This window comes from Pholis gunnellus (genome assembly GCF_910591455.1).
Source record: "Pholis gunnellus genome assembly, chromosome: 7".
Classification (NCBI taxonomy): Eukaryota; Metazoa; Chordata; class Actinopteri; order Perciformes; family Pholidae; genus Pholis; species Pholis gunnellus.
The window spans coordinates 19,288,436-19,359,116 of NC_136533.1; the positions used below are offsets into that span (position 1 = coordinate 19,288,436).

The window sequence follows — 70,681 nt, forward strand, 5'->3', positions numbered from 1 at the left end:
TTCTGATGGATTTGTTCAACTTAGCAAGAGTAACCGGAAAAGCACCAATGAAAGCAAAGGGAAATCTGTGAGTGTGTGTTTGTGATGGTGTGTGTGTGTGTGTGTGAGGCAGTCCTCACCAGAAGAGGAGATGAGAGAGCATCTGCAGTGCCCGAACTGTTTCCTCACGGCAGACGGCGTCTGCGTCCTGTGAAACCATGCATCAACATGGAGATGACACAACGGACACTACGTTCAACACCACCGGGCCTCTCCCAGCCACCTGCCTCCTTCTTACCCGGTGGCACCTGGCAGATGCTGCAGTGGCCAAAATGCTGCAGAGCAAATATATAGTAATGAGCAGATGTAACGAAGAGAAAGTTATTTATGGGCTCAACCGGAAGGCTTTTTGGGCAATTAAAGTTCCTCATCTAGGGAGACGCATATTATTGCTGAGAGCTAGCTTTGCTCTGTCCAGAGATCCATAAAGAGACAAGCACTTTAAAGCACGCAAATGTAATTACGTATCATATAAATATATGATATAATTAAGGCAAATATGCATATTTTACTAAAAGATCAAACATTTCTATTTCATTCTAAAAGCACAATGTATTTTATCTGCTAGGCACGTGTGAGACTGCAGGCTTATTGTGTTTTTTAAGCTGTAAACTAAAAAATATGACTGAACTTTGCTGAATCAAATCAATGCTAGGGTTAATATTGACATTTTACCAAATGTATTTATATTTGATATTTCATGCTTGATAATGACTCAAAATGCCATCCACTGTTTTAAATCAGCCCTGATCTTGCAAGAACAATTCTGACCCCCCTCCTCGCCTCTCCCCACAGCATCTATTGTTTTCCATAGCACTGTGTTAGATTACAATCACTGCACAGCACAAGCCTGTACAGTGGACTCTACTTTCTGTTGACTTGAAATCTGGTGAATCGGTGTTGAAGACTAATTATCTAGCGATAGCAATGCGCTTTCCTACGCTGGGACAAGAGTAGATGAAGCATTAATTGTTTTTTCTCATGTAGCAGCTGGCTAGTTAGCTAGCAAAGGTTAGCTTGCTAATTCCACCATGTTTTCATGCTAACGTTACACTGGTGACAGCAAATGAGCAGAGCTGGTTCCCCGCTCCCCACCGCTAGGAGACTACAGCCGGAAGGAGAGCATACGGCCTCTTCCAGAAGCCAATGCGCTAGGGTCTGAATTTGAGTTGCTATGTACAGCCGCGTTGGCCAGACTCCGAAATCCATCAAAATTCAGTGCCCCATATCACGATCATTCAAGCTACTGCAGCTGTCAGATTTGTTGATGCCGTACTGAATAGTACGTGGTTTAATCTCTCAGCCTCTTGCCCACTTTTTTTGCATTTTACAAAATGATGCAGTGGGTGGACTAAGTCTCAGACATGGAGGTGAAATTACACTTTTAAGTGTGTATTGCAGCATATGAGATGAGATGAAGACAAAGAATGATTCCAGTGACAAACCGCTGAGACATGTTCTCTGCTGTCTCCAGTTTTAAAAATAAACTCTCTTGAGTCTCACTAATGGATTCCATACATCTTGAGGAGTGGATAGTATTAGCTTTACAGAGCGATGAGCTCAAACAATGTTACCAATTTGTGAAGTATTCAATAAACCATTTTCCACTCCACACCCGGTGTGAGTTAGGATCTATTTCCTCCAACCGCGGAGTGAATTTGGATGCAGCTTCAAAGCTTCTCCCTGAGCTTTAATCACGTTACAAACCAAGTGCAGGTAGCTGGGGGAAGTGGAAGCACTCAGTCTGAGCGCTTTGACTGAGAAATCAGAAGCTCACCCTGCATCGCCTCTTTTTCCCCTCACAGTCAGAGTTAAACCTGATTAGAGAAGATTGGTGAGATTGGTTAGCAGCCACCGCTGGAGAAAGAGCCCTCGGAGCGCTTCTCTTTCCCGTCAGCACCAATTCAAATTAACTCGCAAGAATCTGTGTGTGTGTGTGTGTGTGTTGAAAACCAGCAAGGTAGGCTTTGAGGCTAATTCGAGCCTGATTATTTAGTCTAGACTTTCCTGACCTATCCGCTATCCTTAACGGGAGGGTACATTCACAAAGTGGGGTTTAATATGTTTGCATGCTCATGTCCAATCCAAGCAAGACCCATGATTGTGTGTGTATCCAAATGTGTATGTTTTGGTTCTATCTCGTCTCTCTGACAATAATCCAGAGAACCACAGGCTTCTTCCTGACACACATTTAAAAGAGAAAGAATCACACATCAGTCTGCCCCTGGGTGTACTGAGGAACTAATGGGAGGAACAGGTCGATCAGTCCCTTTCATGGTTCAACCCTCTCATCACCAACTCAAATAAACAGGCAAGAATGTGATTTGATATCTGCACTGCTGTCACATAAAAACTTTCTCAGAGGAGAACTTTACCGCGCCTGTTAAATAAATGATAGCTCTTTAAACAAAATAGATACAGTGACGCACACAACACATGAATCATGCATTTATCAGAATGAGCCATTTCATGGTTTTGCTTTATAGTGTAATAGAGGCATAATTGCGGTATAAATAGGAGAGTGTGCTTTTGGTGGCAGGTTGCATTTTAAGAACAATGAATGTCTGAGGTTGAAGAGGTTTTAGGGACGTCAAAAGATAAAAAAGTGGATTCTTAATTTCAGGGTTGACAAAAGTAGCAATTCTGTCTCTGCCTAACTGGTTTTCAAAAACAACACAGAGAGTGTGAATCCTCAAAAAATGTGTTCGGCGGAGAACAGGACTTTGTGAGTGAATCGGATTGCCATCACAGCAATCACCTGTGTTCAAAGAACAACTCATATTAAATTAAATACAGCACCATGCCATTTGATATATATTTCCCCCGTTTTGAAATAAATAATCAGCAGCCATCTATAACAATTTTTATAAATCCATTCCTTACACTTTTGCTCTTGTGTTTTTGGAGAGGAAACAAAAACAGGCAGTTTATCAGGGCGGTCTCCGACTAAATACATTCTTTCTAAATTAGTTGACTTAATGAAGAGATCTGTAAAACTCAGTTTCTCCACAAAGAATCACACAAAAGCACCACTTTAAATCACATGGAAACCAGAGATATACTCATTGGTTTGTCAAAAATGAGATTACTCATTTGAATATGAATTTGCAAACATAGACAGCTTAACAATGTTAAAAGGAGAATTTGTTGAGTTACTTGCAACAGCTTAAACTTTTGTTCTGACTTGTGACTCTGCAAAGCAATAGACAAATTTTATTTGTAATATACAGTGTTATTTCATTACTGCTAACGGGTCATAATGTGTGGAGTTTTGTGAAAACTGTGCCATGGAAAACATAGTGAACGCTGGACTAGCAAATAGTGAATTCATAAAAGAAGACATTATCTGCCCTTGAGAATAGAATAGAATGCTGGATGGAACGCGCACTGTTCTCTGACTCGAATAAATTAGAATGTTGACGTGTCATCTTATGTATGAAGCCAGGTGCTTGTGCAAATTAAACTCAGTATCTTCCAAAACTTTACAGAGGACAGCCGGACAGCTCTGAGGTAGGCCGTGGGAAAACAACTGCTCATAATTTATAGTACAGTTTTACTTTATTTAACTGTGGTCAGGCTTCCTGGGGGGGCTCCCTGTTGACGTGAAGGTCTATCATCTGGCTAGTTGGCTGAGGCTTTTCAACCTATTACAGTCGGGTGTTGCCCTTTCATGTAAGCAGATTCATGCTCACTGTGTTGAGCTGTTTGGAGAGTGTCCTGCAGTATATGTTAAGAACTACATTCTGGTTAGTAGCCCATGGCTTCTCGGAACCAAAGGTGACGGTGAGCGTTCGAACTGTGGGGAAGACTCGGTAGCGCTCTGCCAACTGCAGTTGTAGAAATGTTGTATAGTATGGAAAAAAAAACAACTCCACAGAGGACAGCTGGACAGCTCTGAGGTAGGCCGCAGCATATTTTCAGAACTGCCCCCAGGTAGTAGCTGGCTTCTCGGAGCCAATGCTGACGGTGAGTGTTTGAACTGTGGGGAAGACTCAGTCGCGCTCTTGAGTCCTGCCAGTGATAGGTCACTGTGTGGCTTAGTTCGCTGTGTGGGGCAAGCCGCAGGCTGCCGTCAGCAGAGTGTAAAGATGGTCGGCCAGTTTTCAGTGCTACCTGGGGGCAGGAAGTCTTTGCGCCAGTCTGCCTCAGAGCTCACTTCAAGCTTCCCGTGGGTCTGATGTAGGATGTGTCACGGGAGGTCAAGATGAGGACCCAATAGCAAGACCACAGGAGACAGAGTCTGGCAAAACAGATTTTATTTCACCAGGATTTAAAGGCGAGGATGTGTGGAGCCCGTGGTCCGACACAGGTAGCCAAATCGACGATGTGAGTCCCGTGGCTCGACACCGGAGGGCAGGCAGATCGACGGTGTGAGATCCCGTGGTTCGACACCGGAGGCCAGGCAGAACAGCGAATAATCTACAACCGTAGTGGAGAGGAAGGAAGTTAGTCCAGGAAAACATCAACTGATAATTCACGGAACAGAGGTAAGACTACCCAGGCCTGCAGGGCCAGGGTTGATAAGCAGCCAGGCGGTGATCAGTGGAATCAGGATCAGCTGGTAACGATCCAGATTGTCCACAGCTGAGTGCCAATCAGAGGTGTGGCCATGGAAATCGTCTGGAGGCAGGTCCAAGAAAACAAACACCGAGCACATGACATACAATAACAAACAGGGGAATGACAGACACATGAGGAGAGGAGATTGGGGGAAAACAGAGGTTAACACACAATGGTTCAGACAGGGATCCTGACAGGATGCTGTGGTAAGATACTTGCACCAAACTCCTGTCGTGTAAACCAGTAGCATATCTGACCTGTAACTTTGGATTCAGAATAGACTTTGACTGCTACCACTTTTTGTTATTTGGCTCAGGATGTTTGGTGCCACCATACTGATTTTAGGATTACCAAATCCCTCCTTGAATATCAAATTGTTCACATTGATTATTTACTTAGTAGAATAAAAAAGAGCTTAGCTTACAGGAGAGAAAGGGAAATGTAGACATCTTTATTTAAAAAATATAATGAAATTAAATGTATTATAGTCGTCATTATTATTATTATTATATATATATATATATATATATATATATATATATATATATTTTGAATTGCCTGTGAGGGTGACAAAAATAAGATATTATTTACTGCTTTTTTTCGTGTTGGAATAAATGTTAAATATTTAACTGCAAAGTAGTAATGCGTGTTTGATACCTTAATTTGTTTGCATTAAATCATACTGGGATGTTTGCTGAAATTGATTGGATGGCCCTACCTAGAACATTTTCCACCAGCCACCACTGATTGGTTCTTTAAAGAAAGCTGATCTTATACTCGAGGGACCTCATGGAGTCATCCATGTGCAAAGATTTCACAATTAGCATCATTTATGTTACACATTCACTGACTGTAAATGGACAGACATACAGGACTGCATCTGTGCTGCCACTAAAAACACAGTATCATGGGAAGCACTTATTTGGTCGGATAAATCATATTCTACCCCAGGAGGAGAAGTTACTCTTTCTTATTAGAGTGCTTGAAGTTCAGTGCTTTGATGAGCATTTCTATGATTCTAGATTTTTAAATAAAAACAGAGTCTCTGTTGCTATCAGGTGCATGACAACGGACGCGCATACGTCAGTAAATGTCGTGGAAACGACGCCACCACGGCGCTATAAAGGGTCAGCAGCGGACCTCAGATTGTCACTTTGCATCTGAACTTGCAGACTCGGCGGAGCGGAGCCTTGACGGCGGAGCGGAGCCTTGACGGCGGAGCGGAGCCTTGAGCCATGACGGCGGAGCCTTGACGGCGGGGCGGAGCCTTGACGGCGGAGCCGAGCCTTGAGCCATGACGGCGGAGGGAGCGGAGCCTTGATGGCGGCCTTGAGCCTTGACGGCGGAGCGGAGCCTTGACGGCGGAACGGATCGCCTTGAGCCTTGACGGCGGAGCGGAGCCTTGATGGCATAGCCTTGTGCCTTGACGCTGGAGCCTGAGTGTAGACGGCGAAGCCTGAGCCTAGACGGCGGAGCCTTGAGCCTTGACGGCGGAGCCTTGCCTTCATGGCTCCACCGAGCCTGTCGCTCGGCGGAGCAGCACCACCGATCCGACAGTATCCGCCGAGCGTCCGACAGGCTCCGCCGAGCGACAGGCTCGGCGGAGCAGCGCCGCCGATCCGACAGTTTCCTGAGACTGTCGGATCGGTGGAGCTTGTCGGCATTGGCAGAGCCTGTCGGCATCGGAGGAGCCTGTCGGCATCGGCGGAGTTTGTCGGATTCGGCGGAGTTTGTTGGCATTGGCGGAGCCTGTCGGTTCGGTGGAGCCTGTTGGCATTGGTGGAGCCTGTCGGCATCGGCGGAGTTTGTCGGCATCGGCGGAGTTTGTCGGCATCGGCGGAGTTTGTCGGATTCGGCAGAGTTTGTTGGCGTTGGCGGAGCCTGTCGGTTCGGTGGAGCTTGTGGCCGGCGGAGCTTGTGGCTCGGCGGAGCTTGTCGGCATTCGCGTGCTTGTCGGCCCTAGACGGCGGAGCGGAGCCCGTCGAGCCTGTCTGCACTTGACGGCGGAGCGGGGCGGGGCGGAGCGGGACGGGGCGGAGCCTGTCGGCAGTTGACGGCGGAGCCTTGACTTGACGGCGAATGGTTTACACATTTGCTGTGTTGAAATTAACACATGAGTGCCTCAGTGGAGCTGTGCCCGCGTTATTATGATGTGAAATGCTGAATGTACTTGTTCATTTTCTAACATATTGTTACATGTTATGTTGAACTGTATTACATTGGGAATAAAATTCCTTTCAACTTTAAGTTGTTATTGTTGATTTTATTATGGTCCATCCACCTGTATTTTCAGTCATTCTTTTTACATCAGTTAGAATTAGAACAAAGGTTTAAAAATAACTTCATTACAACCTGCTAACATAACTAACTACACTATTACATTTCAGAGCTATTCACATAACTGTTTTAAACCAACCGACTCCAGATTTGATACATTATAAAGGAAAATGTTGTTTACTGGTGGTGCATTGTAAATGTTATTTAATCTTAATCATTGAACCAAACTAAATCCTGAAGAAAACACAAACTCACCCCTTCACCCATATATTACATACATATACATACGTACATATACATATACGTACATATACATACGTACATATACTTCATTTATTAGAAGATTATAATAAATTAACATATCTATACATATCCACCCCAATAACAATTGACCAATGTGTTCAGGCTAAAACAATTACAACCCTAAATTAATCTCTGAATATCACTTTAAAATTTTAAAGGTGCACTTGACAGCAACTCATATTTGTGGGATGATAATTTTCAAACATTTTTAAATATAGGAATCAAACATGCATTATAATATTTCCATGGATTCAGTGATTCAACTCTGATCTGACCTGGAAAGCATATTTTGGATGCTCTAAAATACATGTGATGTGCTTTGTATTCATATTTGCGGTGATGTAAACTAATATCTGGGGAAATTAATATTTTTATCTTTAGAAGAATGTGACCCATACAGGATGTAGTCACATTGTTGTTCACGTATTTATTTCATTTTGACATGAAATTAACTTTGTTATTAATCTTAAGAGGATCAGTGTGGGATCCTGTCCTGGGCCCCGTTCCTCGTACGTGGCTAACTGAGTTAGCAGGATCATTTTTAGGATGAGATTACATAAATCAGGCTTTTCGGCAAGTTTGGCAAAATCACCATAGCAACACATCCATATGCTTGAACCTGCTCCAGCGCAGGCTTGAGCTGGATAAGCTGCCACTCCCCCGGAAAAAAGTGTCAGCTCCCTTCCTCAGAGATCCCATCGAAGAGGAAGCCCCTTACAAATTATCGGCAGTTTGTGAGGGAGTCAAGGAGACTGAATCTAGTTTTTATCATTTTAACCTCCCAATTCCTTGTAAAACCTATCTCACCGTGACGTACTCAACTGTCTCCAGAGGAAGAAATATCAACTTATTGTTAGCCGGGTTGAGGTCAGGTGTCCTTAGAGCTACCGCCATTGATTCACAGAGTGCACTCGTCTTTTACGAGATCGCTTATCTTGATTGTGGCCTTTATCATTGAGGCTCACAGCGCCAAGATCACATTTAAGAGGCAACGAGTGGCATCTTGACGCATCAAGATGGATGATCAGCTCTCATGCAAACCATTTTTACGTCTGAGAGTCTGCTGTGCACCAGGATGAACAAAAAGAAACACACGGATGTAGTTCAACACGCTGCTGTAGAAAATCCGCTGACTTTATATCTGGGCTGTTATTACTGCAATCTGAATCAATGGAACCTCAACAAAAATGACAGAAGCAAAGCCCCGAGACTTGTCATACAGACAGTCAGGCCCGCAGACAGCCTTCGTCTATGCCCTCTGAGGCCCGGCGTCTGTACCTCTGAATGTCGAATCCATAATAAGGTTTGCTGTCCATCATCCCCTGTCATCTGTAGTCATCAATGTCAGGAAGATCGCAGCTAGGTAGCTCTTATCTTGCTGAGCCACAGCTGGGCCCAGATAGACTGCTACCATCTGCATTTCCTCCACATGCAAACAGAGAGCCAACAAAACACACATCAGTGGGGCTGTCGCTAACCGGGATAAGATTTATAATCTTTACTGTCAAAACATGGATTCAAAGTTTTGGAGTGTTTCAGCCAGATTGTGGAATGTTGCATTAACTTATGTCAAGATTTGTTTGATTTGTGTAATCGTTTTTCCTCAGGAAATGAAGTAGAAATGGTGATAGAGCTCTCATTCTTCATTGTTCAGATGTACAGTCTGAAAATAAATCAACTTCTTCTTTGGACAGTGGTGGACTGAAACTAATTACACAGTCTCAAGAATTATAATTTCACTACTTGTACTAAAAGCTGTGAGACTTAATATTTCCATGGTACATTTACTAAGTAAGTGCTGTATTTAAAGGATACTTTGCCAATTTTTAACCACTTCTGTGTCATCGAAGTGGCTCTGGGCGCTGGCGGCCAAAGGGGGCTTAAGTAACATTTTCAATGTATTGCTACAGTGTGGTTGTAGTACTTTTGCTTAAGTAAAGGGTGTGAATACTTCCTTTTGGTGTTAAATCTCAGAAGAGCATGCAGGCCTCCCATAAAAGAAGTTCAATATTTAAGTTTTATACTTACCGCTGCATAAGCTATAATTTATACTTATATATTTATATTTTAGTGGAGAATATTTTACCTTTCGCTTCACTACATTTATTTGACAGCTACTCATTTTGCAAATTATGAATAAAATAACACAATGAATTATTATTCACTTAGTGGCTACTTTATAGGTACACCTGTACAATCTATTACAATCAGTACAACAGCCCTGCCATAAATTACACTTACGAAGATTATAATGTTCTGTTTTTGGTGACATTGTCAGAAAGGTGTCAATTAAATTTCATATTAAACTGAGGTCATAGTTAAAGGGAGTGGTGAACTGGACTTCATTATATGGAGAAGTGTTTCTATTTTTCTTCCCATGTACGTCTGAAAAACATAAAACTACAGCAGAACAGATGTATTACATTGCATTAGACTGCACAGGTGTACCTAATAAAGTGGCCACTGAGTGTGGGTGCCTATATCAAGTAATTCAAATTAGTCACAGCTACAACATTAAAGTGCTACACTTCAGCAATAATAGTCTGATAATTTAATATCATACATATACATAGAGCTATGCTGCATAATGAGTACTTTTACTTAAATACATAAAACGTATTTACTTGTATGTAAATAACATTTTTAATGCAATGCTTTTACTTAAAATGGAGTGCTTCTAAATTGCTGTATTGCTAACTTCACTTAAGCAGTGGATCTAAATATTTCCTCCATCACTGCTTGTGGAAAATTACTGTAACGTTAACTAAGATAAGATAAGATAGAAATGTATAAATCCAGATGAAATCATTATAATAAAAAAGAATAAGAAAAATACAGTAAAAATGTAACATATGAACAACAGATATTAATTACGTATTAGCTGTATAAAAAGTAATACTGACACCAGTGCAAAATAGAATAGCAACATGAGTAAGATTTAATAAAGTTAAAAAAAATCTTTAAATTGGAAAAAGTTAATTACAACAACATAAGTAAAAATAGAAGTGTATAAGAAGTAGTCCTAACACCAGTGTCTGATAGATAACTAAAATAGAAAATGAATATTGTGCATGATACTAGAAGTAAAATTGGCAATGATTTTGACAAATAATAAAAGTTATATTGAACTAGTTGATGTCTATCATCCTTTCTTTTTCCTTTTCTAGTCTTCGACATACTACAGTTACCTTCTAGGAGTGACCTATTGTCCCCGATGTTCAACTTCTTCCTTCTAATCCCGTCTCCACCCAGACCCTCTCCAGTTGGCTCCGTGCTCCAGAGACACCAGCGATAATTAATCAAGTCACAGAGGAATGTGGTTATTGCTGAGGGAAAGTTGGCTAACGGAGAAACGGTTTGTCTCTGCATTTTCGGGCCGTCCCAATCAATCTGTCATGTTCCGCAGATGTGAGACAGTAATGAATATGAATTGGTGCTCCAGAATGAATGAGTTCTCAGCCTTTATATTGGCAGAATGCCCTCAGGATGATGTCACCTGCAATGAGCCGTTTTATAGCCCTCCTCGCTCCTGCATACCAAGCTGGGCCAATTGGCTGTTAAAGCCTGATGGATGTTCGTATACATTGTTTGAGGTTTTACGCCATACTGATAATGGTGATAATCACATCCTAAATTAAAGGTGATTTACTCGGCTCTTTTATACCAGCTGAGGCAACCAATGTTAAAACAAAAATGCAGACATGCGTAAAGTTACCTACAATGTAACGCAATGCAGCCCCAGTGTGTGATTTCAGATAGCACACTGGCATCAAGGGAGCCAAAGCGGCGTGACGTTTAACACACCACCGTTAGCATCTACGTTGGATTGGATAGCTATCTGAAATTGAAGTGCATATAAAAAGCATTCAACACGGATTGAAATCCGACTGCCATCATCTCCAAAGGCGGTTTAAGATGGGCTCTCCATCTCTCTAAGATGTATAGGTAATCTTCACTCCTCCCACAATGTAACTACGTCAGTAAGCAGTCCCGCAGAAAATAGCCAATTACTGATTTTCATAATACATCCATAATCTGTCTCCTCAGTCAATAAAGATAAACTTTTGTCTTGCTCGTAGTTCATAAATGTGATTAATTTATGTGTTAGTTTATGGACAGTTGTTATTTAATGCTAGCTAGACCGGTAATGTATCTAAATCAGTTACAGAAAAGCTGCAGGTGTGTTAGCACCTCCTTCTGGACTGGAGGAGGGCGGATCCCGATTTGCATAAACAAAGACAGTTTGCAATCAGATGTGTGATCCAGCCAACAGAGTCCATAATACTACTTCCCATATATGTAAATGTGAATGTATTAAATACAGACACTAGCTAAGTGTACATGAGGCCACTGACTGATGGTTGTAATAACTTCTGTTACTTTCTAAATGTTTAGGTTTCTGCATTAAATCTTAAAAGGGAACATGTCAGGCCTGAGGACACACCATGACTCCTTAAGGAGTCATAACAAACATGGTGAGGGCCTGCAGGACCATCAAGCTCTGATGAACATATGAAATGGCTTCCATGACCCGGCTTTGGGTTTTGCAGTGATTTATGCACAGTTGCACACGCACACACACACACACACACACACACGCACACACACTAGATGGTACCAAATCCAACCTAAAAACCCAACATATCAATGTTTCCAAAATGTTTCTTTCGAGGCACTCTGTACTGGTGGCAAACACTGATCAAGTTACTCCATTCTTCATTGAGCTCGCTGCCCAAGTACTCATGTGTATACACACTGTATGCATGGTAAGACTTTGACAGATTTGATGTGAGAGATGTGGCCGAGCTCGTTGTCAAACATTATTTTCCCATTATGGTTTACTGTATTACAGCATAATTCAAAGCGCTTTATTCATCATCCCAACTGGCATAAGGTAAGCTATGTATATAGTTCTGATCAGAGTGGATCAGATAGCTAATCCTTCCGTTTTTTTAACTGTAATGCAGGCTGTCACACTAACACCTCTTCGGTGTCTAGATGTTTTCAGGGTTGTATTTTGATGATTCATACTGTACTCCACAAACGTGCTGCCGGGCAGTGCTTTTGCTCGAGTGGATGAGCTTACGAGGCACAATCTGGGCTCCAGTCTCTTCGTAATGAGATGGAGATCAGTGATGATAGATCTAACAAAACAAACAGCTGTGACCGAGTCGCACGTACACACGCGGTCAGCTCTTGTTGAAAACGAGTGAGCGGTAAGAGCTTCATTGTCAAGGCTCAAAATGAATAACAGGTCAGTGTGAAGAGGCAGTTATTCTACCTGATAAATCGGTTTTGAAGCTTTCTATTTCTAAAGTGTTTCAGACACAAAGATTGACATAATAAATATTTAATGTTCATGATTTCAATCAGTATAGCTGAAATGGCATGAGACACCTGTATCTCCTTCCCACTGCCAGTCTCAGGATGCCACATGAAGATCCTTCCTCCCTCAAAATGTGCCTCCCCCGACCTGTTGGATTCTAGGCCAAACGATGTAGGCCATGCCCCTAATGCCCTGAATGCCTTCCTAGGGCTGTAACATCACTCACCTCATGGCTCAGCATGACCTCAATTTCTCACAGTGTGGTTTTGTGAAAGACAGAAACAAAGACTGCTGCAGTTTTGCCTGGAGTGCCTCTGGAGCATCTATTTCTGGGAGAATCTGTCTTTTATCCTGCAGTTGGTTGTATTTATAAAAGTATAGTTCTTGAACATCTTCTGTGGTGTGAGTGCACAGGCCAAATCTCATATATTGCAATGTCTGATATATCTATTTCAAATACAGACACAGTTATCACAAACACAACAGTTGCAATTATTGTGACTGTAGCACAAGTCAAATTGTGTTATATAAAATTATAACTGAAGGAGAAAGTTCTTGTAATTTACAGTCTGATTGTAGCCTCTCTCAAGAGATCAGTCTTGTAGACAAGAGGCTTTTATTTCCCTGTTTTTGGATGCTTTGTTTAAATATCATTTCACACACAGTATATGTCCATTAGCTCCACGAGCGCCTGCAGAGAAGCAGGCTGTGATACAACATGAAATACAACATGAAAACCTTTTAACATTAGGTTTGACTAAAACTAATACACATTCTAATATGTGTAGGGATATTAGTGCATTTTTGTGTTGCTGTAACTGAAAAAGTATTTTCAGTACATTTGGTTGGAGCGATATATTTACACTCTCCCCTTGTTGATGTCTTGTTTCAACGTGAGCTGTTAGAATAAATAGTTCAAGAGGTGGGGAGATAAACCATGCATTATCAAAAAGGAAAAGCTCAATAATTTGCATACTGCAAAATAAACCGATTCAACGGTTTCATACCGCATACTACTGATGAACCCCGTATGCACAATGTAGTATTTTGAATACAGCCCTAGTCTTACCAGGATTTGGATTGAGGGTTCACAGAAGTTTGATGTCTCTGCGTTACCGATGCTAACGTTCAGCTAGCTTGATGGTGAAGAAATACCTTCCAAAGCATAATGGAGGCTTTGGAGTGGTTTAGAGGCATCCTTGACGGAGCTGTTGTGAGTAATGACAGTCACCTCACATGTAATTTGATGGATTACTTTTGAGTAATTAGTAAAGTAATGCAATTTGTCTCTATTTGCAATAAAGACAAATTGCAGTCAGATGGGTGAGCTGCTGCAGCAGCACCAACATTTCAGAAAATTGGTTTTAGATTAAAATAATACCGTATGATTGTGTGTGCATGTTTCCATCCATCTAATGTAACTGCTGCCATTATCTTTACTCTAAGATCAACAACAAAGATAAGATACTATCATTATATTATAACATCAGTCAGGTGGATTTGACAGCAGCAGGTTTTTGGGTTATATCTTTCAGAGCAACATGAAACAGAGAACCTGTCGATTTGCCACGTATCCGTCCTGTCAAACAGCCAACAACAAAGCATATCAGGACGATACTGGAATGACAAAAGCTGTTTGTGTGTACGCGTGTGGAGAATGAGGAATATTTGTGTGAGCTTGTGCAGTGGCTCGAAAGCATGGACTCTCCGTGCCCGAGTTTCCCGTTGCTCCCATGAGAGTCGACTCAAACTACCACCTTGCCTCATCAAAGTCAAAACACACGCGACTGTCAATTAATTCAGCCGGCTCCATTTGATCCTTTTCCAATGCAGGGACAGAACACACAGAGCGCCGCGTGGAGCCGCTGATAATGAGTTGGAAACACAGGGCTTTGTCTTTGAAACAACACTTCCAACGTGAGAAAAAGTACGTGAAAGTATGATGCGTGTAATTTGCAATGTTTTCTGTAGCGGATATTCAAAAATAAACCAGTATGGAGCTAGTACTTACAATGCTTCATGCAGTGATCAATGAATTCTTTATGGAATGATTGATGGGGTTATCTCTCTCTTATGGTTCTTGGCATGTGTAATGATAATATTATAAGGAAGAACTATATACAGCTTCATTAATTCCTGTTTCCAGTAGTCTGACTCGCTGCAGCAGCATGGACCATTCTTATAGGACAAGGCATTGCACATCAGCCACTGCGAAGCTCACACATCACCATGACTCATTTAAATGCCAGCGTAAACACAGTTTATCATCAGAAGCCAATCACTGTCACCAATCCGTGACTGCAGGGTATCTGACGAACCAGCCAAAAACAACCTCACACAATCAGACAACGCTCAACCACAACAGACAGAAAGAGCTCAACAAGGTTCCCGGTCGGCCTTTGATCTGTCACTCATCTCGTCATGTGCACTGTGTTGCAGTAAGCGTGAATGACGGCCACATCCACAGCTTCATTTCACAGCATTGAGGTCTAATCAACACGGAACAAACAAGAGCCAAACAACGCCGCCAACAAAACAGCAACAGCATTCGACTGTAGTGTGCGAGAGCATGTTGCATCTTGTCGGCTTAACGCTGACGTGGAATTATTCCGTTTTTTGTTCTAACTAACTGCCAAAAGTAAACAGCGAACAGACGATCGCTGCTCCCGGTCTTAGAGGGAAGCAAATGCTAATAGGGATCTATCAGGTTTATTGTTGCTTCGTGTCTTATCAGTGTGTTTGAGGGGAGGCGAGGGGGAATAAATGAGGCTGCTCTTGCAAATTGTGAGGAAGAGATTGATGAATTGTGTAAAGAAAGCTATCAGCAACAGAGTCTATTAGTTTTTGGACCTTAAAGTGGAAAAACAACCCAGATGTGTAGCAGTAATGAGGCCCCGGACTTACCCTGCCTCACTAAGGCCATTGATGCACCTGGGTACCTGACACACTGTGAGCCCACTGACTTTGATTGGATACAAAGAGGCACAGTATGACTGTTATGCGTGTGTCTCTGTGTGTGAGTTTTTGCTCAAAACCACCACAAGGTACCTAATAAGCAGTTTTGTCCTTCTGCCAGTATCCCTGCATTTAGTTTAATCCGTACAAAAACTGAATTGTGAAAACAACACGTTGCGTATCTACGTGGAGGTAATGTGCTGGACTGTTTCATGGCCAGGAGCAATAACTTCATGAAGTCTTCACTGGTTACCTGGCAACTTTACAGGGACGCCAAGACTGTCACGTGTCTGAAGAAAATGAAATGTGTTAATTATTGAGATTTTGAGGTGGTAGATTATGTTACCATTGTCCAGAATCCAGCTAACTGTTTCCCCCTGTTTCCAGTCTTTATGCTAAGCTAAGCCTCTCTCAACTGTTGCTTCATATTTACCACACAGATGTGAGAGTGGCGCCGAATTTCTAGCTTTTTTTTTTTCAGCTTATGAAGGCTTCACATGGGAAACAAGGATACCTTCCTATGGCGGATGTTATACAGTAGTATGGTAAAGGTACAGTAGTTGCATCTAAATCCCAAAACACAATAAAAATGAGCTGCATAAGGTTGGATGAAAGCCAGAAGATGGTCAACATAATTGGATGACATATGAGGCCCTGCCATTCAGTATGATAATGACTGAGCAGCTGAAAATGGTTGGAAAATACAGAGAGATTGTTTCCACGAAGCTCGCATGTCTGAAGATGACACGGGGATATACTTAGACTAAATACTTCTGCAACTTCAAAAGAGAGATGTTTTTCTGGGGGCGGGTAAGGTGTCTGCACGTCACAGTGAAAATATGCTGCAGATATCTTGAGGTGAATGATGAATGAACTGCTGTAGGCGGAGATGTTAAGACCCACTCAATGCAACTGCTGAGGAATTATTGTGACAGCCTTGTAGACACACAAATAACACTGTAGGCTACGGAGAGTCATAAATAAGCAGCAGTCACAGTCAACTCCACGAGTGACTAATAAAAGGTGCAGCTTCTCCTGCTCTGTTGCTCCATCATTTGATGTTTGTAGAACACATGTAGCTGCATCTGAAGGTTGGCAGATCAACTGGCAGCAATATAACATCAAAGTCAAACTTCTCCAATCAACAAGTTTCTAATCTCAAACCTTCTCACATTTGTCATTCAGTCGTATTTCCAGGAAAAAAGTTAATCTTTCAAAAGAGGCAACGGTTTCAGTTTGATGGCCAGGATTTACCTCATCATAGAGAATGAACGAGCTGACCCATATTCTATTAATACGTGGAAAGCATAGGGGACACTGTCTCTTCCTCATTCTATGGGAGATAGAGACATTTGTTAGGCTCTTTAATTAAAATAATATGCTGAATAAGACCATCCAGTACGCAGCATTTACACTTTATAGAGCGGCAGAGGTAGGAAAGATTCCTGCCCTTGTCATGAAACAGCTCAAGACATTTGTATGATTACAGAGTTAGTCCTGTGAGGGGTTAAATACTGTGTATTGACAAATGACATTATACTCGTTCAATTTGTATTTTAATACCGTACACCTCGCTCTAGATTCAGAAAGGAGCTATGTTTTGATTGTACTAACCAAAAACATGTTAACACAAGTTAGTTCAGTTAACTGCAACTTTAGTATGCATATGAATAGCAAAAGAAATCCAACATTTGCATAGATATGAAGGGGGGAAAAAAAAGGAAATTGTCCTTAAGAGGAGCTTTGTTTGGTGATCACCTTCAGTCATAATGTGTATTTGTCCATACGCGGGGTTTCTCCACAGTTTCAAGTAACTTCCAAGTAGAGAAAATTGGTCAAAGTCAACTGTTTGAGCTCGGATCAGATTGAGGTCTGATAATGCTCCACTTCAAAAACTGTTTTGACTTAATTAACGTGAGTGCCTACGGTTTCTCAACTTTTGTGAAGCCAAATGTTGGTACATGCTGCAACTACTCATAGTTCAACATGGGGACTTGCAGGGATTCTCTCACAACATTTTGTCGACATTGAGGACAGTGCTGGCAAACTGCACTGCAGCACTTTTAGCTGAGCTGTAAAACTTGTATATAACATGACTCATTTCTATTTAACCCATCAGCTGGGTTACAATACCTTAAAGGCTTGACTTTGGCTGTAGTGAGGCTTCTTTGCTTGCTTGTAGTTTTTAAGGATTTGTAGAATGACTTGGACGTTGACATTAACACCATTCCACAAGTGGAAACTGGTAAATGCAATAACTCTGATACACGACGAGTTTATACATTTTTCCTAAACATAACACCATGTTCCTTCGCTATTTAATTACTTACTAAGGCACATTGTAATGGCATCATTAAGGGACAATATGTTACAGAAATGATTTTCAAGCTTTGATAGGGGACTTACAAATTATTATCAGAAATCGACATGACCACAAAGCTGGACAAACAGTACGACGAAGGAAAGCCCTCAGTGTCTCTGGTCAACCTCCTACAACAAGCTACATTTTGCTTGCTAGTCATTTCTGTTGTGCTCATGCATTGTAAGTACATAAATCAAATCATAGCTTTTACAGAACATCAGCTTCTTGTTTTAATCGTCTATGATAAGTCATATTTGTAATGACTTTTGTGAACTGAAGACAAACTTGTATGAAACAGTTCATGCTCTTCCTTCACTCAGCTGCTGAAGACAAACCCAAAGTGAACTCTGGGTAAACAGACGCGGAAAGAACTAATGCTGAGCCAAAATCCAACAAGGGCACAGGAGAGAGGGTGGGTGGGCAAATGAAATACAGTTTGAATATTTATTAAATTTGAACTGAATGAATAAGTGAAGCGGCAAGTACAACAGCGCTAATCTTTGTTCAGCTGCCCAAGCTGAATAATAAACTGCGAGTACATAATTAAACAACATCTGACAGTTGTTCCTGTAGCTCTTGCTGTACATTGAAGTTAAGTCCAAGCCATTTGCTGCTTCTGGGTGTTTGTAAGTGTGCAACTGCAATTCAGAGAGTTCATGTTGCAATGAAAGAGGCAGTATTAAGTATTAAGAGGCCTAATTAAGCTGCGGTATCTTCTCATGATAATGTCTAGCTATTTATGCACACACTCACACGGAGTCAAAACACATCCCCTAACTACATCAGAGAGGAGGAAGACATTATTGTTACTCTGGACAATGGACTATTACCATTATCAGAAAAAACGTTAGGTATTTTTCGGCGGCAATCAGCCGTGTGATGATAAAAGAACAGAAGATACACATCAGAGGGAGGGAAAATTAGGTAATTATTGCGATTTCAGTGCATCTGATCCTCTCACTGCTGGACTGAAGAGGAACTACGACCTAGTGAGAAATCCAAGTCATCCACTGCCATTGTCAGAAATGATATACCGCACATATCAGAGCAATTAGACTGAGATCAAAGAACAGCTTATCTGTAATCTGCTTGACTGCATGATCAATTGTCTGTGTAGTGAAATATTGATCCTCGTGCTCTAGCAAGACCCTGACTTTGTGGGCTTGTCAGGTGTTTTTAGCATGGCTCTAAGGATGGCTATGTCCTCTGTCCATCCCTTTGTTCCAGACTATACCTCAACAACTATGGGATGGACTACCATGACATTTTGTGCATACATTCATGGTTCCCTAAAGACGAATCCTGCTGACTTTGGTCACCCCCTCACTTTTCATCTAACGCCACCAGGAGGTTAACATTTGTGGTTAGGGTGAAATATCTTCACAACTATTGGATGGATTGTCATGGAGCTTTCATCCAGGTACTGCAAGATGACATTTTCTGTGGGGCAACTCCGGAATCTAGCAGCGCACTGCTCCACTTGACAACAACCCAATGGGATTCCACTGGATTTTGGATTATTGCTGAAAATAAGCTCAGTGGAAAACACAAGTTTATGATACTAACAAGTTTTGTTCAGCAAAATGAACAACACTTTTATGATTCTTTTTTAAGCTTGAATGCAATCACTAGAAGCAAATAGCTAATGCTGGGATATAAAGAATCTACACCACGGTTGCATGAGTGTGAGTATACACAACGAGGCTGTGGAGGTGGAATAGTCGGCATGATGACGTTTTGTGTTCGAATTGAACTGCCTTTTAGCAGTTGCCATTTTTAAGAAGCTTAAACGCTTCAGAGTCACAAGTGGGGTATTTACTGACGTATTTTAGATCGTAAAACAGAGCGTTAACATTTATTAAGCTTACCACAGACCTTATTTCAGGCATCTAACTAAAAAACCCATTCAGTGGCAACTGCAAGTTTAAAAATGCTGACTCATTTCCAGGTTTCATGTTGCCCAGAAGATGCACTGACATAACTTGGATCCCCTGACTTTTCAGGTAAATATGTTAATTTGGCCATTATTCAGGTTAATGACCAAAACCTGCATAACTAATGGCATTCCCATCCGTCTCAGCTTCAGCTTTTAGTGCTAATTAGCAAATGTTAGCATGCTACCATGCTAAACTATAATGGTGAGTATGGTGACAAACCTGTGCCACAAACTGGCTCAGGGAATGTGATAAGGAGGGAGTCCACGCAAGAGATTCACCTAAAGTAAAGAATGTATTAAACTAAGGTTAACATAAAGCAGGCAATGGAGTGGGTAGATCAGCCACATCAGGAATGAAAGAATGCATGGATGTGAGCCGTATGTGCTGTGGAGGTTGTGAAAGTGCTAAACCAAAAGCAATATTGTAATGCAGGGCGAAGAGTAATCAGCTGACGACCCTCCATTGTCCGCCACTTGACAGCGGAGGTCGGCCAGGACATCCTCCAAGACAGATGGACGGGCGCCTGCTAATTACCGACATGTGAACATTATCTTTGTGAGCATGTTAGCAAGCTAAGGTTTGCTCAAACGTCTAAGAACCATTACAGAGCCGCTAATGTGGATGGACACTTAGTCTTGTTTGCTTCGATGCAAAGTACATGACTACCTGCGCAGCTATCATGTTTATTCGCCCAGATTATCTTTACATAATGTACTTATCCAGGTGTTCTTGCATTTTGCGGGTAACAGGTATTTGTGCGTATGATGGCTCTAGGTGTGGGCACCAAAAATAGGATCTTGGCAGGTTCCTGATGCCTACTGGTGCCGGGAGACTGTCTGCCTATACCCTCTCTACTGAATAATGTAACAAGTGGTGAGTGGTGTGGGTGGCAGCGAGGGATGGCCTCTCCTCAAAATAGATGCCGGTGCAAAAGCAGAAAGCTTCAGAGACAAGATACGCTAGCTCACGCTTAGTTATGAAACAGCTCTGACTGCAATGCCATCCTGCAGTCATTAAGAAAACCACTGCAGTTTGGCCAGAATCATGTTTTTTTATTTTGACAAAATATCTCAAGAGAACATCCTGGTTACGTGTCAAGTGAAAACCTGCAATTCTTTGTATTAGAGAGGCACAGGTGTCTAACAGCTGAGAGAGGAGAGAGGCATCAGGGAAAATGATGTATACACGTGAATGTGTGTTTGAATGTGTGTTTGTTGGGGACGTTCTGCTGCATCCCCGGACAGAGCAGAGCAGGTGAAGCATATAACAGGCGTGCAAACAGCAGCCAGCCCTGTCACTGCCCCTCCAGCCAATGAGACAGGAGTGGTCACTTCCTCACACTATCTGTCTGTGTGTGTGTGTGTGTGTGTGTGTGTGTGTGTGTGTGTGTGTGTGTGTGTGTGTGTGTGTGTGTGTGTGTGTGTGTGTAACCTGAGTACAGAGCGTCCTTGCTCTTCAACAGGGAGTGAACCAAACTCCAACTTTCTCTGGGCAGGCAGCGTTCAGCACTTTGCGAGGATGGAGAGCAAAAGCTTCCAGAGTTCCATGTAAAATAAAGAGTAAGGGGGGGGGGGGGGCATTATTTATGTGGCAATAAGAAATCCGTGGGCACGTTTTGAGAGTAATCAGATTTCCGCGCATTTAGGCTCTCCGTGGCACTCTTGCGAGGCAGCAGCGGACGACGCGCTATTTTTAGAAACGCGGTAGGGGAATCAATCAAACTGCGACTAAACCGGTGTTTTCATGACAATCTGTTGCTTTCAGTGCCGCATTCTTCTGGGACTAATGTCTGCGCTCGCAGGGTCAAGGGGACGGGACGGTGCATTTCCATCAGTCTGATCTCTGATGCCAAATGATGCCTTGTTCTCTCGTGCTCTCCAAGAATGCACACCGGTGGACCTCGAACTTTTGCACCATGGAACCCGCTACACATGACGGCAACAGCGGCGGAACTGCTTTTGGGACCTCGTGTAGTTTCGTGTCTTTTCCCAGTCTTAGAATTTCTAAAGAACACTGCAGTTTGGGATGTGAATGACAATTGTTATTGAACGATACAGAACTAAGGAGAACATCGTTGAGGCGCATACTATTTCCTCATCCTCTTTACTTCTATCAAGTGTTGAGCGCATTCTTTTTTGCTGGCTCCTATGGGAATCAAACACTCATCCCGCTGCATGCTCCTCAGGAGAAAAATGGCGGAGTCTGAGAGCATTGAGGTAAGTGTGAGAGAGACACCTTATTATAAAAAGGTATATGAGAGGGCTCTGTCAGAGCCTGTTTACCTTTAGTAGAAGTTGCTTCCCGGACAAAATGCGGATTCCGTCCGGATAGTGAGACAGCAGCCTGAGTGATCAAATATAGGCTGCATCTCTGCAAGGATGTTACAATAAAACATTTTGTGCAGAGCAGGCTTGAGGCAAATGAGTATTTCCAACATCGAGTAGCCTACACTTGAAAAAAAGAAATCATGCATATTTTTACTGGTCTAGTCATTTAACCGTGTAGCTCCCAAGGTTAGAGTGTTCTGCGGTGTGATTTCACTTATATTTGAGAAGATGGGACAGTGGCAGGACGTTAGATCTGTGTCCCCCCCCCCCCCCCCCCCATGCCCACTCGTTTTGTCGGACAGGGGTCCCCCCAGACCGCGTCGAAAGAAATCTAAATATATTAGAATGCATTTGCATGAAGACAGCTCGTTTAAATACAGGAAGACGCTGTGAGGATGATGATGAGGCTGAACGGGGCAGAGTGTGCTGCTGAGATCAGAATGATTTGCGCTGTCCAAGGTGCTGCAGCACCCCGCAGACCAGACGACACGGAGAACGCTGCGACTTGTATGGAGCAGCTTTTGGGGGAAAAAAAGTAGGGTTAGCTGAGGACGTGATGAGTCTACATTATTGGCTTCCTGGTCGCCTTATAGGGATCCCCAGGAAATAGTTTGTCTACTATTTTTAGCCCCCCCCCCCAAATGCACATTATATGATCCACATTATTTAACGTTTCATTGAAGAATTCATCCCAATGTAGCTTTTTTTTTGTCATGAATGCAGAGCAACACCACATGAGCCCAATATTTTATTAAGTGCTGTGCCACATCTGTATTCGCAATGTGACTGCTGAGGGATAAGTGATGCTGAAAAGATACAAACACCCATGTGAAGTTGGAGACGGCCTCATGTTTCATCCAAAGAAAAATAAAGTTACCTCAAAGCAAGTTAATTCATGGGCGAAGCATCCCTCAAAACTCTCAACATTAAGTCAATGCGCTCACGTGGGAGGGCAGCAGGCAGCTGATATAACGATACGAAGACACTGGATGGATGGATGGATCTCTGCCCTCCTCTGCTCGCTGCGGCTTTGGAATGTGTGTTCTCAGAGGCACCTAAGTGCCATAATGGCAGAGGACCAGACAGATTCTCTTTCCTGACATTGCTCTTCCTGCTGTCGGACATTATTGCCTTTAATTAAGTCAGCTATCTGGTACTTTTCTTCGGATATGCATGAAAACACCAATTTCCTACAGAGCATTCCCCACGTATCCACCTAGTGACGTTATCACTGACTTCAGGACTAACAAGCAGGCGCCATCTTTAACAGCCAAACAATTACAAACACATAAGTGCCAATTGAATGCCCTTCTCAAATAACGATTCTCAGTCCTCAGTGTGTGGACGAGGATCCAGTCTGAAATACAACCCCATGTGTTTATCTGTCTGCGGGGTCAGAGGCAAGGACGTGTCTCAGTTACACTCAGTGCAGCTGCTCTCCTCTGACCGTTCCCAAATCTACTTTAATCTCTCCGTTAATGATGGCCAGGGGCGATTTCGTTTTACCGTAACTTTTAGAAAGTTCTCATTGATTGAGTATTAAACTTAATCACTGCTTCTGTGGCCCTGTCTTTTTTAGTTTAATTATTGACTCGTTAAGGGACAGCTGTTTATCAAATCCTGCGCTTTGTCTTTCACTGTTACAATTTATTTCTAGAGCATGCCAAGATTTCATCTGCAGTCTTTAGGAGTGTGTGCATAGCATGACTGAACCTGGAAACATTTCTTTGTCATTTTAGATTATACAAATGAAGTAATACATCAATAAAACGCATCTTTAAGTCTCCTTGCTGACACGTGAGAATATCTGTAAGTAGTAGGTTGATATGCTGCACTGTCCTCATTTCCCCCTCATTTGATCAACATCATGGCTTAAAGGATTAAGAGTTCAACAGTTGGTCATTCCTTTTTAATAAGCCCCTCGGAATGTGTGAGATCTTTTATACAACAAAAAAATCAAACACTCTGTTAAATCGACCGAGCAGAGATGTCTCTCCATGATCTCATGCTCCCTGCTGTTGTTTAATGAAATACTGGTACGTCAAGTTTGTTAGTTGGGTTGAATGCTAAAAAGCTAAATGCTCAGAATTTGTTGCTCAGAAGACAGTTTTTATATACAGATGCTTTATCACTGACATTATTTGTACCAATCAACTTCAAAGCCATTAAAAGAAGGAAGCACTCAAATTATTATGACTTAGCCTAACAATTGCTATTCTAGCTCATTCTCTAGTATTTTAGGATTCCCATGCAAATGTAGCTTTAGATTTTGAATGATTTGATTATTGATTGAATGATTTATTCAGTAAATCATGTGTGGATGTTGCAGGTGATACTAAGGAGATAGCACTCGACATGTGTAGTAGCAGAAGGCTAACTGGGGAGCTATGAAATGAGCGGTCATTCACAGTACATGAGAGTCTGCAGCCAGCTGCTCCATAAATGGATGAAATGCTAACGTTAGCATGCTAACATGCTCACAATGACAATGATGGAATAATATTCACATGTTCACAGTGAGTCAGCATGTTTACATTTGCTAATTAGCATCACAACACACCACTGAGGCTAATTAGTTTTGGTCATAAACCAAAGCCAAATTAAAATTTCACAGAGAGCAATGCTCTCTTTTCCAGGAACGCACCGATCTGTCACAGTCTGATCTAGCCATCAGCCCCACTGGAGCAGTTGGGGCCTTGCTCAAGGGTACCTCGTTGGTGGTAATGAGGGAAGGTCATGAATGTCTGTACAAAATGTCACTATCCATCCAATAATTGTGGAGAAATTTCAGTCCGGACTAAAGTGGTGGACTGCCCGAGATTACCGTCTAGAGCAGACCGTGGCATTGTACGGCCCCCGGGACGTCAATGGGAAGTTAGAAATAAAACGTTAAAAAGTGTACATCACGCACGGAACACAGCTGCATTGCTTTTATTTACGTACATTAGTACGTTCGTGAATGTGTGCGAGCAGCAGAGTCACTGCAATGTGTTGGCGATGCAGAGCGGGCTCGGACATCTGAGGCGCTGCTAGCTAAGCTGCAAAAGCAACGTGCTCAGAAGATGTTGGTTCTCTTTGGATCGACCTACATATGAGAACAAACATTCTCCGTGATGAAGTTTAACAAATCCAGATCCATATCCTCTCTCACTGACGATCGCCTGTCAGCTGTCCTTCACACCTCAGACATTCAACCTGACTTCAGTGCACTCGTTCAAGCCCAACACAGACTACATTTCTCGCACTGAACTGAAAAACAGACAATTAGGTAATTGGACTGCAAACAATGGTAATAGAAGTACTAATTTTGCAGAAACATGATCCCTGTCAGTGTCTTACTACTATATATGGATATTACATTATGTATATATTTCATTATTCCTGCTGCAGATGTTAAGTTGGAGCTCATTTGAACTCCTTTACTGTTGTTTAGTTAGGGTAGTTAGGAAGGGTTTGAGAAATTATGTTTAAAGTAACTAGTAACTAAAGCTGCCAGACAAACTTAGTGGAGATAAAAGAACAATATGTCCCTCTGAGATGTAGTGGAGTGGAAGTACAACATTGAACAAGTAGAGTACCTTGAATTTGTACATAAGTACAACATAAGCAAATATACTTAGCTATATTCCACCACTGATCAAATATTTACTCTTACCACTCGCTGCTTATCAAAACCATACAATTTATTGCTTTTTATAAAGCGGTGGAACAATGTTGAGCAGGATTGAGTTCAGTCTATTGATCTGGCCCTCCACAACGGTCCCTTTTTCTCATGTGGCCCCTTGGAAAAAACAATTGCTCACCCCTGGTCCAGAGCCATGAAGCAAGCATGGTTAACATCTGATATGTGAGCTTTAAGGCAACAGTGTGACCAGTCACTATGTCCCAGTTCATGGCGTTTAGGCCCAGCAGGGAGAGAGAGGACAAATAAATATGATGGCCATCCTAGAGGGAAAGATACAGGTGGGAGGAGGATGATTGATTCTCTCAAACCGTCACCGACGGATATCCTACCTTAAGTCCACTAGATCCATGTTCCACACAGCGCTGTCGCTGCAAGTCACAACAGTATGGCTTCATCTATTAGTAAGGCTCTCCACCGTATTGACTCTGTTACATGCCAGCTTTATTACATGACATTAAAGAATACATGACAAACTTCAAAGTGAAGTTTATATTGGAACAATTATCTGTAGTGCCTTGAAATCACAGTTGTAGGTATGGATGTACGTCTGCGGGTTAAATTCTGCCGCCCATCGCCTCAACAAATGAAGACGGAAAAACAATCTTTTTTGAAAAGCTGGACGGCCTTGGTTGGAGGAGAAGCTCCAAAAGACAGAGTAGCAAAATCAAAAGATGTAAGAAAAGGTTCCAGCAGCGGTATGTGTCAGGCTGTGCTGCAGGATCAGACTGTATAAATGCAAACTGAAGAAGAAATAACAGCAGTAGTGTTCAAATTACAGAATAGAAAATGCATTAGAGAAAAGATGTCTTTCAGGTAAAAACTCTTGCTATACCTTCATTAGCATTCCTGAGACACAAGCCTCTCAATTTCTTCTTTTGTTTCTTCTCCGAGATTAAAAATAAGATATACTGAGCATCACCTTGACAACTATTTGTCATTTATTTTTAGAAGGCTGAAAGTTGGAATAAGTACAAACGGCTTACTGGCTCAAAACTGAGATCCCGGGAGTCCGTTTCTTCATCTCTCTCTCTGTCTCGCTCGCAAACCAATACACACTCACACACACACCATGGCTAGATCTTCCCAGCTGGCCTTACAGGTGATAATCAGGGCATTATGGGCGTACCGTCTGTGCAGAACTGCGAGCTTTCTTGCCATCTGTTCTGTTGACATACAGGCTGACTTCATGTCAGTAATCAGAGTATTCTCCCGACTCAATAGACTCTCTGGACTCTGTGAAATCACCAGACGGCTTCAATGGAACGGTAGCCTGAGAGTTGAGCTGAGAGGGACGAGAGCAGATGAAATTATTAAGGGGGAATGGATGACGATGTCCATGTTTTGTTTCTTCCTCGGAAAGTGATTTGAATAACAAACACCCAGAGCCCCTCAGCCTCAATGAAGTGTTTTTACCTCTTTTTCTCTCGCTCTCTCTTTCTAGCAACCACAGCCACAGCCACGGCCGATCCGCATCATTTCATCACAGACGGCACAGCCCACGTCGTTGCCCAAGCCGGTGCCTTCCATCCGGCATGCCTCACGGTCTCCTCTGCCGCCTCACACGCCCCACGCTTCCAGCCTTCCTAGCTGTCCCGGGCGGGGGAAGATGTCCAAGTTCCTTAGCCCAGAGGACATGACCTCACGAGACTACTACTTTGACTCTTATGCCCACTTTGGTATACATGAGGTATGTTGTTGTTTTTAATTCTGTTTTCTTGTTTCTGTGTCTGTTCTTGTCGGCGATAATTAGACAGATGTGAGACTGTGAGACAGTTTTTGACCAAATAGACTCTGGAACTAAAGTTGAGAACTAAAGATTACTAAAAAGTTAGCGTATTCCTGTTTGCATTTTCATCTCAGGCGCGAGGACAAGCATAGGCTCTCTCTTGCACTGCAGTTAATACTTGACCGCGTGAAATATGCATCTTCCTTTAACACACATCTTTCATGAGATAATGGTAATCCATTTTTGCAACTGTGTAAAGTCAAAAATGAAACTCGTATTCATAATGCTAAGAATTTATTGTTAGAGCCAGACTAAAAAAAAAAACAGAGATACAGGGTTTACTAACCTATAGAATTATTTACTAACCAATTATTTTTTTATAAATCCAACAAAGACACGCGACTGGCTGCTGCTCTGGTTTATATTCATAGGCCCAGGTGCGTCCCATGTCCCCCGATTAACCTCCAGGTCTGCAGCTCTGGAGAGAGAAAATGCAGCAGAAAAACCACCAACTGCCCAAGATGTTGCTGTGAGGCATCGAATGCCATCATCAGTGAACACCAGTCATCTGCCCTTTTGCAAACCTGGATGTAAACACAATTACGTTCGGAGATGCAATAGATCAAAATTGAAACAGGAAATGTCTTGTTGACGTTTAAATGGACAGTTGCCGTTTCACTTCCCCATAAGTGCTCAGAAAATATAGTCAAACTGCAGACTTCCTGTTTGATGGTGGGGTTTATCCAAAGGAGTAATAGTGCTTGTAAATGAAAGAAGAACAAAAAAAAACATCTTATAATGACTCATAGGGTCATAGGGTTTTTGCAAGCCCATGTCTATAATGCATAATAATAAACATACTTATATTGTGTTTTATTATTATACTGTATATGATTATAATGCGCTCATTATATTTCTGTTAAATCGTTTTCAAGCGGATTTTGGCCAAACCTTCCGTTATTCATTTGGTCTGAAAATTGAAAAGAAAAATCGAGCAAAGGAAACTCACCTCAGTGAGTCGTGGACTAACGACTAAAAGCCAGAGTAAATGAGTACAATTGAACAACTTTGTGCTTCATCCACACACTTGTGTCACAGTGTAGGAAAACACATTGCTATTGCCAGATCAGTGTCAACAGTGGCCGGGCAAGAAATCATGAATTGGCTTTCATAGTTACTTTTGTTCTGCTCAAATTGGTCTCCATGGCGTTTTTTCTTTTGCTTCTTTTTTTTTCTCTTCTTGGACCTTATCATTCCAGACTCCTCTATTGTGTGTCGGTAAGGCTCTTTAATGATGATCACGTGTGACATTTGAAAAAACTAAACTGAGTCTCTCTCAGCCTCCTCCTGCTCCGGACTACAACCTACAACAACTAAATGCTTTATGTCAGAACAACTAAATGCTTTATGTCAGAACAACTAAATGCTTTATGTCAGAACAACTAAATGCTTTATGTCAGAACAACTAAATACTTTATGACGGTCAGAACCATGGCTGGGGTTACGCTCAGCCAAATCCATCACAGGACATGAGATCTGAACCCTGCCTGGGAGAGATCTCTGCCTTAACTCTAGCTTAGCTCTGCTCAAAGGCTGGACTTGATGGCGATTGGTAGAGGATTGGTGCAACTTTACTTTAGCAGCTATTTTTAAGACAAATCTCTCTTTATGTGTCTCATATCATTTCAAGAATTGAATATTGTGTTGGTTCAGCTGCATCGCATGCGGAGCAAACATAATATAAAAAAAGCGTGACCTGTGAGATGAAACTTTAATGTTTTTTGGAAACTATTCTTCACACTCACACACTCACGCACTCGGTAAGAAATGCAGACGGACTGAGCCTGGAGGCTCATGGTGATTATTCAGTGACACCAACTATAGATTTGAATATAGAGCCAATACGGCAGAGACGAAATAGAGCAAGATTAAGTGGCGGCTGTGTGCTATTTGTCACCGCTTCACAACAAAACAAATGTCCAGCTGTGTCAACATCTTCTTCACATTATCTGTCATATGCTAAACCAGGAGATGCTGAAGGACGAAGTGAGGACGCTCACCTACCGGAACTCCATGTACCACAACAAGCACGTCTTCAAGGACAAAATCGTGCTGGACGTGGGAAGCGGGACAGGGATTCTGTCCATGTTCGCGGCCAAGGCGGGGGCAAAGCACGTGTACGGGGTAAGACGTGCTTTCATTTCAGTGGAGCGTTATCACGCTGAACCATCAGGGTCTTATCACTGCGGAGCCGCTCGCACTGGCCCCCTGTATAGAAATACTTACCACTTGTACGTCAGGTGCCCTGTAATCTTTCGAGGAATATCTCGTCTGTCAGGCAAGCGATAAAAGTGTGTGGCCACTCAGGCAGGTTGACAGGCTGAGCCGCAGCGATTTAAGAGCTCTCTTTTCATTGTGTGCCGCGGCAGAAGTAATAGGTAGTCAGGGCACATCTGAGAAATACATGCCGGATACACACCAACAGTTTGGAATAACCACGTGGAACTTATTTTTGCTCCAGACAAATGGAAGGACGGGGAGGGTGGGGGGGGGGGGGGGGGGGGGGGGCGGTGATTAACTTGGGATTGCCAAGAGACTTGTGCTAAGCTACTGGTTGACATTATGTGTTTATGTGTGACTTTGCCTCGCATCCCATATCTGTTTTCCTTCCCTCTTCTGCAGTCCCGCTCAGTTCCTCTATCTCTCTTTTTGTACTTTAAAGTTCACTTCACGCTTTACCACACACGAGCGTTACTGCTGCCCATCTGGAAAGGCTTTATCAACGTAAATGGGGCTAATATTTCGGGGATTTGGTTCACCTTTGACTTGGATGCTCTCAGTTTCAGTTCTGCACCAACGCCCGATACCTTTATCAAAACTAAAGCTCGTAAAGCTCCATGTGAAAGATGGGCTTGGGAGGTGGAAGGGCTGGGCTCTGGGCCAACGATAGCTTCACTCTGTCATATGGACCTCGTTACATAAAAAAGAAAAGCGATAACCTCTATTCTGGCTCCACAGAGTAACCATAAAAGACTCTCTGCTGAATTCTATACCTATCAGAGTAATAGAATCATGATAAACTGAGCTCACACTTAACAGACGTTCATTTTGAATTTAATATTTTTCTCCCTGATAACGTTTTTCGGGAGACAATTTTCGAAGGATGTACAATTTCACAGACCTGCAGCAATAGAGGAACGGTTACCGGCAGGAGAGCAGTTTGTGGGATTTTATTTAAACCCCAACAAGTACAGTAAATAAAGAGTGTGTAATGTGGTCAGTGCATATACTTGAATCATTCCAGCTCTCAACAACCTCCTGGTATTAAAACTATGGGTGGCAACTTCAGTCCACCATTTTATGTATTTATGCATATTTATGTTTTTATGTGCAGATTATAAACTACCCGCCATGAAATCACAGAGGGCCGATGTAAACTAGATCTTCAAGCAGATATATCAGGGTCCAAACACCCAAACGCGACTCTGAAAGAAAATCATCGTGGAATAGGGCTGTAACAGGTGGTTTGATATGTGCGGGGTTAGCAGCACAGTGACAGGATCTGATCCAGGCTTGGGTCACATGGATTCAATAAATGTTGCATCTCATGCACGAGTGACAAAGAGTCTTAAAGTTTATATAACTGCTCACTGCATTGCGGTTAAAACCTAAAAGACAAAAGAGGATTTAAATGCAAATTGATGAAAAAATAAATAAATAATAATAATAAGGATATCTAATGATAAAGTCAGTTAGAGTCAGATAAGTTTAGATGTAAGAACACCCCAAAACCATTTTTTTTGTACAGTATGTAAAAAATACACAGGGATGCAAATTAGCATGTGATGTGACATTTCTCCCTGATGTAGCGTTAAGCAAGCACTTGCTAAATGTTATCTCGTTTAGTTAATAGTACACCAAAGCTTGTTCCTGTGATTATTGTAGAATTTATAATCAAAAATGCTTGAGACAGCTTTACATTCTTCTAAAACTAAAGAAATCAAACTGAAAACAAAATCAAATCCTGCACATGAATAAACCAAAATGAACTGAAAATGAGCGGCTCAACTCATTTCTGACTCACTGAATGAGCCTCAAGGGCTCCGACAGAGGGGAGCAGTGCATGACACCTGAGCGAAGTCAGAAACCTACACTTGCTGCGACTCCAGAGAAAAGGACTTGTGGCAGCACTACGGCGACAGGGACTCTTCCCGACACTAGTGAGAGTGTGTCGCCTGTAAACACGCCTCGAGGCGCTCCCACTGAAGCGTGACGCTGATGGACACATGGCTAATGGCTGTCTCCTGTCGCAGCGATTCAGAAAAGAGTTGAGGAATCGTTGCCAATTAGAGGGCTGACGTTGGCAGCCCTATTATCACAGCAATGCACGGGGATGCGTACACCTAGTGCAACATTTGGCGCTCCCGTTTGTTTTTGTTTAGTTGACACAGTCTGGTTTTTAATGGGCGAAAAAGTGAAAAGCTGTTGTGTGTGAGCAGTTGACGGACAGAAGGCCGTGGACGCCACCAGCAGCCTCTTGACCAGCCCTCCACTAACAGGCAGCAGAGAACAGGGCTGCTCCAGGGAGGTTGTTCTAATGTCAAGCTCCAGCATGCTGCACGCACGCTCAGTGGGGAAACTGAAGACCCTCAGCTAGAAAGCAGAAGCCAGAATTGAATTTTTAGTTGTGTGTTATACTGCAACGACAAGAAAAAAAGACGATATCTCCTAATTTGTCCATCTTTGGTGTGTGGCTCTACTGTATAACCCTTTTTTTCTGCCTCTAAAACAAAAGACTTAATTCTTCCTGAGAGTCTGAGGCAACAGCTGAGTGCTTCTATTTGTCAGCCTGCTCCCCCCCCCCACAAGGGTCCCAGCATGGGTTTGCCTTTTTTTTAATAACAATTCACAGCAACCAAGAGTTCATTCAGGAGTCCCCTGCTTGATTGCGAACAGATGGATCTCCCGCCGCATGAATAAGTCTGCTCACCTCTGACAAACAGAGTCCCAGGGGAGGTGGAAAAGAGAGCACACACTCTGTACTCTCAGACTCCCCGGTGCTGAAAGAGATCGGTATTGACAAACGCCTCCTCCTGAATTATGTTCTCATTTTGTTTGGGAGCTGCTTACTAAGAAGTGTCCGGGGTTTATTCTGATGAATGAAGGAGGCTTTATTATGTTATAACTCTGCTATTGGTGGCACCTCAATAAATCAGACATGAGTCCTGCATTGGTAGGCGGAGGAAGTACAAAATATGTCAAGCAAGGAGCTGTTGACCCAGAAAGAAAAAAAGTATAACAGAGAGGGCGTAGAGGAAAATGTGACAGAAATGTGGGTATTTCAGAAGGAGAGCTATGGGACAAAAAAGGCAGCAGGGCAGAGGATAATTTAAAATAATTTAAAATGTCAAAAGACTAATTAAACTAGAGTTTGAAGCTCCCACTGGAGCTAAATTACTGGTTTCAGCTGAGTAGTGACTAATCTTCACCCTAATTACTTAAAGTAAGATGCCCTGGCAGCGTTCCAGGGTCTGGTCACCTTGCAAATTCTATCCCGTCTTGTTCCTTCTGTGTCTTCCACAGTTACAGCTTGACCCCTGGACGTCTCTTGCAAAGCAAAGTTAACCTAAGTGCACAATGTCAGATGATAATCCCTCCCTTGTTAGCTACCGTCTGCTGTCAGGCTCACTGTCACAAACACTGTAAGTCATTTGAAAAGAAGCTACTTTTTGCTATCAAACTCTGCAGACAGGAAAGAAAACCCCTTGAGAGAATGCCTTCACATACACTAAGCTGGTTAGCTATTGTATCTCACTCCCCCCCTTTCCTCTTAGAAACTGGCAGAGATCCAGCTGCCCAGTTTTCAATTTTCAAATCTGTTTGCAAGTGGTTTTGTATTCGGGACTGCAATGGAAGCCACCCACACAGAGATACTAAACAAAGATGACCTTGTTTGCCACCCCAGGGAGCAACTTATGCTGGCCGCACTGTTGGACAAGCATTCATGCAGGGAGCAATACATCAAGGAAAATGGTTCAATTCTGGACTTGTCTTTACTCCAAATAACACGAGGAATTGGAGTTCACTGTGCTGAATCCCTGGATAGGTAGAGCAGCCAGATGAACACACAGTCAATGATCGTCACACTTCCAGTAACTTCCTGAGAAAAAAATAAATTGCATCCTGGTATTATAATAAAACAGCATGATCAGTCTTTAGCAGTGTGGGGGGGGGGTTAAAAGTGTTAAAAGTGGTTTCCAACCTTTTAGGCTTGTGACGTCTCATAAACCGAATCCATTATTTCCCAAAACGAAACAAAAGTTCTGTCCAACAAAAATGAATCTAATTTTGTAAAGCAGAACGTTTGTTTTTCTTCTTCCCTCTCTGCCAATAATCATCTTGTGACCCCTTTGGACGGGACGTGACTCCTTGGGTGTGAACCACTGGACTAAAGTACACTTTACATTCAGTACATCGTGCTGCTAATACTTCTGGATGTTTAATTAGGGCTTCTCATGCAGGACTTTTACTTGTAATGGAGTATTTTCTACATTGTATTGGTACCTTTTACTTAAGTGAAGGATCTGAATACGTCTTCCACCAGTGGTCTTCAGTGAGAACCTGTTACAACCACAGCTAGCCATTCCAAATATCTAATGTAACAAAACATCTGGATGACCTTCGAATTTGAGGATTCAAACAATGTAAAGCAGTGTAATAGAAGTGATGGGACTTGCTTGGGATCTCCTTGCATCCCCTTTCAAACTGAGCCTAATGTATGTGGTCAATTCATGCTGACTGAGCGTTTGAGGCAAAACGTCAGTAAAGCTGACATTTAAAGTCTTGTGAATCTGCGTTATAGGCAAACTGAGGACATGTATGTGTTGTAGACATTCCATTAAAGATATTCTCCCCAAAGCATCACAGTCTTTTATCTTTCTATGGTCATTTAATTATTCTTTTCTATAATTGTTTCTTGCCAGATTGAATGTTCCAGTATATCAGAGTACTCAGAGAGGATCATCAAGTCCAATCACCTCGACAGTGGTAAGAGCCCCCCCCCTCTCCCCTCTCCTTTCTGAAGACACTGCACTTCTTCTGCAGTGAAGGGAGCTACAGACTAGCTTACAGCCGTGACAGACATAGTGAATGAGGAGCTGAGAGGGAAGTCTGGCAGATACGCATGAGGATAAGTAGAAGAAGAAGATGTTGTGTTCATCATTCTGTACTGCACCGGGCCAGCTCATTTGTATTCATTTGCACAAACATGCTGCCAACTTATGGAACTTCAAAGCATATGTTTTCAATCATAACACCTCTGTAGCTCCTGAAAAGCTACTGACTGTGCATCTACCAAATGATAGCTTCATAAACCAACCTGTCAGACAATGTTCTGTCTATAAGCCTATGAATATCAAGTATGCACAAGCAATTGAAAGGACAGTGAACACTACGTTTCAAGCAGGAACACATCCCCAGTTGGAGCAACAGGGGTGGCATTTGTATCGCCAGGTAGACTCCTCAATGAGACTTATTGGCAAAGCAGATAAAAAGCAGAAAAAAAAAGCTGAAGTCAGCTAATATCTGGGAGGGCAATGATCCACTCCTCCACTGTAAACCCCAGCAGGCTTGATTGCCATAAGAACACCCTGGCTGCCATGGTAGCACATACTCTATATACCTGTCTATTTCTGTCTCACACAGCAGTTTATTTCCTGCATGCAGTGATACAATATTGTCACATACTGTATATGCATAATTGATGTGTTGACTTGAGACTTAAATCTGCTTTCGGCTTGTCCTACATATTCATTCATGCACTTTTAGAGGCATTATCAGTCCTAGGTTTCAGCGTTGTGTAGGAATGTGTCGTGTCGTGTGTTGCAGTGATCACCATCTTCAAGGGAAAGGTGGAGGAGGTGGAGCTTCCTGTTGAGAAGGTCGACATCATAATATCCGAGTGGATGGGCTACTGCCTCTTCTATGAATCCATGCTCAACACCGTCATCTTTGCCAGGGACAAGTGGCTGGTAGGATGCGTGGAGTGTGTGTTGATGTGTGTATAGACATGATATGCAAGTGTATCCCGCATTAACATCAGTAACAAATATCCCAGGGACAAAATTAACCATCGCTGCAGCAACCATGAAATACATCACAATAATAGTTAGCAAATACATAGCATCCTATTGCTAGAGTGCAGTATCTAGAGCTTAAGGCTAAAATGTATTGTTTAAAAAAAAAATTAACTGATCATCTAACAACAGTCCAAATGAAATTCACAGCTATCGGTATTAGATTAGTAGCTATCTAGTCTTTAAGTACTACTTGCAACCCTTCTTCATAAAACATAAAACGATCCAATAATTGAAAGAACACCGTGTAGACCAAAGTTCCTCAACTTTATTAATGCATTTTTTTAAGGTGCAATATACAGGATTCACAGCATTAATATAGCAGCAAGCAACTATTTGCCATGTAAAGATATAGTGGAGTGATGTCTACCTGAGCAGAGAATGAAGTCGCTCATAGCCGGACCGGCCGCGCGGGCTTTTAGTGCATGTTAGTGCACGTGAGCGTGCACCACTGGTTAGCCTACGGCCGCTGCTCTGCACTGCTCTCATACGGCGGTTACAGCTGATAACGCCATCGCCGACCAATGTTGTCGTTGCGGAATCGTTGCACACACCCTCCGGTTCCGCCTCAGGTAAACACTCTCAGCTCTGTGTCAGCACCGTCGCCGTAGTTTGCACCGTCAGCGCTGTTGGCACCGTTAGCTGCCGTTACAGAGCCGTTGAGAGTCAATAGAAATGCTTCCAATCTCGTATTTAGCACCTTTAATATACTCCACTCAAAAATGCAATGATCATTACATTTACAGAAAGAAAACAAGCAAGGATAGAAAAGACTTATTATATTAATAAGAAGCCTATAATGTTTGCAGGAATGTTGCATAAACCACTTATATTATTGTTTGTTATCTTCTGCGATTGGAAAATAATAGTTATGGTCTTATACATCATAAACAGCTCTTCTAATCCAGTCTGCGCACAGAGGGAACACTAACATCTCAATAATTTAAGGTTAAGGCTCAGGAATGAAATGCCCCCGATGCTGTGACGCTGACCTTTTAGAACGTGTTCAGGATTAATTGCAGAGTTATTTCTTTGCCTCGTTTGTCAAACAGAAACCCGGCGGATTCATGTTTCCTGATCGCGCGTCTCTGTACGTGGTGGCCATAGAGGACAGGCAGTACAAAGACTTCAAAATACATTGTGAGTTCAGTGCGAGTGTGAGTGTGTGTAAGTGGGGCTGGACGTGTGTATTACCTGAACCTGGACTGTGAAATGACACACACCTGTGCTGTCCCCTGGTGTCCTCTGCGTGGCTCTTGGGTGGTTGTAACCAGGATCATGTCTTTGCATCGTAAGTGTACCGCAGGTGTAGAACACCGCCCACACCTCCGCGTTGCACTCACACGAATGTGTGCATACTCGCACACGACCTTTCCAGCTCTGCAAATGATTTTGAACTTTTCCTCAGACGTAACACTGGGGCTGATAATTGAGTTGGTTTTTCTGCTGGAGTCATTGTGAAGCCAGTGCACAACCTAAAATCACAACAGTCGTGCAAACGGAACAATAGCCAATAGGCCTCCTACTCGCACTCCCCCATGCATCTGGGAAATTATGAAAACCACACTGCACCATGAGAAAGTCAGATCACATTGGCTCACTGCTATGCAAACACTTTCCAATGATGTCTGGATACCATTATTCTGTATTTGAAGTTGAACACGTTGCCAGACTGAGTGGTGAGACAAGTGCATATATTGACCAAACACTTTTTCTCTGCTGGCCAAGATGACCTTTAGACTGAGTTAGAAGTGGCCTTCGGAAGCACTCCAGTATTCTAAGAGCATCCTGTGGACATTAGTGCGACTCTGGGCTGAAAACTGCCTTAGTTAAGTGGGCAGCATGATATTCAAATAGAGCTCATAACAATTCCGTTGGGGTTTGTGACCTGTTCGTTATCACCAAGCTTTCCTGCGCTCTAAAGTAGTTCTCTCCTTTTGGGTCATGATAGAGATGTTTGCTCACACACTACCTTAAGGAGCTTAATGAATAATGTATGGGATGATTTAGCCAAAGCTGCAAGGATATTCAAGGCAAGAGTGTGGGCTGCGTTCAAGGAGGCTCATGTTTACAAATCATCCCCGAGTACAATGTGACTTTCATCTGTCAAAATGAAAATGGGGGTCTCACTCTGCGGGTCGTATATCAGATTATTCTGGGAAGCTCATACGAGTAAAACTGCAACTATTGTTGTTTTACAGCTGCAGCCCATCTGTTTGCATCTCCTGTGGCTTTTTCCCACCCTAGAACACTGAACAAACTCAATCAAAACTTGGAAAGAAGAAAACTTTTTGTCATTTGTTTTCATTTTACAGAGAATAACTGACAACATGCCGGCAAAGTAACTCAATCATGCTGTATTTACCAGGGTGGGAGAACGTGTATGGCTTTGACATGACCTGTATCCGTAATGTGGCCTTGAAGGAGCCACTGGTGGACGTAGTGGACCCCAAACAGGTGGTGACAAACGCCTGCCTCATCAAGGTTGGTAAAATATTTTAGCTAATGGCAGAAAATGGATTCATCACAGAGTCTGACCAACTGTCAGCTGTAGAACCAATGCAGTGCAAATGAGAGTTGACGTTGGTGTATACAGTTGGATTACAATGTCAGTTATTCTCAGATGTCAGAAATATCTAAAACAACTATTGGATGGATTGACGTGTCATTGGGCACAGATATTCATGGTGCCCAGAAGATGAATCCTGATTGATTACCATAAATTTTTGTGCACACATTCATTTTCCCCTCAAGATGAATTTTTCCATAACTTTGGTGATTCCTTAACATTTCATCTAGCAGCCTCTTCTGATCAAGATGAGTCCAATACTTTGGATTATGACTAAATACATGCAAAACAAATGAAATCCCCATCAGCCTCAACTGGACTTTGTGTTTGGTGTTAATAAGAAAATGTTAGCATGCTAAGACACGAAACTAAGATGGTTACCATGGTAATGATTACACCTGCTTAGCATCAGCACGTTAGCATTGCTGACGTTAGCTTTTAGCGTCAAGCGCCACCGTGCCTCACGGGCAATCATCAATGTTCAGATTAACATTTTTCCAGAGCCCTTTTAGAACTTTTGTCCACGTCAGTTGCGTCGGTGACAGCCGTTGAGAAAACTACATGGTCCATTTAATAGCTTTTCTAGGGCTTTCAGTCATAGCCCCACAGCGTACATCAAAAACCTTACAGTGCTCAGAAAAAATGTTATCTGAACATGTACAGGGCGAACTCCATCTACTGATGAAGATCATATAAAAAGCCCAAGAATGGCTACTAAATGGACCTTTGCGGTGAGATTGTTTTCTCACCTTTACATCACTGATTAACAAGGTATTCTGATTAAATGATATTCTACAATATCAATACGTTAGAAGTTGTCCCATAGAAGATGGCTTAAACTATAATGCAGAGTTGCCAGCATGATTGTGGTAAAACCCACCCACATTAACTACAAGTGAAATCATTGGTAAACACACCGTATGGAATGCTTTGGCTGGTTTGAGCACAACTTTGATGTGTGGCTGTTGCCCTGTCTGTGCCTCTCACTGCGAGGATTAGACTGATAAGGCTGCTGTGCCATGCATGTCAATGGCAGCCCGTCTAGTCCTTCTAATTTTGGTCCTTGTCATACTGACCTTCTTATCGCTGGTACTGATTGGACGGCTCTGCCCCGTCTCACCTCTGTCTCGGTGAAAATTGCTTTGTGATCACACCTTGACTTCAGTGTTGCTGATTGTCAAGCACACACTTTTTTTTCCCGCCCTCTGATATCAGACAGCCTTTCATTTTAAATGCAGCGAGATATCACACAAATCAAGCAACAAGATCAGTCATGACATTTTAATGAAAATATCTATGGAGCTGATGAGAATGCTGCTTGTCTTGGGATCTTGTGAAGAAGGAAAAAAAGAAGCCTTACCACAATGATACCCTGCTGACAAGCTTGATTGTCTTTAAATGGATTACTGACCGACCTCATTAAAGTTGTATAGCTGAGGAGTAGCACACATAGGACCTCATGTTATTAAACCGTTGCTCGAAACTTTGTTAGCAATACTCACTGAGGATCAAGACCGAGTATTATCCTGCAGAAATAACCACCTGCATGACAGGGCTCTTAAATCTGTTACTTTGCATTCAGAGTAATTACAAATATTACTACATTATATTGCAGTCTTAAACTTTGAAATGTGACTTTGAGAAGTTTATACCGCATGACTAGTGTAAATATCTGGTAAATGTGTTTGTGGGAGTGATTATTGTCTAAAGACAGCAGGGGGAATCTGACGTTAATATTGCATTGTTTTTAATGCCAGCAAACATAAGGCTCCTTCCTCCACAGCCAATGTGGCATCTGGCACCAAAGCTAGCAGTGAATGTCTAATATAGCCGATGGCAGAAGAAACATAGTAATCACACCTCTGCCTACATGTTTACCCCTGCAGGGGCACTGTGTGTTTTCAGGTGGGCTGCACTCCCCTGTGTTCCTCAGTGTTCAAAGCTACATGATATGTTGGCGCAGTGCCATTCACCCGACGGGAAAGCAGGATCTGGAACAACATGTTCTTCTCTGAACCTGGGCCTAGTGGGACGATGGGTTATCAGATACCCTGTTAAACTGACTGGAATCAGGGGACATGTACAGGTTTTGGGTCGCTAGCACCAGGCATGAATAACAACTGGAGCCTCACAATAGTTAGAGCTTCCCAGGACGACCCCAGTCCCCCTATCCTTGTATTCTTGATTGTCATTAAGATCTTGGCACAGTCCCACTGGAGTATAACGGTGACTCTATATCTATTTGCAGGTAGAAGCTGTACTGTATTTCTTGGTGGTGTTTTTTGGTCTCCTTAATGTCATGCATTTGGCAGTACATATAACATTTTCTTGATTTTTTAGTTTTTTTCTCCCGCATTTTTAGATTGTTGTAAGGTTGCAAGATCATTAGTTGGAGGTTTGAATGGGGAAAGGGTGTGGTTGAAGTTATTGAAATGTGACATCTTGGTTGTCTAATCCAAAACATGTTGTTTCAACACTTTAGTTTTTGTGCAGTTTTTAAGCCAGCGAGCTGTTACTCCATTCCCATTCATATTTAACAGGCAGACATTAGAGCGGTATCTTCTCAACTAACTCTGGGCTAGCTAACAAATATGCATAGTGTACTTCCCAAAATACCCTTTAAAAAAAGAGAACAATAGGGAGAGTTTAATGTGATCAATGGTTTGTGGTGTCAGTTTTGTTCATGTGCTCCAGATATTTAAGAGTTCATCTCTTTACTCCCGCAGGAGGTGGACATCTACACAGTGAAGCTCGAGGACCTCTCATTTACCTCAGCATTCTGCCTGCAGATCCAGAGGAACGACTACATCCACGCACTGGTCACCTACTTCAACATCGAGTTCACCAAGTGTCACAAGAAGACTGGTTTCTCCACCGGTAGGATGCCTCACACACACCGTCTGTTACTTTACATACAGGGATCTCTGTGTGTGTGTGTGTGTGTGTGTGTGTGTGTGTGTGTGTGTGTGTGTGTGTGTGTGTGTGTGTGTGTGTGTGTAGCTAGCATTAGAGCTTTTTCTATTACCAGCCCTCACAGCAATAACACAGCACCACCCAGAGGTCAGGTTGAGTATTACTCTATTCTGACAGCACAGCAGATTGGATACTTCACTTATAGTTGGCAAGTGTACTTGCCAATGGGTAACTAGAGCCTCTGGCATTATGTTGTAGGTGAATTGTGGGGTATGGCTCATGCTGGTAGTAAGCACTTCATACACTACTGCAGGAGGAGGCAACATGTGAGAACAAGGGAGGATGTTACTGGACAAAACACATCCAGAAGCAAAGTTGATGTAGAACTGAATGCTCCAAGAAGCATGAAATCAAGACCATCAGTTAGACAGGGTCACTACTAGACCGTTGCAGAATTAATGTAGCCAAAGTCAAAGTGGAGTACAAAGCTCTAATGTGGTCTGTGTTGAGACGTTGAAGGCATCTATCACAATAATAAGTGTCATTGTCACTTTACACTACGTCAATTCAGATCAGGCTGGTTGACATGATCCAAACAGAGCTGGACTGGAGTGAGCAAGGGGGACGTTGTGTCAAAACCTGTGTGTGACTGACCTCTAGTGGTAGTGTTGAATACCGTGCATTGAAATGATATGTACAGCAGAATGTATCACTCTAAAGTTGGTTTGAACAGTATATCTGTCTGGCCTCTGGTACTGATAATCTTTTATTCATCAAACTATGGTATCATCAGAACCTTGCATCTTTTCCATAAATAACTGTATTTATATACAATAATTCCTAAGCTTTCTCTGCCCTATACCCACTTTGCCTCTATTGATTTTCTGTAACTTTGTCTATCAAGCAGGTTTTCCAATGTCAGACCTGAGGACTCCTGGTCTACCCAAACTTTAAGACACAGATCTAAAGTTACACACAGAGACCCAAACGTGCAATTGATTCCCCATTTGACATTCACATCAGACACACACAGACTCTAAGCAAAAGAGAAAAAGGCAAGTGGGGGGGTCAAAGATTGCAACACATGCTGGTCAGTAGAAATGCCATGTCATCTACTGAATTAGCATAAGAAACGCAGCTTGTCAGTGTCTCTTTTGAACTCTGCCCAAAAAAAACGGAGAGCCCGGCCTGTGCAGCAGCCATGGTGATTGGCGAGCCCTTCCATCTACGGACTCAGAGGGAGCTCGTCTTTGAAGGCAACGCCACCAAGCTGGCAGAAATTCAATTTGAAAGGTTACCGAACTTTTGAGTCTCTGTAAAGCCATCGGTAGTGTTCAGGGCACTGGGGGATGCTCACACTTATTTTGGGGGCTGGGGTGTCAAATTTTAACTGTCTCTGTGTTTCCATACACACACACACACACACACACATACACACACACTCACACAAACAAACATACACATAGATGAGTGCACATAAGGTGGCACAATAGACACAAAGTGATGAAAGAAGATTGACAGAAGGAGAGAGGTCAAGAATGCAGTCACGCATTTCCTGCCTTTTACTTCCACTCTTAGTCTTGAAGTCAAGTGGATCTATTTTCTCTTTTTGCACCATTGCTTCACAGCTAGAAGGACGCAGACTCGGTTCAATGCCTCGGCTCTTCCTCTGTTGGTGCTTAATCTCATCCTGACATTCACGCCCGGTAGATAGAAGCCCATATTGCTGTAAATCTCTGGTAGTCCCATGACGGACTGACGTCTCTGTGCCTTCTGCCCGGCATTTGCTGGCATAGACATCAGATCCTTGGGGATACTGAAGAGGGTTGACTGGGTAGAGAAATAAAAGACAAGAGGATGACATATCTACTGTTCTCAGTCGTTTAGTTGGTGTGTTGCCAAAGTTTAAACCTTTGTTGGTTCAACGTTATTATCAGGAACACACACGTTTAAGTTGGCTGGACTGCTGCTGGCAGTCAATTCAATTGTATTGTAGAATTCAACAGACAGCTTTCTTAATGGCTAAACAATAATTTACTAATGCTTTGTATATCAGTTTTAAGCAATTAACAAGAGCGACCTTTGGATAGCCAGATAGTGGAAAAACCCTATTATGTCTCTCAAATTCTAATGAATCAGCAGTTAGAAATGTCAAGTCACTGATAAAGAATGTATCGTTTCTCTGCCTTTGTAAACATAAATAAGCTGTAAAAACTAAGTTTTGATTCTCTGCAGCCCTTTACCAAAAGGTAAGTTGTCTCTCAGTCATTGTGGGCTAAAGACCAGCCAAAGGGTTATTTCACAACCTGGCAACCAGTAAACACTATTTATAAATGGCTTATGACTGATCTATAATGCATCAATACATGATTTATAAACCATGACTAACATCATAAGTTACAACTTCTAAATCATTTATAAAGAATGCTTTATTAGACTGTGGTACCATTTTGTTAGAATAATGCGTGTGTGTGTGTGTGTGTCCTAGCACCAGATGCTCAATACACCCACTGGAAGCAGACGGTGTTTTACCTGGAGGACTATTTGACGGTGCGGAGAGGAGAGGAGATAGTCGGCAGCATTGACATGAAGCCCAATGAGAAAAACATTGTGAGTGTTGTTCAGTCTAATGTCCCTGATGCGTAGTGTGATATGTGGAACCACAACACCAATGGTAATGACATCTGCCTTTAAGTGATTTATCGTGTGTATGTATAAGAAAATATAGAATGTGAGAAAATAAATAGTACAAATATAATATAAAAAGGGCTTCACAGCTCTTATCTTTATACCCTGTATCCTAGCTAAGCGATGACTCATTTCCTCCCCTGCCTGCCCACGACAGAGTGTTTACTATAGCAGTCAAACAGGCAGCAGCACTGCAGACAAACAACAACAAATTCTAAGCGGGGTTCGCTTCCTCCTGTTGTCTCACACAAACAGTCCGTGCTTGCTTAACACCACGTTCTGCTGTCAGGTCAAAATGATAAAAATCTGAGTCTCCGGTCTTATTATTATTTTTTCACAGTTTCTGCCACGTATTTGCTTACTCATTTGCCTCCCGTCCGTCTGACAGCCATCTTTCTTTTCTCCCCCTCTTTGACCTGCAGCGCGACTTGGAATTTACCTTCGAGCTGGATTTCAAAGGGCAGCTGTGTGAAGCGGCCATATCCCATGACTACAAGATGCGCTAAGTTCGGCTGGGGGACGAGGGTGCCCCGCTGAGTACAACCCCTGAGCACCAGAGGGAGACAAGAGACACTCCCACGTCCAGAGACAGACACAATGTGTGATGTAAGAGGGGGGGGGGGCAGAGAATAAGAGAAAAGACCAGGCCAAAGACCAAGCGGAGTTGGCCCCGTTGAAAGCAGGAAGTTACTCGTGCTCACTGTTGAAACAAATCTGAATGTAACACCAACAAACAGAGGTCAGGAATATCTCCTCGTCATGATGAATGTTATTGATTATTGATGTGCGTACATGTGAGATGGAGTGACGTACTTGTGTGTTTTTCGTTGTTTTCCACAATAACCTGGAACTTATGGAGGGAGAGTTGCCATTTTTGAATTACAGTAGAGCTCATGTAATCAATTACTGTGTTGTCCACATTCTGCTGTAGGTAGACAATACATTCAAGGTGTAAATCTTATATGTACCGTAGGGAATGATCTGAGGAACACTTTCATTTCTAGTTGTATCAATTTAGCAACGTTGGAAAACTGACAGCAACCGAACGCCACGGCCAAGGACGAACCTGCGTATATGTGTAACGTGAAAGGTAGCATGTGTTTACATAGCCATTGTACTCGTAGCTTTCTGTGTGTGTAATAGAGGGCGTCGCACTGTTGCACAGCTTGGACTCCAGATGTTCCCCGTGTTGTCAGTTTGAGCAGTGATGTTGACATGCCAATAACATACCTTCCCCATCCTAAATGCCTTGACCAAGTGCCGAAATGTTCCTAGTTCTTTTCCGCACTGCTGCATTCAGCTTTTTTTCCCCCTCTTCCTTCTATATATAGATGCTAGCCACTCTCTTTTAATAGTTTAGATATTAGAGATTGCTTCAAAGACAGTCTCAAGCCATGAAGCTTTTTTTTACTACATCGGATCCATGTCACAGCAATCGAACCCCACATCTCTAAATAAGTCTTAGCAAAGCTGCAGTGACCCTGTACCAACAACTGGGTTTGAATCTAATGAGACTGAGAAGATGTTTTCTTGCAACATGCATATAAGTTCCTTTAGTACCGTCACACGATGTGGTACCAGAGTGTACAGACTGTAAATGCATCTCAGTCTAAAACGGGCTGCGTTGTACACAGCTACAAAACCATCTTTCCACATCACCTGTGCTCTTACTAAGGTCATTGCCCACCACAGGAGGAAACTATATTTATAAAGCATGCAACTAATGCTAGTAACAATCAACAAATAGTGCAGTGTGCTGCCTTCTCAGAGCACACACTGGCTGGCTGGTAACTAATAAGCAATACACTGTTATTATGAGTCATTAATGCTTACAATCAACAATACATGACAAGCCATGTTTATTTACAACAATACTGGTGTTGAAAGAGCATCTGCCAGTTCCACCTTTACAGAAAGCGTATTCTGAAAGCCCGCTGCTCAAATGAAACTCCAAACTATTATGGTTTATAAGTCACACTAATTCTAATAAATTGGCATGTTAATTCCACAAAATATGGAATATGTTGTTTCACATACTGTTATGTCAACTTCAAAAAAATTGAATAAACAGCAATGTCCAAACTCGTCCACTGGGTGATGCTGTGTAACTTATTAGAATTCCAAGGTACCAGGAAGAAGAAGTCCTTTACACATGACATTGACATTAACAATTATTTATTTATTTGTTTTTTTGTATTTACATGTTTTTTTTTATATACATTAAAGTGATGTGCAAGACACTGGCAGTAGTGGAGCACTATTAGTGACCATAGTGCAAAATTAAATGGTGAAATCAGAACATTTTACCAATGCCTGTTCATTATGAACCTTGCTGTAACATACAGATTACATAACTAGCTTAACAAGTTATAGTGACACCATTTACATCAAATACTTGGCGCAGAGGCAGATTAAGGTGATAAACATCATTTGGTCTTTTTGGGAAAAATAATGGTCTTAGTTATTTTCTAGACACACAACTGAGCCGACCTCCCAACTAAATGAACAACCTTCAGCACTATTACAACAAAATATAGAAAATATACAGAGGACAGAATAACACAAACGGCTGTAAATGCTAATATGACAGCCCTGCAACAAATGCTACATTTGAAGCTAATCAATTTCAGTTTTTCTGAAATGCACCGTGTATTTTGTATATTCATCAGACAAAACACAGAAGCGCATTACTTTGGTACTGTGATGCATGGTAGCAGTTGTTTTGTACTTTGTCCGCCATGTGAAGAAACTAAGACACCCGTCCCATATCCTGCAACGCCACATTACACTGCAACTAATGTTATAGCCCGAAGAGTAAAATCAACACCTCTCTGACACACCAACAGCTTCACCAAGGCAGCGTTGACTGCAAGGTTGTTTGATAAAGCTTTACATTTTACAGTTGTTTGTGTTTTTATGTCCATGTCATGTATTTGTAGAAGCTAAAACAGCTAAAGAAAATACACAAAACACTGACTGAATACTTAAATATATAGAGTAAAAAGCCCACATGTGAAAGATAAAAGGCCTCCGGAAGCTAAATAAATATTTGACACACACACACACACACTCAGACTATACATTGTACATTTAAAAAAAGAAAAGGTCTTAGTTTGACTCAAAATGAGCTCAGTTTGATTTACATTTGTTCAGCTGTTTATATATACTGTATATATATATATATATATATTGTTTTCCTTTCTTACATTATTCTACTTCTTATTATCATTTCTACTACATCTTCCTAAAAACTGCAAACAACTTGGGTAAACATCTAGCGGACTGTTTAGAATAGTGCGTTAACATCTGTGACACATGACAACGTACATACAGCCCGTGGTGTTGAGTTCACCCAGAGTGCCACAAAGTGGAAGACTGTGAGAGAAACAGTTGTGCTGACGTTCAGAATAACGTGTCCTCGTGTGGTCTTAGTAAAAGGGTAGTGCTACCGTGTGTGTGTGTCAGCTGTTTTACTGTCAGCAGCAGGATCTCTTCTTCTCTGAGGGGCCGCCGACCAGCTGGACCGTCTTCTCCTTCTCCCTGTCCTCTTGCTCTTTCAGAATTCTGAGGGACACAATGAGGCATAAACACATGAACCAGCTGTGGGAGGAGGCGCTGCTGTGTGTCCAGCGCGCTCACATTCGCTCTGAAAACGTACGCATGTTTTGCTGCCGTTACTGCTACTGCATCCAACCTGCGCATGCTTCAGTTCTGCGTCTGTGTCGGGTCTGTATAGGCTCTCATAGTCGCAACACTCCCTGCTTATTTGTCATGTTGGTGTGTATTAAATGCTGATGTGCTGTATTGTCACAGCGTGGAATTACCCCCCCCCCCCCGAGCGTAGAACCATGAGGTCAAGCAGTAATAAATATCAAATGAAGCACAGTGCGGCACATGTTTACTGTAGAACCTCTAACTGACTTGGAAGAAAATCATCAATGTCACACAGAGAGGACGAAATATGGTTTGAACATTTGATTGTACGCTTCACCAATGAAACTCCCGGAGCCCGCTGATAAGAAAAAGTCCTTTGAGCAAATAAAACATTTGTATCTCTGTGCTATGCCTTATGTCAGTACAGAAGTAATCCCTTTGAAAGCTTTACTTTTAAATTAATTATCCCCACAAAGATGAAATTCTTTCCCACAGCACTGTACACATCATTCACCAGTAAATACAACAGCACACAGAGAGGTGGTGGCTGGGTGTGTGTGTGTGTGTGTGATGTCCCGTTCTGTTGTGGTTGCAATGCGTGCAATGGCCTTACTGTTTAGCTCTATGAGGTTGGGTGTGGGGAGCCCAATTATCCTGGCAGCGGTGTTGGTTATGCGGGCGAGTTTGGCCCAGTTACCAAACACATAACAAGAAGCGTGTTAAAGTTAAGTGCCGCACACAAAAGCCAGTACTTATTTGCTCACCTGGCTAAATGAATCATGGACTCCATCACATTGTGTCCCGAGCATGCGCTGCACTCGTAGAAAGTCATCTGGCAGTCCTGGGAAAAGTGGCGGACATGTTTCAACTTTTTGCACATTGATCAGGGGTCAAAGTCAAATCTGTACTAATAGTTGCAAAAGCACAAAGAAAAAGAAAAATCGCAGGTGGCAATATTACCTCACCTTTTCAGTCACCATAGAAACTACATTACACATCATAGACTAGGAGAACAAAAAGAACTCGTAAAACTCTCTATTCTGTAATCATGTTTCTTTCATTTATCATAACTTTAAACAAAATGCACCACTGGCTGGACATCGATTGGTCCTCTAGAACCTTGAGCTTAGCGGACAAAACACCAACAGACCTTGGCGAGTCTTTCCCCCACTCCTTTCTCAACTTGTCTCTCGACCTCCTTGTCCGTTTTGTTTCCCAAGAGCACGATGGGGATGTCCTCGCCGGCTCCCTCCTGTGAAAGAAGAGAACCAAAGAATACAGATCCTAAAAGAGCCCCTTGCAGTTAAAAGACTCGGCCACCAGCTATTGGCTCCGCAGCGGGAAACCAGTCGGGTGTATGGACGCATCGCTGGAAACAAATTCAGCAACTGACCTTCATTTGCCGTATATATATCTCAACACATACCCACTCTTACTTACTTTTACACAACGTAAATGCCAAACATTTGTTCTGCTCGTGGTATCTCTGTGAAGCACAGGGTGGCTGTTAGCGTCTCACCTTTACACTTGTCAGCCACTGTCTGACGGCTGTGAAGCTCTGCTCGGTTGTGATGTCATACAGCACAACCACACCGTCGGCCTTGCGAAAGAACTGTTTGGTGATGCTCCGATACCTGCAGGAGGAAGAGGGGGGATGGAGACCAGATCAGGAAGTGTTTGACTTCTGCTCCAAAACAGAATATTTAACAAAGTCGTGTTGCAGTACATCGACTCTTTTCGAATGTGTGTCTTTACCGCTCCTGTCCTGCTGTATCCCACAACTGCAGTGCCACCTGGCTATTGTCCACAGCTATTGTCTTTACACTGTAATCTATACCTGCACACACAGACAAGAAAGTTGTTTAGTCAGCACATTCTGTTTTAATATTGTTTACTGTATACTGTTACCAACAACACTAGACAAATGATTGTGCACACGTGTGCCAATAGGAAAATCTATACACTGACCTGAATGCTTGTGATTGTTGCCCATGTTAAAGAAAAACTATTTAAACATGATTATTGTTTATACTGGGAAAATAATGTTTGGCTCAATGGACCTGAAGAACTAAAACTGGAAATATTTATATGGAAAAACTTCCAAACTTACTTATTAAAAAAAAGAAAAAGGTATTTTAAAGGCTTAACATGAGCACCTTGACTGAAGCCTTAAAGCACTTTTATTTCTTCTGACCTTTAAAGAATGAACTTTGAAGATATTCTTCACAAGCCGATCCGTGTCCGAAACCAAAGATCTTACACTGATACATCTTTTAAGACCAAAACGTGATGCTTTGAATGAACGTCTCACATTGACCTTAAGAGAGAAAGTCTCGCCTCATTTTATTACAGTCTAGACAGGCGACAATATAGGTGAAGTCAGCTGGTTAGCTGTCCCCCCCCCCCCCCCGAGACCCTGCACAGACAGTCTTATCAGAATGTTTAGCACAATGATTATCCACAGCACAAGGCTATGTACAGTCCTATAGCCTGTCCTTTCACTGCTGACACAGCTGTACTCAGTCTAACTGAGAAAAGAAATCTCCAGTGCCACATCCGAGTGCTTTGCAAGCAATCACATACAGAGCCTGAAGTCAACGAGGCTGAGTGTTCTGCTGCATTTGCTCGCAAGAATCAACACTATACGCACCCACAGTGGCAGAAGTGTCGGGGTGGAAGCAGTCGTCGCAAAATCGCCGAAGGAGGGACGTCTTCCCTACGCTGGAGTTCCCCACCAGGACGATCTTGAAGAGGCGGTCGGGCGTAGAGGGACCACCTTCCCCCTGAAGAAACAGGACGCATGGCAGCAGAGATTGAACAGAGGTCGATGGGATCTCGCTTTAAGCAATTAGTTACGTGGCTGACTCCTCTGTGTGTGAGGGAGGCTCCAACAGGGCCGTACTGTACGTAATGATACTTTTGAAAAGGAAGCCGTTTGCCATTAAAATAACTCGCGTTAACACTCTTGCTTACATTTAGGCTGGTCTCCTTGCCAACGGGCTGACCCCTTGGAGATGAGGGGGTTTCACTCTTCTCCACGTCTTCCTTCGACTCTTGCTGCCGGGCAGAGGACGCGTTCGGGTAAATATCGCTCATCACCAAGTCTATACGCTCCTCACTGTCTGAGGCCTCCTCTTCCTCTTCACTACACTCCTGAAGCCGGGTTGGGGGACGACCGTCATGCTGGAGCAGGTGTGGGAGGTGGTCCTCCTCGATGGAGATGATCCTCTGGAGGTGCCCTCTAGTGTTCGCTGTGTAGGAGGGCTGCCATGACCCAGAGGTGAGGTTGTGCCTCAGAGAGCTGGCGGTGAGCTCCTCCTCATCCTCACTGCAGACAGAAAGTGACATTATAGCACACACACGACAGGTCCAGGACACTTGATGATGACAGCAGAACGTGCACTGAACAAACTGTGGCTGATGCTTTACCTTTTGAAGGGATTTGTTTTTGTGTGTTTCACAACATTGATGGAAGGCCTCTGCTTCAAACATGGTGTTTTCGTAGAATCCGTTGGATTCTGCAGAAATAAAACATTACGTTGTTACTTTGACTACAGCATGAGATTCAGGATTCAATCAAAATTGTGGGATGACTATTCTGGGCTCTGGTTCACACTTTATTCCTATAGTCTTTAAAAAGAGGGCATATGAAGTGCGGACAGCGGAACTTTAAGTAATACAGAGTATTATTCTGCTGTAATAAACTGCACATACCTGGAAGCATATGTCTTTTTCATCCCGTAAATGTTTGTTCATTTCCCTGGAGAGAACAAAGGACATAAAGATATTAAAGAGAGAGGGAGAACCTTTACATTAAATTGTGCTTTTACAGAGCCATGGTGGACTCTGGAGCATCCTGCTCTCCCCGGGTATATAGGAAAAGGTATTGTCGATATGCCAGTGGAGAAAAGATTAGCAGGCATTAGCTTGAACCCCTGGACCATTAGTTTCTAATCACAAGATAAATATCCGTGGCATATCTCTGTACTGCGTTTTGTTTTGTCTTAAGTGGGGCCAGTACAGCTGCACAATCTAGATCCAAACCTCAAGAGGTCCAGTTGTTTGAGGAGGCCCGCTCGCTCCCGCTGCAGTCCCTCAGTCAGTCTGTATATTTCACTGTGTTGAACAACAAAGCATGGAACAAAAACATTTTCTTTAAAATATGAACTGGAGCATATTCTCATCAAGATACAGTATCACAGCATTTGAAACAAACAGTCAGATATTGTCTTTTATAATGTAATGTAGATGCGCAGTATATAAAGATAAGATGCAAAAATAATTGTAGGTCAGAGCACTGTTAGCATCACCATGTATATGATCTTAATCATTTTTCATTGACAGGATAAATTGTCACTTTGGTTTGTAGGAAAAACATGTGATCGCATCCTGACCAATCAGCAAGCAATAAGAACCCGAGAGGCCAGCCAATCAGTGCAGGAGTTAGAATGAAGCTTGACTTAGAAGGAACAGTTGCAACTCACATCTCCTTGTCCTCGTGAAGCTGCGTGGACTGCTCCTGCAGCACATTCAGATGGTCCTGCGCCAAGACCAGCTCTTGGCTGGTGTGGTCCAGCTCCCGTGCCAACTCGTCATTCTTGTGCTTCAGCTTCACGTTCTCCACCTTGGTCACATGTTGTTCACTTTGAAGCTCGTGGCACTCAAGCTCCAGCTGGAGGCAAAAAGGATCGCGTTCATTTCTCGTAGCAGTGCTGACCTGTGATCTAATACTATTCAATCCTCTCTGATCGCACCCACATAAATACAATCCGTAGCACTATGTGAAGGAAGATCAAAGTGATGGACGTATGGAGACGGCATGATGCGAAGACATAATACCTTCAAAACAGCTGACTGCCTTTAAATATTGTGATGAATTCCATCAACAGGTACAATCGTGAGCAGAACCGTACTAAATGCTATTGAAGCTGTACCAGCCTGTACGCCACTGTGTGGACAACCGTTCTCCACCAACACTTGGTAAACAGAAGACTTATTAATTAATGGTGTCAGGTGCCGTGAGAAGAAGATAAGTCCTTGTTTGTGTGACCAGAGTTGATTTAAGTTATTTAATTGGAAGCCGAAGTGCACGTCTGTAACAGTATCTATCAACACAAGCTGCTGCAGGAAAAGCTCACCGGAGAAGCATCGATTAGATGCAAATCTGCTCGCAACATGTTTGACGTCCTTACAGAGCGGTGGAATGTAACCAAGTACATTTACTAAAGTACTGTACTTATGTGCAACTTTATTTGAGTACGTTCATTTTCTGCTACTTTATATTTCTACTACATCTGACAGGCAAATATTGTATTTTCACTCCACTACATTTCTCTGACAACACTGGGTATTTTTTTTTAATGTTGAGGTTAATATTACAAAATATAAATCAACTAATAAATGCTAAATGTTTTATCATGGATCAAGCTACCCACCAGTATATAAAGTAGCCCCTTAACTCCACCTCTAACAGCCGCAACATTAGTGATGATTAAATATTAAAGCATCAGTCCACGCCATCCTGTTTCTACACATCAAGTAAATACGGCACCGCCTAACAAGCAGGATCATAGCCTGAGAAATAAACCAACTCATGCATGTTAAGTACTCGACAAATTGTTGTAAATGTATGTGTGGGTTACTGTGGAGCTCTATCACTGTGTAATGATAGTTTAATAGGTGTGTTTATTGGCACAGTGGTACTAAATCGCTTTATTAGCTGATTTACAGCATTCTGTTATCTGTCGTCTGGTTTAATGTGTTGTACTTGTGTATTGCTGCTCTGACAGCTGAATTTCCCTATGGGATAACTGTGCGTGTAAAGTGTTTCGCATGGAGAGCGAATACTGCACTGCACTTTCCGAGTAATCCTCTCGCTAGGCCTAGCTCGTACTCACCCGTCTCTGTTTCTGGAAGAGCTGCTCCAGCTCTTTCTCCTTACCAGACAGCTGCAGCTCCATGTCCTGACTGCGAGACAGAAAGCGCTCATAGTCCTTAAGTGCAAGGGATAAAAGAAGGAGGCGGGAGGACAGAGTGCAAGTGTGATGAAGAAGAAGCAGATGTACGCTATTTGATATATTTAGCAACAAGGTAGGTTTGTACCTGCAGCACAATCCTGTCTTTTTCAGTTTTTATTTGCTGCTCCATTTCCACATAAAGGCGCTGGATCTCATCGTGGTGTGTTGCTGCTTTCCTGTGTGGATACAATTCAGAGGCGATAATGTGCCTTACAGTGTGCACCTCACAAAGTGGGCGTGAAGCAACTGCCTAGAACGACACACTTGAAGTCAAACCGTAGTTTTGAATGACCCGAGTCACATGTCTCCCTGACCTCTTGAGAGCGCTCTCCATGTCCCTCTTCTCCTGGTTGGCCTCTATGATCTGGGATGTCACTCTGGCCAGGAAGTCCTCAAAATTGGATAAAAGGTGGGGTTCATCTCGGCTCAGCTGGGCCCACAAAGTGCGCACTTCAGCGCGACTGAGGGGACAGAATGCAGAAGCGGGAGTTCAACGAAGACAAACAGAAAAATTCAAGCACAGCAACAGTCCAACACATACTCGTACATAGAGGCAGCAGCTCAGTGCACCAGATCCTTGTGGTTTCTAAAAGAACGTGACGTTCTTTGTCTTGAAATATCGGTTTATTGTTGCAGCAAAAAAAAAAAATAACTGCTTGTCTGCTGCATACTGTGCCAGTACAGTAAGCTATGATAAGGTAACGCAAGTCAAACAAATCCCTGGAAGACTTTTCAACAGTTACAAGTACTTATCCTAAAAGTCTTGTCAACATCGATATCAGTTAGTGCTGCACACAGTGATCTGAACATCTAAAATGTCAGCTGGAGCTAACCGGGTAGGAGGTGGAAGCCAATAGGATGTGTAAATCTGGCATGCACCTCCACCACCGTTTACTTTTGAGTCGGAGTTGTTTGATAAAGGCGAGTCTGGTCGTGCATTTCACAAGATCCTGTCATTATCCACGACATCAATGTCTAAACAGACAACGAGAGTTACTAATGCCCAGTGAATATTGTATGAAATACTAATGCAGAGAAAGTTGACGTTAATGGTTCAGATTAAGATGGCGAAGGCTTTTTGTGTGCGAGTGCTTCCTCACAAATCCAGATGTTTTACTACACAGTGTCTACGTGTCAAACAGGACACCATTAAAAACAGACGTGAATACTCAAGCGGCCCCGGTTCTAATACAGAGAGGCAGAGCACGGATTGCTCACAGAGGGAGCACAGGAACAGCTTTGCTTGCGAGTGGAAACTTCCAACTCTTGTTTCAGTTTGCACAGCTGATTACGGTCTCAGGCTAAGTCACCTAAAATAAAAGGTGTAGCCTCACGTCAGACGTCAACAAAGTGTGCAAAGAGATGTGGCGTGGTAGCTAACAACACGCGCTGTAAACACAAGCACACACGTGCATGCGGTATACTCACTCTTCAAAGACACTGTTGGCTCCCAGGCTCTCCATAAGCATGCAGAAGTGTTTCTCCTCTTCCTCCTCATCTCCTCTGGCCATGCTCTCCTCCCACCGGCTCTGGTACAGGACCTCTGCTGGGCTCTTACAGGCGTTCTTCTCCCCCATGCCTTCCGCTACAGAAATCTTCCGACCGAATAAGAACTCACCTAGAAATAATCAAGACCTTCAGTGCACAATTGAAAACATCGGACGACACCCTGCTGGCGATAGCGGCCGGCGTTTTAAGTAGACGTACTGAAGCCGCAGGAGAACTCGTCCAGCGTCAGGAATCCATTGCCGTCGGAATCGAGGGTAACAAACACGTCCTCCAACTCCTCCGCGCTGAGAGGGAGCTCGGCACTCAGCCTCTATTTATAAAGACACAAAACACAGCGGCTATTGGAAAGAACAAAGCCTCAAGGACCTTAACAACACTGTAGCTATAACAACTACTGCTTGAGACTCAGAAGGACCGTCATCAGCCCAGCGGCCATCAAGTGCAACGGCACAGTTGGCGGTTCTTTCCCCCCGTCATTTTCAGAATTAGACTGAAGTCGCTGAAATAACACAGGATGCCAGTTATAATCCAAATAGCCTCTTTCTCATTGTTATTCTAACCAGAATATGTTTGATGGACATCGTCTTCTTCAGCAACACACAGTTAAACACCTTGACACCTGGTATCTTCCCAGTGCAGCTACAGTCTGAACAATGATTGACCACCGTGCGGCTCCACAGGAGCAGATGTTGGCTCGAGTGAGACTGGCCAAAAGTCTTTCAACAGAAGACTTTAAGTAGAGATGCAAGTTGAGAGGGAAGGAGAGACGGCTGCTCTGTAACTAAAGATTCAATCCAAACCTTCTGACCATGACAGTAACCGCTGGATCATTAACAAGAAGAGCCAACACAGCCACACCTCTGTAAGCAGCTTTTTTTACGCCGTGTTTACACTGCTGCCAAATGTTGACCGAGGCATCCCAGACAATCCAGGGGAGGGATCCACAGTATCAGCTGTTCCTGTAAAGTGTGTTATCGGGGCAGAACATATCCCTGATGTCAGCAAACAGTAGAATTGTAAAAGCTAGCGTGCTGGTGGTCGCAGTGTGAAACATACATTTAAGCTGTGAAAATCCAGTGACAAAAAAAACAAAAAAAACCCCGCTGTGTCAAGAGTGCACACCACTGTAAGCAGTACCCCTGATTCAGCTTGTGAAATCATAACAGTAACAAGCGCTGCTTAGTGTACTCTTCAGTACAGACGGTCATATAAATAGAAGAAAAGGAGGACTGGACCGCTGTCTAATTCCCAATCCATTCTCATAAACACCAGATCAAAGCTCCTACAAGTGCTTCTTCAAAGCATCAGCCGTGGCGGGGATGAATATCAGAGGGGCGAGAGAAATCTGCACAATAATGGGAGTGGAGTAGTTGCATGACAAAGCTTTCCGCGTGGCTCTCTGTGTCTCAGCCTCTTTGAATGAGGTGCACATGTCCTGCCTGTGTCCTGTTCAGCATCATCAACGAGTGCACGGACCATCCCTGCGTTTCACGCTCCTTCTGGATGAATAAGAGGTTGTTATCTCTAAAAATGGCCAATGTGGATGCAAAGAAAATTGGTCCTAAAACTGCGCTGACACAAGTAATTTAAAGTTTGTAACAATGTGTTTCTGTCATTAAGACCCTAAATGTAATCCAAGCAAACGTTACACCGTTGGAAGTTTGAATTACTTTCGTGCAACAAAGATTTATTAAAGCTCAGTCACGGCAGTCCCACTTGTGTCAGCAACCTCACCTGCATGTCCCGTTGGTTGATGAAGCCCTTGTTCTCGATGTCACACATCTGGAAGAACTCCCGGGTTTTCTCCACGATAGTGTTCTGTCCCACATCCCCGTTCTCACACCTGCCCGCCTCCTCGCTGCCTCCTCGCCTTCGCCGCGCTGTCCGGGTCGTGGTGGCGCTCGTGGTGGTGGTGGTGGCGCAAGGAGCAGTAAAAGCTGCCATGGTATTTGTGAGTCTCTTTTTTCCCGCGTTCTTCGCGTGAGCCGACAACAGACAGACGCGTGGAGGACAGAGAACCTGGAGAAGTCGAGCTTCAGGCTGCTCCACATCAGAGACTCTCACCAATGTCACAGATTGTCATCTCTTAGCAACCGCCTCTTTAATTAGCCGATGAAGCCTAGGAGAGAGACAGAATGAGACTCTTCAGTTTAAATAAGTACGGCTCCTTGCCCGATAGAAATAGATTTTTTTTTTTTTTAAATGTATGTGCTTCATCAAAAACATGTTATTGAACAAAATGTAAAGTCTATAAAGAGGTTTCCAGGATATAAATAACTCAATAACAGCAGCATTAAAAGGAACAGACTCGAGAGATCTGATTCCTACATTTGTTTCTAAGAGGAGCACCTTGATTTAGTTTTTTAATCAACTACGCTGTTAATTATTCATCCACATAAAAAACGGCCAGTGAGTGTCTTTATGAGATACTCTTTTCTCGCACTTTTTTTGCCATCTCTCACACACATTATCCGTCTGATTTACATTTGCATTGTCAAACACGTGGCCACTCACAGGGCTCTGTACACCGAAAACAACTGCTGCTCTTCTCCTTCACTTCAGGGACGACGGCCCTGGCTGAGACTAATGTCATCTGACAAGCAAAGCCCCAAAAAACTGAGAAGAAAGTTGTGGTGTGACGAGGAGGGTCTTGTCTGCCCGGAAATATTGACTATAACTCAGTTAGTGGTGGGTTTTGCGGGGACTACCGTTCTCTGTGCACCAGTCTGGAAGACTGCCTTCCGGAGGCTGTTGTGTACTATGAGTCGGCTCAGTCGATTAATGACTCTGTGTGTGTGTGTGTGTGTGTGTGTGTGTGTGTGTGTGTGTGTGTGTGTGTGTGTGTGTGTGTGTGTGTGTGTGTGTGTGTGTGTGTGTGTGTGTGTGTGTGTGTGTGTGTGTGTGTGTGTGTGTGTGTTGACCCATGCAAATGTAGACATGTGGGACTGGTATAAGTCAAACAGACATGTATAGGCAGGTAGGAAAACGGAGGGGAATGCAGGGTCAGAGACATAATACACACACAAACCTTATAACTATAGCACTGGCACAAACATAATCTATATATTGTGCTCATAAAGCATTTAAGTTAATCTGAAATGTATTCGATTTTTCGTATCTGCCATTTATAAGTTGCAAGTTGGAGCCAAAAACATTATGCAACGTCTTGCAGGCCTCACGAGGAAAGTCATCAACCCACAACGAGCAACGGACACAGCTTCAGCGCGAGAGAGGAAATAAGAAAGGGAAGTTAGGTGAACTGGTGTTTGGAAAGAGTGATGTAGTGTTTTTGGCACATGATAATGCATAATATTGTCTTACCTTTACAGAGTAGAAAGGTTTATTGCTCCTTTGTTCAAACTTTGTAAGTGCGTTGAGGCAGCTGGCTAGGGAGCTATGACTAGCGAGGAGAAGGATGTCAGACAAGATAAAACACTCACGTGCTTCTACGTGGATATTTAACAGGCAATGAAAAGACATTGTGTCTCCTGACCACAATCAATTATAAAATATTTGTACTGAAACTAAAAGTATTTGTCTTTTTCCAAAGGCCTAACGTTTAAATGATGGAGCTTCCTGCTTTGCATACAGTTGCCTTATCTGTTTTAGGGTTTGACTTGGAACAGCTGTCAGCTATCTGAGCGACAGCAAAACAAGTGCAGCCAGAAACTAAGACTCTGTTTAATGAAACACAAATGAACTAAAGAGCAGAAACATCGATGGGAAAAGTCCATCCGTTTAATATGAACGATCAGGCTGAGAGATGGCTGTCAATATGTGACTATTCTACAGGATAGATTCAGTGTTGTCAACAGACACGAGTCTCTCTCGTCAAAGGTGACACAGTGCTCAGCGGCTGCATGTTAAGCAGACACCGACATGGTGCTCAGAGACAGTCTGTGGTCTATAGTCGTGACCTCAACACTTAAACGACTTTAAAAACAACTCTGGTCACTATTAACATTAATGGTATGATTAAAAAGCCACAAAAAACAATGTCAACCGTCTAAAATAAGGGTGGTAAATATACATATATCTAAAACTATAAATGCATGTATAAATATAAATGAGATTAGATTGAGAAAGAAACACGGTGTTGCATGCTGCTCTGTTCTCTCCTTGTTTTTTTTAAGAGTAACATTTCAAAAACTACAATAAGAGAAGAAGCTGCTGTGACACCTGTCTCTTGAACCTACCTCATGATTTGTGTTCGTGCCCCTTTTTCCGGTTTTCACAGCAACATTCACAGCAATAACATATTGTGAAGTAAATTATCCAGCACGGTTCAACAAATCTGGTCAGGGATGCCTTTTTTTTTCTTCTTTTTTTTTAATGTAGGCTACTGAGGATTATCCAAATATTTCTCCGACATGCAGGAGGAATTTCAAGTGACTTCGAGTCGCCAAAGTACTCGCCTACTTCCTGGAGAGAGTTCACGACCATTTCCACTTGTAACAACAATCACACCAGCGTCATCTGCAGCTACTGGTGGGGGGGCTGCATTTTCCTCCTACACCTGTTAAGTACTTCTTAATTGCCGCATCAGAAATGCCATTAAAAAAAAACAAGCCAACAACCGCGTGCAATATGTAAACATGAATAGAAGGGAGCAGTTCCAGTTTCACATCACACGTGTAATAAGATAAAACGTTCACTTCCTTCCCTGTAGTGACACTTTCTGTTATTGTGAAACTTCATGTGAAAGATAAAGCCTCATTGAAACTGTAGTAAATACACATTTTAGATAAACTAAGCTAAGAAGGACCTTCCTTTAACCTCCATTAGCATTTGATAAATTAATACAGTTAACAACAGTCGTAACGTTCAGTCCGGTTTAGTGCTACCGAAGGCTCGTGAGCGGCTGTTGGGGAACAAAAGTGAACTTTACTTACCGGTGAGTGAAAAGTCAAATTCAAGTCGGAGCAATTCATTGACTTGGTTTGTGTCAACCTCAGCCGCGCTTAGTTGCCCTCGCTGTTTACAAGGCAACTTGTGGAGTGCAGGAATTTGACGGAGCACTGACGAGGTAAACCCGGGGGGGAGGGGCTTCAACAAAGTCATCGATGGTAACGTAGCAACAATAACCAGGAAGTCCTTTCTTGTCTTCTCAGTGTCAGAATTCACATGTTGGAAATGGAAAACAAAACAAAACCTGGTTTCTTTTATAGAGATTTGGACACAATATTGTTCTGATTATTTGTGAGAGGGCAGTAACATTTTATGTGACATTGTTTCATTCTTTTCTCAATTAAACACACAGGTGACATGTCGAGGCTGTATTTGTTTGTTGCACATCTTCCGTGATCTTTATCTTTGTTAGTAAAATATCAGGAAGTACCAGAACAAATTCCAACATAAAGCCTATAGAGATTAAGTTACATAAGAAATAGCGTGCTGTCATGTGGATAGAGCTCGTGTTGACCTTGGGGGTCAAAAAGAAACAGATTTTTGCCTGACATGAAATCACATAAAGGATCCACAGCATTGTACCTGAGTGGATGAGCCGACTGCACTCTGGTTTTGTACTATACTGTACACTACATACTGTACACTGACATGTAGGCATCATGCAGGACAGTTACTTGGAGTATTCTGAATACAAAACATGAATCCAGCTGAACCAGATGAACAGGAAGCAAAAATCCAAGTACAACCCCTGTGATACCGAACAAAAACAAGTAGGAAACAGTTTAAGACCATATATGCAACACATGTTTAATCACCATAAAGGCTGCTTCCAGCTCTGGTGGAAGTATTTAAATCCTTTAATTATGTAAAGTAACAATTCATATATTTTTTTATACTAACACCTTTTAGTTCTTCCTACCATGAAAAGTCCAAATATCTTCTGCAAAAATGGTCTATTATGGCGCTATTGTTATATCATACACCGTTTATCATGATATTGTATTGTTACTAAATATGTTTGTAAGTGTGTAAGCATCGTTTGAATGCTGTAGCTGGTTGAGGTGGAGTTTATCAGAACTATTTAACATAATATTGGGCAATTTCTTCTTCTACATCGGAGCCTGTCTTTGTGAGGTTATGTGGGTATATGTCCGGATCCTTTCTCTGTGCAGACAGAGTGTATTCATTCTATAAAACCAGCTGTGTAAAGTTACTTGTTAGTTCAGTTAGCTTGACAGTGCAAAGTAATAACATCCACCAGTTGCTGTTTTAATTACTTAGTCTCATGTTGTTGCACTTTATGATCTGATATCTAAATAATTTGATGTCAATAAAAAATATGTAAATCTAGGATATTGTGTTTTTTGTTTAGTTTGAAAATGTTAGTAGTTTGGAGATTGCTCAGTCTGTGTTCAAATACAATGTGTAGGCTACTAGAGGGCAGAACACATCAGAACAAGGTTACCAGATAACACTGGTTTATTTGCTTTGGCCTGCATGTTTTTTTTACACCTTCAGACACAGAGCAATACAACATTCATTTGGAGTCATGTTTCTGACCACTTCACAGGTCTGTAGCATGCTGAAATACAATACATGAGATGAACATATGTAACATGCAATACCAAGCTGTAGTCAGAGATGGGCAGTATTTCTATTACTTGTAATTGAAATACGTATTTCAATTACTTTTGAGTATTTTGTAATTTGTATTTGATAGGGCCGATTAAAAATCTAACGTAATTTGTAACAAAATACTTTAGAGTGGAGTAATTTTGTATTTAAAATACTCAAAATACTTTCTCCACGAAACAAAAAACAGTTCACGAGTTCAGTCTTCAGATCTTCAAGTTCAACGGATTGTCTCTCAAGTAAAATATTGTATCTGAGTGTGACAGATGTCAACTAGCTTGATGTATAACTTATGTCTGGGTCTGGCTACATAGCCTATTGTATATACATGGTGATGGTTATAATATCAAGCTAGCGATCGATGCTAACATGCGAGCGATCAATGCTAATATGCTAATGACGCTAGCATGCTGTCTAGGCTAGTGCATAGCCAGTGTTTAGCAAGTTAACTTATCAGTCGAGTAGCTAGCTATTTAAGCAAAGCAACTTCACGTGGAGAATCTCCAGAAACTGAGCAGAGTGGATCTTCTTCTGTGTTGAAGGCATAATGATATGAAATGTTCTTATTGTAGAACATATGATGTGTCTACTGAACTAATCTACATCAAATTATTTTTATTAAACATGTTTCTTTTTGTTAACTTGTTTAGAACTTTTCTTCTTTTAGTATACAAGTGTTCATGACAATAAAATCTTAAACTGCCTTTAAATATTAGTCTTGGCCAATGTAAACATTAAGAACAAGCTTAAATAAATATGTTATATATTTGTAAACACACACTGCTATATATTTGTAAACACTGCTATATATTCGTAAACACATTTAGTGAAGCTTAAACCATATGCTATGTGCAGTAATCATAATATGTCTCTAAGTGTAAAGTCACAGAGTGAGGCAGTGTATTCCACCTGCGCAGGGCCCCCTCATTATCTAATACAAAACAGGAACCAGGTACTCCCCGGTCTTGCCACTGCCTGGTACAAAATAACAGTTTCGACTAAGAAGTAGTTAAGCGACCTTGGCTTTAGAATGAACTCTCAAACACACACACACACACACACTGATCTGACTCATCGCTGGAGCGGCTGGCTATCCGTGTGCCGGTGGGGACGGACATCCTGTGCACCAATGAGGCCCTCAGAAAGTTTAAACCAAGAGCCGCCTCCACCAATAGTCAACCAATCACAAAATGCCCTTAAGAACATATAAATCATTGTGACTCCCCCTTGGGGAGCGCCTTTTTCTTTGCTGTCACAGATAGTTTTGATGAGGTCCGAGCTCGTATTGATCTGCTGCGTCAGAATACTCCTGTTATGAATAAACACTTTGTTCGATTTTAAGTATTTTGAGTTCAGTCTTGTCTGTGTCCTCTTTCATTAACACCAACTAAAGTCCAAAGAACCTGAAATGTAGAGATGAGTATAGTGTCAGTAAGCCGTTGTAATGAAACATGTTGGTTAGATGTCTTTAGGAGAAGATATATCAACCAACATACTGTTGTCTGAGGTGCAGGGGAATGTGTCACAGACTTTCAGATGTGAAATAACTAAATAACATTACAATGAATGAGAGAGCTTTAGGGCTCTCTTAGTGTTTGGAGCTAAGTTGTATTTCCTAAACATGGAAAAGGACTAAATATCTGTTTTAAGTTATCAATTTTGTATCAGAAGGCACATTTGTGAGGCTTATAAGGACTTAAGTGTGAAATGTTTGCCTAAAGCAGAACAGCTGGAGGTCAGAGTGGGTGACATCAGCTGCTCCGCTATCGCCCCCTTCTGGCTTGGGCCCCGTTCCTCGTACGTGGTTCAACTAAGTCAATCAAATGTCCTATCATCCAGCTTAAATTAACCCGATGATTGATGTCAGGCTATCTCGGGTCCTCAAAGGCTGATCCGCGCTCAAACAATCTCGTTAATTCGAACCAGAAACCATGATTTTCTAACAGTACAACGGCCAATAAACTCAAAGAAAGAGCCTCTTTTTTGTCCGCTGATGAGCAGGAGATGATCATGAACGCATATGAGGGAGTTAAATGCGTAAGTGTTGGGAAAATGTATAGGTTAATTTTAAGTGCCTCATCACCCCAATCAATCAGATGATTTTTCTTTAAATGTGCCTGCTGGCAGTAGGCTTAATGGAACGCATCATCCAATGAGATCTTATAGCGAAAATTATTATCTCAACTCTTTCAGAATAAGCAGATAAAAACAAGCCCAGAGTATCTAACTGATACGAATTAATAGATACTTATGAGGATATATGTACTGTATGCGCTTATGTATCATGTACTATATATATGTGTATATACATGTATGTGTAGTTTACCATATACAACTAGGAGTTTGAATATGCGTGTGCGAATCTGTGTATGGGCATATCAGTATATGTATTATTCATAATCAGTAATTCAATCAATTGAAGCAGTGAAAATAAATTGTGTGTGATTCTCTCTATTCTTATCATGAGTCCACCTTAATCATGTTCTACAATAATGATATGCTATGGTGTACTAATAATACTGTCATATAATTATGAGTGCTTTCAACCATCATGTAGTTGCAACCCAGCTATCAAGAGGACATGGGAGCAAGTAAAAACTAAGCACTAAAACATTATTCAGAATGGTGAGTCAATATGAAGGCAAATCACTGTCAAAATCCGAGAGCGCAAATGAGATCCATGCGCGAGCGAAAATCAAACAGCCGCGCTGTTACTTTGACGAGCGCTTTTATATCACTCAGCGAGCAAAAGTCGCTCGCGAAGTTTAAACCTGCTCGCTCGTGAGTCTTTTTCCTGCTCGCTCGCGAGTAGTTTTTCTTTTTGACAGTAAGTGGGCGGACCCAGTCTCCCTTGTATCTCTACATATAATTGGTTACAAACCTCGTCTTTGGATAAACCGGATATCACTCTGACTTTTCAGATTTTCAGATTGCACTACAGGTCAGGGGCAAATAATGTACATTTTACTGCACGGGTACTTTTACTTTCTGCACATTTCTGTACATTTTTCTGATAATAACATACTTGACTAAGGTTTTGATTGCAGGTATTTTACTCGTAGTGGATTATTGTTTCATCAGTATGTTATTAGTACGTTTACTGCAGTGAGGATCTGAATACTTTTTCATCCACTAATTACTTGTCAGTGATTTAAGTTGGGCAAACAGTTAATATACAAATAGTGGTCCCTAATCTCGGCTCCAGATCCTTGAGCGGGTCCAAATTGTTGCTCATATTATATCTCTTAACTTCTGTAAACATAACAGTATGATTAAATATGATCATCATGTTTTAATCAATTAAGATCAAAAAGTGTCTTTGAGCTGTTTGTCACAAGAGGTTTGACTATCAAACACACATTGTCTGTAATAGAATGATGGAGTGAATTTAAACCAATCTGAGCAACTTGACTTTAACACATTTTGTATTATTGTATTTAATAACGCTATTAAATTGAAACCACCTCTATCAGACCTAGCATCTGCGTCAGAGTGATATCCGGTTTATCCAAAGACGAGGAATTTAACCAATTATATGTAGAGATACAAGTGAGACTGGGTCCGCCCACTTACTGTCAAAAAGAAAAACTACTCATGAGCGAGCAAGAAAAAGACTCGCGAGCAAGCAGATTAAAGTTTCGCGAGCGAACAGGTTTAAACTTCGCGAGCGACTTTCACTCGCACGAGAGTGAATTTTGCTCGCGGAGTGATATAAAAGTGCTCGTCAAAGTAAAATACGCTCGCGGCTGTTTGATTTTCGCGCGCGCATGGATCTCATTTGTGCTCTCGGATTTTGACAGTGATTTGCCTTCATATGCGGCGTGTGGTGTTAAATGTATGGCTTGAGAAGGTCTTGTAAATAAATGATTCCATGTCGGCAGAATCGATAGCGCTCGTACAGGAAGTCATCATGCCATACCAGACAGTGATGCCTGTGGTGAGGGTGCTCTCTACCAGTCCTCTGTAGGCCTGGGTGAGAGGGCGACGGCTCAGACCAGCTTTCCTGGGCAGCCTGATGAAATAAAGCCTTTTCTGGGCTTTCTTTACTGTGGCTGTGGTGTTAGGAGTCCAGCTCAGGTCCGAAGTAACCTGCATTCCCAAGAATCTGTAGCCGTCGGTCCTCTCCACCTCGGTCCCCTTGATGATAAGAGGCTGTAGAGGGGGAGGATTCTTCCTGAAGTCTATTATTATTTCTTTGGTTTTGTCTGTGTTGAGGATGAGGTTGTTCTCTTCTCCGTAGACAAGAATGTTATTTACCAGGGTCCTGCACCCTGACTCGTCCCCTCTGTATATATGTGGCCTAATTAAAAGGATGAGACCAAACACTCAGATACATTTAGATTTTATGTGGGTCTGTCGTGTAGACAAGTTAACAAATTGAGTTCGAGGCGTTTACTTAGATTCAAGCAATAGTTTTATTTATCACAGAGATATTAGCCGAGCAGTTAAACGTGCACGGTCCTAACAGTTCCTCTCCGAGTGAGAGCAACGTGAAAAGGCGCTTGGACACGGCAGCGCGGTAAGTTTTGTAGGTGCTCCTTAGAGGAGCCATTGGTCAAAGTCAAGTTGCAGGCGGGATCGATTTTAGCAGAGCGACGGCCTGGTTGGAGCACTGAGCATATCCGCTCACACTGGCTCTCGTCCGGGATCCTCCTTCGATGCGTCTTCAGTGTGTGTGTATGTTGTGAAAGCCTAGCCTAACAGGCTCCAAAGTGTGACGTCTACGTTTTGCTATCTCAAGCTGTGGTACGTACTGTTCTCAGCTGGCAGTTTACTCCAAGATTTGATATCAGTGTATAGTTGCCCAAGCGTGTCCTTCAGAGTTACAGTTTTCTCATTCCTTTGTACAGGCGAGTGCTAGAGCGCCCCGCCTGGAGTTTTAAACCCTTCATAACCTGTAACTCGCAACTCCGCTAATTAGCACATAACGCTCTGATTAAGTGTATTTACATAACAGGTCTTTTATTTCCCCCCGACTGCACTCACAGAGTACAGCGTTAATTAGTCAGATTTTAAGGCACTTTACAATTTACAGCAAACCTAAACCATTGCTTTTTACTGAATTTAAGGTTACGATATACATATAGCTACATATAAAACACAACAGTAGTGGCTTCCTCCTGCCAAACAGAAACAAAGAACCTCGGCATCTGGGCCATGCTGTTCAACTCTCCAAGATATGCAGATAACATTCATTTACACAGGAACACAATTTATCACTCCCTCACTCCCTCATCAGCAATCGACCTGTGCGCTCTGATCCACACCCATGGAACTGACGGCAACTTCCGTCTCCCCTCTAAACGAGGCAGATGTACACAACTCAACACCAGATGCGTACAACTTAACACCAGTTAACAACAAACAGTTAACCCCAATTTCAAGGTGATTCTGCATTTATTCGTAACTTACGCTGACCCGTAGTTCAGGTATTTCTAATCAGCTCAGTCCTCAGCAGCCTCTGATTCCCGCTCTTTATTTACACATGTCGCGTGAACTCAGTCCTCTCGTGTAGCTCACGCTTCACGGTTCTTAAAGTGACAGTACAAAAACCTTCCTACCCCCACTTCGCCTGGCTACATATATATATATATATATATTTGTAAGCTGTGGCCAGGTTTTAACACGTCAAGCACTTCTACATATCACAATTAGAAGAGCAATATACACTCTAAAAAGCACAACACAGCAAATGTGTAAACCATTCGCCGTCAAGTTAAGGCTCGCTCCGCCGTCAACTGCCGACGGGCTCCGCCCCGCCCCATCTCGCTCCGCCCCACCCTGCCCCGCTCCGCCGTCAAGTGCAGACAGGCTCGACGGGCTCCGCTCCGCCGTCTAGGCCGACAGGCATGCCGACAAGCTCCGCCGAGCCACAAGCTCCGCCTGGCACACAAGCTCCACTGAACCGACAGGCCTCTGCCAATGCCAACAAACTCCGCCGAATCCGACAAACTCCGCCGATGCCGACAGGCTCCTCCGATGCCGACAGGCTCCGCCAATGCCGACAAGCTCCACCGAGCCGACAGTCTCAGGAGACTGTCGGATCGGCGGTGCTGCTCCGCCGAGGCTAACGCTCGGCAGAACCTGTCGGATCAGCAGAGCCGCTCGTCGGACGCTCGCGGATACTGTCGGATCGGCGGTGCCGCTTCGCCGAGCCTGATGCTCGGCGGAACCTGTCGGATTGGTGGAGCTGCTCCGCCGAGCAGGCTCGGCGGAGCCATGAAGGCAAAGCTCCCGGCGTCAAGGCTCAAGCGGCCGCCGTCTAGGCTCAAGGCTTCGCCGTCTACACTCAGGCTCCAGCGTCAAGGCACAAGGCTTCGCAGTCAAGGCTCAAGGCTCTGCTCCGCCGTCTGTTCTAGGTAGGGCCATCCAATCAATTTCAGCAAACTTCCCAGTATGATTTAATGCAAACAAATTAAGGTATCAAACACGCATTACTACCTTGCAGTTAAATATTTAACATTATTCCAACACGAGAAAAAGCAGTAAATAACATCTTATTTTTGTCACCCTCACAGGCAATTCAATATATATATATATAATAATAATAATAATAATAATAATAATGACGACTATAATACATTTAATTTCACTATATTTTTTAAATAAAGATGTCTACATTTCCCTTTCTCTCCTGTAAGCTAAGCTCTTTTTTATTCTACTAAGTTAATAATCAATGTGAACAATTTGATATTCAAGGAGGGATTTGGTAATCCTAAAATCAGTCTGGTGGCACCAAACATCCTGAGCCAAATAACAAAAAGTGGTAGCAGTCAAAGTCTATTCTGAATCCAAAGTTACAGGTCAGATATGCTACTGGTTTACACGACAGGAGTTTGGTGCAAGTATCTTACCACAGCATCCTACATCAGACCCACGGGAAGCTTGAAGTGAGCTCTGAGGCAGACTGGCACAAAGACTTCCTGCCCCCAGGTAGCACTGAAAACTGGCCGACCATCTTTACACTCTGCTGACGGCAGCCTGCGGCTTGCCCCACCCAGCGAAGTAAGCCACACAGTGACCTATCATTGGCAGGACTCAAGAGCGCGACTGAGTCTTCCCCCCAGTTCAAACACTCACCGTCAGCATTGGCTCCGAGAAGCCAGCTACTACCTGGGGGCCAGTTCTGAAAATATGCTGCGGCCTACCTCAGAGCTATCCAGCTGTCCTCTGTGGAGTTGTTTTTTTCCATACTATACAACATTTCTACAACTGTGTGATTATAAATACCGTGGCTCATTGGGTAGAGGGGGTCGTCCGGTAACCGCAAGGGCAGCGGTTTCATCCTTGGCTGCTACATGTCCTGTGCCGAAGTATACCTGAGCAAGACACTAAACCCAGCCCACTGCTCCCAATATGCTAGGGATTGGTTAAATGCAGAGCTTGAATTTCATATGTATATAATGACGACTATAATACATTTAATTTCACTATATTTTTTAAATAAAGATGTCTACATTTCCCTTTCTCTCCTGTAAGCTAAGCTCTTTTTTATTCTACTAAGTTAATAATCAATGTGAACAATTTGATATTCAAGGAGGGATTTGGTAATCCTAAAATCAGTCTGGTGGCACCAAACATCCTGAGCCAAATAACAAAAAGTGGTAGCAGTCAAAGTCTATTCTGAATCCAAAGTTACAGGTCAGATATGCTACTGGTTTACACGACAGGAGTTTGGTGCAAGTATCTTACCACAGCATCCTACATCAGACCCACGGGAAGCTTGAAGTGAGCTCTGAGGCAGACTGGCACAAAGACTTCCTGCCCCCAGGTAGCACTGAAAACTGGCCGACCATCTTTACACTCTGCTGACGGCAGCCTGCGGCTTGCCCCACCCAGCGAAGTAAGCCACACAGTGACCTATCATTGGCAGGACTCAAGAGCGCGACTGAGTCTTCCCCCCAGTTCAAACACTCACCGTCAGCATTGGCTCCGAGAAGCCAGCTACTACCTGGGGGTAGTTCTGAAAATATGCTGCGGCCTACCTCAGAGCTATCCAGCTGTCCTCTGTGGAGTTGTTTTTTTCCATACTATACAACATTTCTACAACTGTGTGATTATAAATACCGTGGCTCATTGGGTAGAGGGGGTCGTCCGGTAACCGCAAGGGCGGCGGTTTCATCCTTGGCTGCTACATGTCCTGTGCCGAAGTATACCTGAGCAAGACACTAAACCCAGCCCACTGCTCTCAATATGCTAGGGATTGGTTAAATGCAGAGTTTGAACTTCATATGTATATAATGACGACTATAATACATTTAATTTCACTATATTTTTTAAATAAAGATGTCTACATTTCCCTTTCTCTCCTGTAAGCTAAGCTCTTTTTTATTCTACTAAGTTAATAATCAATGTGAACAATTTGATATTCAAGGAGGGATTTGGTAATCCTAAAATCAGTCTGGTGGCACCAAACATCCTGAGCCAAATAACAAAAAGTGGTAGCAGTCAAAGTCTATTCTGAATCCAAAGTTACAGGTCAGATATGCTACTGGTTTACACGACAGGAGTTTGGTGCAAGTATCTTACCACAGCATCCTACATCAGACCCACGGGAAGCTTGAAGTGAGCTCTGAGGCAGACTGGCACAAAGACTTCCTGCCCCCAGGTAGCACTGAAAACTGGCCGACCATCTTTACACTCTGCTGACGGCAGCCTGCGGCTTGCCCCACCCAGCGAAGTAAGCCACACAGTGACCTATCATTGGCAGGACTCAAGAGCGCGACTGAGTCTTCCCCACAGTTCAAACACTCACCGTCAGCATTGGCTCCGAGAAGCCAGCTACTACCTGGGGGCAGTTCTGAAAATATGCTGCGGCCTACCACAGAGCTATCCAGCTGTCCTCTGTGGAGTTGTTTTTTTTCCATACTATACAACATTTCTACAACTGCAGTTGGCAGAGCGCTACCGAGTCTTCCCCACAGTTCGAACGCTCACCGTCACCTTTGGTTCCGAGAAGCCATGGGCTACTAACCAGAATGTAGTTGTTAACATATACTGCAGGACACTCTCCAAACAGCTCAACACAGTGAGCATGAATCTGCTTACATGAAAGGGCAACACCCGACTGTAATAGGTTGAAAAGCCTCAGCCAACTAGCCGGATGATAGACCTTCACGTCAACAGGGAGCCCCCCAGGAAGTCTGACCACAGTCAAAT

General features: G+C 42.7%; 2 protein-coding genes across 6 annotated transcripts; one reads left to right on the forward strand and one right to left on the reverse strand.

Annotated features, from left to right (window-relative positions):
- Positions 1-21,906: 21,906 nt before the first annotated feature.
- Positions 21,907-44,308, forward strand: LOC306698617 (protein arginine N-methyltransferase 8-B; the record flags this gene model as incomplete). 4 transcript variants are annotated; one of them, XM_079163003.1, is made up of 10 exons in its annotated part: positions 21,907-21,981; positions 27,213-27,458; positions 29,526-29,681; positions 34,481-34,544; positions 35,385-35,527; positions 36,685-36,772; positions 38,001-38,116; positions 40,928-41,078; positions 43,603-43,724; positions 44,225-44,308. In XM_079163003.1, 10 exons carry the CDS (start codon positions 21,907-21,909, stop codon positions 44,306-44,308), a joined length of 1,245 nt encoding a protein of 414 aa, XP_079019129.1. The 4 variants fall into 4 exon arrangements, with proteins under 4 accessions (XP_079019129.1, XP_079019130.1, XP_079019131.1 ...); XM_079163004.1 differs by having other exon boundaries at positions 21,907-21,975; XM_079163005.1 differs by having other exon boundaries at positions 21,907-21,975; positions 27,222-27,458.
- A 1,658-nt stretch (positions 44,309-45,966) lies between these two features.
- cracr2aa (calcium release activated channel regulator 2Aa) lies at positions 45,967-60,523 on the reverse strand. 2 transcript variants are annotated; one of them, XM_079162223.1, is made up of 19 exons: positions 60,473-60,523; positions 59,875-60,085; positions 56,717-57,101; positions 55,181-55,292; positions 54,902-55,091; positions 53,788-53,934; positions 53,559-53,649; positions 53,354-53,449; positions 51,941-52,128; positions 51,501-51,572; positions 51,171-51,216; positions 50,886-50,974; positions 50,430-50,784; positions 50,107-50,239; positions 49,212-49,293; positions 48,976-49,090; positions 48,607-48,708; positions 48,221-48,297; positions 45,967-47,366 (listed from the first exon to the last, which is right to left on the reverse strand). In XM_079162223.1, the coding sequence occupies exons 3-19, from the start codon at positions 56,924-56,926 to the stop codon at positions 47,279-47,281; spliced, it is 2,193 nt and encodes a 730-aa protein (XP_079018349.1). In that variant the 5' UTR covers positions 56,927-57,101; positions 59,875-60,085; positions 60,473-60,523; the 3' UTR covers positions 45,967-47,278. The 2 variants fall into 2 exon arrangements, with proteins under 2 accessions (XP_079018349.1, XP_079018350.1); XM_079162224.1 differs by lacking the exons at positions 59,875-60,085; positions 60,473-60,523 and adding an exon at positions 59,179-59,510.
- Between the last annotated feature and the right edge of the window lie 10,158 nt (positions 60,524-70,681).

What these genes read in the sequence shown, in the direction of transcription:
- cracr2aa (XM_079162223.1), bottom strand. Translation starts at nt 56,926, where the DNA reads ATGGCAGCTTTTACTGCTCCTTGCGCCACCACCACCACCACGAGCGCC. An exon ending in AGTGGCTGACAAGTGTAAAG is followed by an intron (nt 48,709 to 48,975) that starts GTGAGACGCTAA and finishes CTTCTTTCACAG; the next exon opens with GAGGGAGCCGGCGAGGACAT. An exon ending in TGGGGGAAAGACTCGCCAAG is followed by an intron (nt 48,298 to 48,606) that starts GTCTGTTGGTGT and finishes CACTTTTCCCAG; the next exon opens with GACTGCCAGATGACTTTCTA.